Source organism: Euphorbia lathyris, chromosome 7 (assembly GCF_963576675.1).
Source record: "Euphorbia lathyris chromosome 7, ddEupLath1.1, whole genome shotgun sequence".
Taxonomy (NCBI): domain Eukaryota; kingdom Viridiplantae; phylum Streptophyta; class Magnoliopsida; order Malpighiales; family Euphorbiaceae; genus Euphorbia; species Euphorbia lathyris.
In genome coordinates this window covers 33,913,499-33,985,587 of record NC_088916.1, presented here as the reverse complement: position 1 = coordinate 33,985,587, position 72,089 = coordinate 33,913,499, and the positions used below count along the sequence as shown (strand labels likewise).

Genomic DNA, 72,089 nt, shown 5'->3' with positions numbered 1-72,089 from the left:
TCATCACTCTTTTCATCTCCCAGCCTTCCACCATCATAGTAATGACCAGGGCATCTGCATGTGGAGAGATCTCCAGACCGGTCTCCGCAAAAGGGCGATTAAGTGATGCCCTGTCTAGAGCAGTGGTTTTTGCCTTTTTCAACACAGGTTGGTACCCAGGTCCGCCTGCTATGACATTGATGGTCCCTTTTGCCTTCTTCTTCTGGTCATCTCTGGATCTATCACCATCTCCCTTCTTGCCAACATGCGGTCCAACTTTCCCCTTTCGATAAGCCTTTCTATCTCTCTGGCTAACTCCCAACATGCGTCCGTGTCATGGACATTCTTCCTGTGGTATTTGCAATAATTTTTGGGATTTTTACCAGTGTTGGTGTACTCCCCCCCTTTTGGTTCGGGGTATGAAATGCTCCGCTTGTGTTGACTGTTCTCGATCCACATGAGCACTTCGCTTTTAGAGGCATTGAGCGGCGTAAATGACGATACAAATGCCGATTTGTTCTTAGAGCCTCTTCGCCGACCTCTAGATGATGAGTCCTGGTGCTTATCTTTCTCTTTATCACGATGGCGAGATTCGCCTCTGTCTTTCTTGGGCTGAGACAATGACTCCCGGTGAATGTCATCTACCTCCATGAAATCCTTGCATCTTTCAATTAATTCTACCATGCTTCTGGGCTTCTTTCGAATTAAATCTTCCTGCAAGCTTTTACACGTGGTGTTTTTCGCTAGAGCCTCCGCTGCCATGGAGACATCCACATTGACAATTCGTATACACAATTTATTGAAATTGTCTACATATTCTCGAAGGGGTTCATTCGCCTTCTGCTTTAATTCAAAAAGCTTCCGTGACTTGACCACTAGAGGAATACATCCGGCGAATTTAGCGCAAAACTCTCTACTCAATTGATCCCAACTGTCGATTGATCCAGGAGGCAAAGATTGGAACCAATCATAGGCGGGACCTCCTAAGGTGGTGATAAACATCTGGCATAAGACTGCCTCAGTTGCACGGTTAAGGTTGAGCAACATTCGATATTTTCTTGCATGAGCCTCCGGGTTGTCCGCACCCATGTAAACTGGTATATTAGGTATCTTAAAATGCCTCTCCGTTTCCTCAGCTTCGATCCATGCTGAAAAGGGCGAATCGCGATTAGCGAATGGATTATGTCGGGCATTCTCCTCATTAATACGAAGCACCGCAGCTCTCACACGATCATCAAAATTCTCCGGACCCGCCCTCGGCGGTCTTCTCGGGGGTGATCTACTTGGAGAAGATGAGGAGCTAGATCCGGACGATGGATCTGATGGCGAATGCCCACCTCCACCACCCTGTCCTCCAGGAGGAGCTTGGCCGTTATTACCTCCATGATTTCCTGATGGAACGTTTCTATCCTCTCCTTGATTAGGTGGTGGCGGTGGCCTATCTGATCGAGGCGTCTCTACGGGCCGCTTGCTTTGTCTACGACCAGTAGATAGGGGTGATCTACCTCGACGGGAAGATCTCTGTCTTGGGGGCGAGGGTGATTTCGACCGCCTGCTTTTCCCCTTTCGCCGCTTTTTGTGCCTTCGACCTTCTGATCTGCCTTCGGGGAGATTCAACCGTGGGCGGCTTGGGTTACCTGATCTGCCCAAATTTAACCCTTGGCCCTCGGGTCCTCTAGGGGGAGTTTGGTTGTTCCCATGACTTCCTCCTGCTCCATCAGAAAATAACTGCTGATTGAGTGGCGGGTTATTGCCTGCTGCGGTAGTAGTCACCATGGAATCCGTGGGCTGACTTTGAAGGAATGAAGAATTATGGGCGTTTGGTCCGATAATGGGCTGTTGCCACTGAGATGACGTAGGATTTGTGCGCCGAAGCTCTGGTACGATCATAAACGACCTTAGGCGTCTTTCCATGTCAGGGCCAAATTCTCTTCCTATGGATCCCGCACATGTTTCAATGAATGAATCCTGTGACATACTCCTTCCATTATGCGCCGCAGGAGTGCTCATATCAACGCAACCAGCGCTTGTTTCAGGTTGACTTGATGGTGTTACCGATGGTGTTTCAACCCCCGAGGAAGGGTTCTGTTCTCCGTTTGTCATGTCTTTTTAATGTGAACGAAAACCCTTTATTTGATTAAAGGTTCCACGTTCACCGCACCAATTGATGACTAGTGGAGAATTTCTGATTGATTTCCGTCTCTGTAGGGGCGTCGTTGGGTTCGACGGGGGGAAGCTCCGATGCCAAAGTCAGTATAGAAGAACAAGAGAGAAAACTGAATTGACAAAGGATGAGTGAATGTGTACCTTGATAGCCTGGGACATAGGCTATATATAGTCATGAAGCTGTAACTTTCAGTAACTAGGAAGTCTCCATTAATGCTCCATTAATGGCGGTTACTGGTTTCCTTTAAGTAAGCCGTTAGCTAATTGATAGCTTATTAATGGCTTTTATTGCGGGATCGGCCCAGCTGTTTCAATGACGGGTTGAGTGATTATAGAGATCCGCCTTATAGGTTCGCCCGCGAATCTCTTGTGGTGGAACCTTGGTGATCCGTCCGTCGAATCTCTTTATTCAATACGTCGCGATATTCTGGCATCAAGTGATTAACACGTGGCGTTCTTAGGCGAATATCCTGTTTGATCATTGGGATAATATCACAATGTTATCACATTATTCTAAGAAACTTTAATTCTTCGGTCGAAGCGGGATTTCTTACGGTTTAGTCCCAATAAAACTTGTTCCTTAATTTTATCCATTACATGTTTCAACAATTTGTTGGGTCAAAAATGTAAGGAATCTTGCTTTGAGCCAAGAATTAAAGTTTCTTAAAATGATGTTTTACATGTTTTGGAATTTTTTGATAATTTTTTGGGCACGTTTTTTGTCCTACTTACATTGTTCCGACAGTGTACGAAATTGTTCCAAATCAGTGTACCATTTGTTCCAAATCAGTGTACTATTTGTTCCAACATAATACTTACTTATATTGTTCCAACAGAAAATTGTTTTATTTCTTTTCTTTAAAATATATTTTCCCGATATTTCTAACCTCGTTTTTCGAAAATTTTTATACTATTAGACTCGTCTAAATTAGACGGTCATTTTAAGATCTTTGAAGCTCAAGTAAAAAAATTTCCGGTGAACGGAATCCGGGTGGGCGTTTTCTAGCGAGGAAAAAGGTACCCAGAAAATTCTCAAAAAATTCTAGAAAATGTAAAACAATATTCTAATAAACTTTAATTCTTGGGTCGAAACGAGATTTCTTACGGTTTAGTCCCAATAAAACTTTTTCCTTAATTTTATCCATTTTACATGCTTCAACAATTTATTGGGACTAAACCGTAAGAAATCCTACTTCGAGTTAAGAATTAAAGTTTCTCCAAATAATATTTTACATTTTCTGGAATATTTTGAGAATTTTCTGGGCACTTTCGGATTTCTCACCGGAAAACGCCCATCTAATCGCCGGATTCCGTTGATTTGGGATTAAACTGTAAGAAATCTCACTTTGAGTCAAGAATTAAAGTTTCTCAGAATGATGTTTTACATTTTTTGAAATTTTTTGAGAATTTTCTGGATATTTTTTCTCACAGAAAAATAGATCGCCGGATTTCGTTCATCGGAAATTTTTTTTACCCGAGCTTCTGGGATCTTAAAATGACCGTCTAATTAAGACGAGTCCAACAGTATAAATTTTTTTTGAAAAACGAGGTTGGAAAAGTCGGGAAAATGCATTTTAAAGAAAAGAAATAAAAAAAATTTCTCTTTCCTTTTATTTACAAATTTGTCACCTTCCTTTGGTTAATTACAAAATTGGTCATTGTCACACAATAAGGGTTGTCACACCATAAGAAATGTGTCACACCTGATCTCTCCTCTATATATATATATATAATAGATCCAGTGTGACAATTTTTTTTATGGTGAGATAAGTCTTATGGTGTGACAATGACCAATTTTGTAATTAAGTAGGGGAATGTGACAAATTTGTAAATAAAAGGAAAGAGAAAATTGTTTTAATTTTTTTTTTTAAAATGCATTTTTCCGACTTTTCCAACCTCATTTTTCAAAAAGAAAATTATACCGTTGGACTCGTCTTAATTAGACATTCATTTTAAGATCCCACAAGCTCGGGTAAAAAAAATTTCGGTGAACGGAATCCGGTGATCTGTTTTTCTGTGAGAAACAAATATCTAGAAAATTTTCAGAAAATGTAAAACATGATTATGAGAAACTTTAATTCTTGACTCAAAGTGAGATTCCTTACGGTTTAGTTTCAAATCAATGGAATCCGGCGATTAGGTGGGCGTTTTCCGTGAGAAACCCGAAAGTACCTAGAAAATTCTCAAAAAATTCAAGAAAATGTAAAACATTATTCGGAGAAACTTTAATTCTTGCGTCGAAGTAGGATTTCTTACAGTTTAGTCCCAATAAAACCTTTTTCTTAATTTTATACATTTTACATATTTCAACAATATATTGGGTCAAAACCGTAAGGAATCTTATTTTGAGCCAAGAATTAAAGTTTCTTAAAATGATGTTTTACATGTTTTGAAATTTTTTGATAATTTTCTGGGTATTTTTTGGTCCTACCTTTCAGCACTATGTGTTGGAATATTTTGTTGGAACAATATAAGTATTCTGTAGGAACAATATAATTATTATGTTGGAACAATTGGTACACAGATTTATTCTGTTGAAATAATATAAGAATTATTTTCGAAATAATATAACTAATATAAATTTGAAGATACTATATTAAATACTAAAAAATAAAAATAAAAATAAAATTGAAAACGATAAATAATAAAATTGATTTGGAACAATTTGTAAAGTGATTTATTATGTTGCAACAATATAAGTATTATACTGGAATAATATAACTATTTTATTAGAAAAATTGGTACATGGTACACTGATTTGGAACAATTTTGTACATTGTCGGAACAATGTAAGTAGGATAAAAAAATATATTCAGAAACTTATCAAAAAATTCCAAAAGATGTAAAACATCATTTTAAGAAACTTTAATTCTTGGCTTAAAGTGAGATTTATTATGGTTTTGACCCAACAAATTGTTGAAGCATGTAAAATAGATAAAATTAAGGAAAAAGTTTTATTGGAACTAAACTGTAAGAAATCCCGCTTCGACCCAAGAATTAAAGTTTCTCAGAATAATATTTTACATTTACTAAAATTGTTTGAGAATTTTCTTGACACTTTTTTTCTCACCGGAAAATGCCCACCCAGATTCCGTTCACCGAAATTTTTGGTAAACTGATTTATTATGTTAGAACAATATAAGTATTATACTGGAATAATATAACTATTTTATTTGAAAAATTGGTACGCTGATTTATTCTGTTGGAACAATATAAGTATTATGTTGGAACAAATGTTACACTGACTTGGAACAATTTCGTAAACTGTCGGAACAATATAAGTCGGATAAAAAATGTATTCAGAAAATTATCAAAAAATTTCAAAACATGTAAAACATCATTTTAAGAAACTTTAATTCTTGTCTCGAAGCGAGATTCCTTACGGTTTTGACCCAACAAATTATTGAATCATGTAAAATAGATAAAATTAAGGAAACAATTTTATTGGGACTAAACTGTATGAAATCCCACTTCGACCCAAGAATTAAAGTTTCTCAGAATAAGATTTTACATTTTTTGCAATTTTTTGAGAATTTTCTGGACACTTTTTATTTCGTCGAAAAACGCCCACCCAGATTCCGCTCACCGGAATTTTTTTACCTGACCTTCAGGGATCTCAAAATGACCGTCTAATTTAGACGAGTCTAATAGTATAAAAAATTTCAAAAAACGAGATTAGAAAGGTCGGAAAAATGTATTTTAAAGAAAAGAAATAAAACAATTTTCTCTATCCTCTCTTTTCTTTTATTTACAAATTTGTCACATTGCCCTTTGTTGATAATTTTGTCCTTATATCACTACTAAATCACGTTTTAATAAAATTTGATACATATTAGGATCTACAAGTGTCCTAATGCTTTTAAAGAGAATGAAAATAAGTATTCCATCCTAATCACTTGTTTGAATGATTTCATTTTTTTAAAAAAAATTATTTTGTTGATAATTTTGTCCTTATATCACTACTAAATCACGTTTTCACAAAAGCATACTAATTCTCTACTTTTAAGTGAAAATAAATAATCAAACTATAAAAATATAATAAGTTTTTATTTCAAATAATGATAAACGTATATAGCATATAGTAGTTTTCATTTTATTCGATGCATGTGGTTCAATTGTTATTTAAAAATTCAGACCTAAGAAAAATTAAGCATGCTAAAAATCCTTATTGATGCTTAAATCGAGATTCTAAATATTACGTTACGTCACGGTAAGTTAACGAATTACATTACATTACGTATTGTAAGCTCATATTGATTGTTCGGATCCCACTGTTGTCCAGCTTAACATCTCACAAGAATTCCGTTTGAATTACAATGACTTATTTTTATAAAAGTTCAAAGTATTTATTTGAAAATAAATTACAATACGATTTGAAAATCCAATAAAAAAGACTGACTTGGACAATACCTTACTTGTGTTTGAAGTAACTCAACATTGATATAAGAAGCATTCTGTCTAACATTGTTTGATTCGAGCTAAGACACGTATTGTAAGTTAACGAATTACGTTACGTTACGTATTGTAAGCTCATGTCGATTATTCAGATCCAACCGTTGTCGAGCTTAACGTCTCACAAGAATTCCGTTTCAATCACAGTGACTTATTTCGCTCAAAATGTCTAGGGGTGGCAATGGGGCGGGACAGGAGCGGTTTTGCATCCCCCATTCCGCCCCCAATATTTTCGGGGGCAGTTTCGGGGAATCTCCAAAAAAATATTCGGGGATTTTTTCGCACCCACACCCGCCCGTACGGTTCTCTACATGTTTCGGGGAATCCCCAATCCCCAAGTAAAATTTAAAAAATTCATCAATCCCCAAATTTAAAATTCACCACGTGTTACTGATATAAAATATCAGTTTAAAGCAGCAATAAAATAAATTTATAAAATATAACTTTAGAGTAGTAATAAAACAAAATTAAAGTACTGATATAATAAAAAAAACTCATTCAGTATCAGTACTGATATAATAAAAAAACTCAGCATTTAGTACTGATATATCTAAATACATGTGGTATACCAAGAGTAGCAATAAAACAAAATTAAAGTACTGATATAGTAAAAAAAACTCAGCATTCAGTACTGATATATCTAAATACATGTGATATACTAAGAGCAGTAATAAAACTAAATTAAATTATTGTAGATGTACATAATAGTACTAATTAACTTATCACAATAATTATTATTTTTTTAATCACATTTAAATACTAATTATCTTAGATATATATAATATTTTATTTTATTGTTTGTGGATTTTGCGGGGATTTTACGGTCGGTTTTTCGGAGGCAGTTTGCGGATCCCCACGGTTCGGGGATAGTAATACCCACCCCCACCCAATTTTAATGTTCGGGGCTAAAATCTCCCCCGCCCCCAGCCCCACACCCAAATTTTCAGTTTTTTCCCGACCCTGTCAGTTCGGATCCCCACGGTTTTCGATTTTCCCCCGCCCCATTGCCACCCCTAAAAATGTCCAACGTATTTATTCGAGGATAAATTACAATACGATTTGGAAAAAAATTGAATTTCAAATATGAAGACGTCTATTGCTCAATATTGAATGCAAAATCGTAAAATAAAACATTTTTATGGAGAAACCAAGGTTCAAACCAAGTCCTAGTTACTTGGTGCACCTCATACCTAACCATTTAGCTACAGGCATCTTCTGTTGCTCTTTTCAATCGAAAAAGCTATTAACTACGTAACGAAACCCTCCCTTCCACACATAGAGTGCGGATTGCTCTACCCCAATCCGAATTTCATTTTCCTCACACCTTTTTTTGTCAACACATGCATTTATTGCAGCTAATAAATGAGTTCCTTTATTCCCTTTTCACAAAATTTGATGCATATTGGGATCTACAAGTGTCCTAATGCTTTTAAAGGAAATGAAAATAAGTATTTCATCTAAATCACTTGTTTGAATGATTTCTTTTTTAAAAAAAATAAATATTTTGTTGATAATTTTGTCTTTATATCACTACTAAATCACGTTTTAACAAAAGCATTCTAATACTCTATTTTTAACTGAAAATAAATAATCAATCTATAAAAAATAAAAAATATAATAAGTTTTTATTTCAAATAATGATAAACGTATATAGCATATAGTAGTTTTCACTTTATACGATGCATGTGGCTCAATTGTTATTTAAAAAATTCAGACCTAAGAAAAATTACGCATGCTAAAAATCCCTATTGATGCTTAAATCGAGATTTTAAATATTACGTTACATCACGGTAAGTTAACGAATTACGTTACCTTACGTATTGTAAGCTCATGTTGATTGTTCGGATCACACTGTTGTCCAGCTTAACATCTCACAAGAATTCCGTTTGAATTACAATGACTTATTTTGATAAAAGTTCAAAGTATTTATTTGAAAATAAATTACAATACGATTTGAAAATCTAATAAAAAAGACTGACTTGGACAATACCTTACTTGTGTTTGAAGCAACTCAACATTGATATAAGAAGCATTCTGTCTAACATTATTTGATTCGAGCTAAGACGTGTATTGTAAGTTAACGAATTACGTTACATATCATAAGCTCATGTCGATTGTTCAGATCCAACCGTTGTCGAGCTTAACGTCTCACAAGAATTCTGTTTCAATCACAATGACTTATTTCGCTCAAAATGTCCATTGTATTTATTCCAGGATAAATTACAATACGATTTGGAAAAAAAATTGAATTTCAAATATGAAGACGTCTATTGCTCAATATTGAATGCAAAATCGTAAAATAAAACATTTTTATGGAGAAACCAAGGTTCGAACCAATTCTAGTTACTTAGTGCACATCATACCTAACCATTTAGCTACAGGTATCTTCTGTTGCTCTTTTCAATCGAAAAAGCTATTAACTACGTAATGAAACCCTCCCTTCCACACATAGAGTGCGGATTGCTCTACCCCAATCCGAATTTCATCTTCCTCACACCTTTTTTTTTGTCAACACATGCATTTATTGCAGCTAATAAATGAGTTCCTTTATTCCCTTTTTCACAAAGTTTGATGCATATTGGGATCTACAAGTGTCCTAATGCTTTTAAAGGAAATGAAAATAAGTATTTCATCTAAATCACTTGTTTGAATGAATTCTTTTTTAAAAAAAAAATAAATATTTTGTTGATAATTTTGTCCTTATATCACTACTAAATCACGTTTTAACAAAAGCATTCTAATACTCTATTTTTAACTGAAAATAAATAATCAAAATATAAAAATATAAGGTTTTATTTCAAATAAATAATCAAACTCATGCCGATTGTTCGGATCCCACCGTTGTCGAGCTTAACGTCTCACAAGAATTCCGTTTCGATCACAATGACTTATTTCGCTCTAAAATGTCCAATGTATTTATTCGAGAATAAATTACAACACGATTTGAGAATCTAATAAAAAAGACAAACTTGGATAAGACCTTACTTGTGTTTCAAGCAACTCAACATTGACACAAGAAGCATTCTATCTAAAAATGTTTGATTCGAGCTAAGAAACTTAACAGTAAGTTAGCGAATGACGTTACGTTACGTATTGTAAGCTCATATCGATTGTTTGGAACCCATTGTTGTCGAGCTTAATATCTCACAAGGATTCCGTTTGAATCACAATGACTTATTTTGATAAAAGTTCAAAGTATTTATTCGAAAATAAATTACAATACGATTTGAAAATCTAATAAAAAAGACTGACTTGGACAATACCTTACTTGTGTTTGAAGCAACTCAACATTGATACAAGAAGCATTCTATCTAACATTATTTGATTCGACCTAAGACACGTATTGTAAGTTAACGAATTACGTTACGTTACTTATTGTAAGCTCATGTCGATTGTTCGGATCCCACTGTTGTCGAGTTTAACATCTCACAAGAATTCCATTTGAATCACAATGGCCCTGTTTGGGAATTAGCTGTTAGCTGATTACATTAGCTGTTAGCTGTTAGTTGATTACATTAGCTGATTTGACTAGCTGTTTGTGTAGACCTCTTTGGTAAAAATTAGCTGATTGATAATAGCGGTTTGTGGAAAAAGACGAATAAGGGCATTTCTTTTTTTAATACATAAAAATATACATAAAATAATTAGGGTTAAAGAAGTCCATTAATTTTAATATTGCAAAACGCTAATTGAAAAAGCTCATAAAAGGAGCTTTTTCTAAATTAGCGTTTTCATCCCAAAACTCTCTCCCAAACCTCTCTCCACCAAACACTCCAATCAGCGGTTTCAGTGGTCAAACCGCTAAAGTTGGTCAAAACCGCTCTTTTTATCCCAAAACGCTCTTTACCAAACAGGGCCAATGACTTATTTTGATAAAAGTCCAATACGATTTGAAAATCTAATAAAAAAGACTGATTTGGATAAGACCGTACTTGTGTTTGAAGCAACTGAACATATTGTATCATTCAATAAAATTTCACACTAACCGAAGAAGTACAATTATACAAGAAGGATTCTATCTAATATTGTTTTTTATTTGAGCTAAGAAACGTACTATAAGTTAACGAATTACGTTACGTTACATATTGTAAGCTCATGTCGATTGTTCAGATCCCAGTGTTGTCGAGCTTAACATCTCAGATAATAAATTACTTCCTTTATTTCATTTTCACAAAATTTGATGCATATTGGGATCTACAAGTGTCTTGATGATTTTAAAGAGAATGAAAAAAAGCATTTCATCCAAATTATTTGTGTGAATGATTTTTTTTAAAATTTATTTTGTTGATAATTTTTAGTCATTAAATCACTACTAAATCATGTTTTAACAAAATCATACTAGTACTATATTTTTAACTGAAAATAAATAATCAAACTATAAAATTACAAGGTTTTATTTCAAATAATGATAAACGTATAGTAATTTTTATTTTAAAGGATGTATGCGATTCAATTGTTAAACAATCGAGATTCTAAATATTACGTTACGGTAAGTTAACGAATCATATTACGTTACGTATTGTAAGCTCATGTCGATTGTTCGGTTCCCAATGTTGTCGAGCTCAAAATTTACAGTATTCTGTTTCAATTACAATAAACATTTTGCTAAAAGTGCATTGTAATTATTCAAAAATAAATTACGATACGATTTGAAAACATAATGAAAGCGTTCTATTGTAATAAAAAAAAAATCATTTTCCAAAGGCATAAACTTGATCACAACAAATGAAGCTGTTTATCCTTAGCATTAATTTTGAAAATCCAAAAGCAGCACAATTAATGCCATGAATTTTAAAAAAGGATAAGGTATCAAAATAGGCCTAAGGTTTTTGGCTAAGTACCAATTTAGGCTCCACGTTCAAAATAGCACCAATATAGGCTTAACGTTTACAACCTTGATAACTGGCGATGAACTTCTGATCGGATTCCTTCCCTGCGGGGGGCGTCGTTGGGTTCGACGGTGGGAAGCTCCGATGCCAAAGTCAGTATTCGGAATAAAGAATAAACTGTATTGACAAGAGAAAGGTTTTGAGTGAGAATGTGAATGTGTACCTCAATAGCTTGGGATGCAAGCTATTTATAGTCATGTGGTCGTAACTCCCAGTAACCAGAAAGTCTCCATTAATGCCTCATTAATGGCGGTTACGGATCTCCTTTAAGTGTGGTCGTTAGCTCATTAACGGTCCATTAATTGCCTTTATTGGGAATCGGCTCTATTATTCAGCGGGCGGATCGAGGCGTGATGGCGAGTCTCACGTAGGTTTGACTACGGATCTCATGTGGTGGAGTCTAGGTGATCCGCCCCTCGGATGATTTGTTTGATACGCCATTGCTTCTCAGATCGTCCCAATACATGGCTGTTTTGGTAAATATCCTCTTTGATCCTATGTATAATATCTCGATGTTATCAGAAGCCCCCCCAAGTTCCGTCAAAGTCCTTTAGGGCTTTTGCACTTCCTCGCACGCTGTCATGATGAATCACATTTATGGTCACTCTGTTCTAGGCCACTCATCGAGCGACAGGTGTCATAGGCGCGCTGCTCGAGGTAAGAGGGGATACCTTCTTCAACCTCTCTCCTCTCTTTCAGATTCATTTGCTATTCCCTTCTTATTTTGTTCGAGTTTTCTTCAGAGCATTTACCGGTATCCAGAATCTTCAAAGCTTCCAATTCTCATGTAAGTGAATCTTCTCGTCTTGTTTTCTGGGTTTTTTTATGAGCTCTTCTTCTGGGTCTACCACTGAACTCTTTAATCTGACCACTACTTCCTCTGAAATTTTAATTGGTTGTACCACTTCTTCCGAGAGTTCTAGCTCTTCTGAAAGTATGCCTAGCTGTGATTTTTCCGATTTGTGTAACACGGTGAGGGAGAGTAGGAATCGTCGAACTCGTTTAGTTAGGACTCGGAATTTTCCCGCCGTCGTGACTCATATCACTCCGGCAATAGATTCTAGGAGATTTTCCGGAATGGAGGCTTCTTCTTCGACTCCGGTTAGGAAAAAGGCACCTCGGGCAGAGTCTACTCCGTCTCATCTGAGTGCCGCGGATCTAGCAGATTTGGCGAATCGATATCCGTGGATCAAGAATTACGAGACTGAGTTGGCGGATGCCCACCAGTGACCCGCCTATCCGCCCGTAGGATATCTGTCTGTATACAGTTGCCATGTAAAGAGAGGGTTCCGTCTTCCTCTTCCTAAGTTGATGGCGGATATCCTGGAGTATTTTGGGATCACTATCTGCCAGCTGCATCCAAATGGCTGGTTAGATATGGCTCTAGACTGTTATGTAGCTTCAAACCTGGGGGTAGTATGTAATCCTCGAGTCTTCTGGTCCCTTCATAAACCTACGAAGCGTAAATCCGAGTCTTTCTATACTTTCGCCAAATTCAAAACTTATTCGCCCTTCTGTGGTAAGATGTCGAACGTCCATCTCTGGGACGAAAAATTCTTTTTCGTTAAGGTGAAAGAGGGCGAACCCCTGGGATTCCCGTTGGTCTGGAACGCTAAACCTCTGTATATGGCCGGAGATTTACGTATACTGACGGATAGTGATGCGAAGGTGGCGGATCTCATAAAAAGTATCAAGTCTGATGCTTGGACGTACGCCGATGCTTTGGAATTCATGATGAATGACATTCCTTTGATCCGCCACGAAGAGGAGGGAATTACTTACGTGAAGTTTACCCAACTAGACAAAGGTAATTTTTTTTCTTCCTTGAACTTTGATTATTTCGTTGTTCCCTTGTCAGGGGTTTGTCTGAGGCAAGTCGCGCCCTTGTAGAGATGCGTAGAAAACAGAAGGAGTTAGAGGCCCAAAAAGATATACAGGTGGCGAATCCCCCTAAAAACTCTGGGAAGCGTCCTGCTGAAGGCGTTACGGATCCCCCCTGCAGAAGAAGAAGAGATCCGTTGCTTCCAGTGGAGGAAAGTTAATGGCGGATGCCATGAGAGCTGAGAAGCCGGTAGCGGAACTAGAGCAAGTATGTTTGCTTTACTGTCTTTCCCTTTCTTACCATGGATCTTAATTTTGTCCTTTTAATTCTTGCCCAGGTGGTTAAGCCCGACTCGGGAGGGTATTGGCTCGCCAAATATGGTGATAAAGGGTCTTTGAGGAATGAGTCTGTTATCAACAATCTTGACGAGGCCCTCGGTCAACTTGGCGAAGTACAGGAGAACCAGAGCAAGTTCTCCGGATCTGCCCATGCCAAAATGGGAAAGAGGGATCTCCTTTTGGTGAGCTTTCTTTATCTTACATTTTTTGGATGAAAGAGTGATCTCTAGTAAGAGACTTATTTCTTATATCATTTTTTGTCTTGACAGGCATATACGCACATACGTTCCATGGAGGCGGACCTCCTACAAGGGGTAGCGGATAAGATGACAATAAAGAGGCTGGAGAAAGAGATTGTCATCACCAATACAAATGCTGCTTCCGCCATTGCCCTTAATGAGAGCAAAGACGCAGAGATCCACAGCCTGAAGGAGAAGATGGGGGAGCTCGAGGAGGATGCTAAGGAGCACAAGGCTGCTTTGTTGGATGCAAAGATCCTAGCGGGAGAACGTGCGTACTATTATGGCGAACGGATCATGGTATACATTAAGCTTTCCTATCCCGAAATTGATTTTGTGGACCCCGAGTACGTGGTTCCCGAGGTTGAGGATTGCCTTAAGTATCGCAAGATTCCGAACGCTAAGGATTTCATCTGCGATCAAGTTCGGAAGGAGCTGAGCGGATCAGCTGAGGAGATCAAGCCGGTCGTTGATCTGGAATCAGATGTACTTGGCGAAACATCTCAAGGGGCGGGTGATAAGAACGAAGAGCCGATAATTGACTGTACAGTTCCACAGGAGAGAACTATTGTTATGGAGAATGTGATCCCCCCCGCAGGCGCATCTTTAGAGAAGGATGCTAGGGAGGATGCCCCTGTAAATGTTTAGTTTGTGGATGTAACTTGAGTACAATTTATTTTAACCCTTTTTACAACCATTATCTTTACTTTACGCTTTATATCTTTCAGCAAGTAAATTTATAGGTTTTAGGATTTATTTTGTTGGTTCGAGGTAGGTGGCCAGCCATACCCTGGAGTGTGAGCCTTTTTGAAGGCTTGAAGCTTTTATTCCTTTAGAGGAAGTTAAGCTGCCTTAGGCGATCGATTTGCTTCCTATCTTTGAGGTGAATCGATCCGCCATTAGGACTTGGAACTCTTCTTTGAAAAGAGTGTGTGAGAGTGTAAAGATCTCACGTCTGAGAAATGTTCTAACTCTATCTCTGACGGTGATCAATTGTTTCCTATCTTTGAGGTGAATTGATCCGCCGCTGAGATTGTTCTCCTATCTTTGAGGAGAAAGTAGTTATTCCATGATAGCATTATTCTACTTGTGGGAATGCGTTTTGTTGCCTCCCCTTTTTTGAATCTGGAATATTTATATTACTGCAAGAAAAGTGCTTAAAGAAAGAATTTGCAAGATGAAAATTTCCCTTTATTAAATGGAGATTCGCCTTATTACAACGAATTGGTCTTATGTGTGAGCCTCGTCAAAACCTTTAATAAGAAAAACCACATGGGATAAAAACTTACTAAAGGAAAAAGAGTACTCAAGACCTTGGTTACGTTTTATTCTCTGGCGAAATACTTGCGGAGGTTCTGAATATTCCACGTCCGTGGCAGAGTGTTCCCCTCCATATCTTGGATTTTGAAAGTGACAGGTCCAATTTTGGTGACTATCTTGTATGGCCCCATCCAGGTGATTCCCAATTTTCCTTTGCCTTCCAAGGATTGAATTTTGTCCGCCTTTCGGAGCACTAGGTCCCCTGGGTTCAGATCCACGAGCTTGACATGTTTGTCGTGATAGGCTGCAATCCTCTGTTTGTAGGCGGCCATTCGTACATATGCCTTCTCCCTTCTTGTTTCCAATTGGTCAAGACTTTCCTTTAACCTTTGGTCATTCCTGTCTTCACAATAAAACAAGACTCTGTCACTAGGGACCTGGATCTCGATGGGGATCACAGCTTCTACACCATAGGTGAGGGCGAATGGTGATTCGCCAGATGCAGTTCGAGGAGTGGTTCTGTATGCCCATAGGACATTCATGAGGTGATCCGCCCACTTTTTATTATGCTCTCCCAGTCTCTTTTTTATGCCCTTGACAATCGTTCGATTTGTTACCTCGGTCATCCCGTTGGATTGAGGGTAGTAAACGAAGGCGAACCTGTTTTGAATGCCTTGGCTTTCGCAGAATGTTCTGAACTCTCCACAATTGAACTGCGTCCCGTTGTCAGTAATAATTGTGTGGGGAACTCCGAATCTTCCAACTATGTTGTCTCTGACAAACTCGACCATTCGCTCTGCATTTATGGAAGAGACAGCTTCGGCCTCAACCCACTTCATAAAGTGGTCCACAGCTACTACAACATATTTCCTTTGTCTCTTGGTAGGAGGAAATGGGCCAACAATGTCGATCCCCCAGATGGCAAAAGGTCGTCCTTTAACAATGGGCTTTTGTAGGTGCTTAGCCGTATGAGATTCGTTTGCATGGACCTGGCAATTATGACAGGACTCCACCAGTTTTTGAGCATCAAGTTCCGCCGTGGGCCAATAAAATCCTGCCAATCTGGACTTTTTCAAGATGGAGGCGTATGCTTCATGAGCCCCGTAAGTACCTTCATGTAATTCCTTATGGATCTGTTGTCCCTCTTATGTCGTTACACACTTCAACCAGGGGTGACCAAAAGATTTTCTGTACAGCTGGTCGTTCATTATGGAAAAGTATGCGGCCTTTCTCACCGTCCGTTTAGCCTCTTCTTTGTCTTGAGGCAAAGACCCAGTGGAGAGATACTGCTGGATCGGTGATCTCCAATCTCCTACGGTAGATGAAAGAAGAGCTACCACTTCTGGGGCGAATACTGGCCTGTCTCTTATCTCGAATGGACATTGAAGGTCTTCCCACTGATCTTTGCTTGAGGCTAGTTTAGCCAGGTGATCCGCTTCTGTGTTTGATCCTCGCAACACGTGAACCAACTCCCATTTGGTTTCTTTAGACTCCAAATTGTTTAATAGCTTTTTGGCCTCCTCAACGTACTTGACCAAAGTTTCATCTTTTACATCAAAGTTTTTGATCACCTGATTGACCATTAGCTTAGAATCGCTATAGATCACAACTCGTTCTGGCGTTATCTCCTTCAGCAGGCGTAGTCCCAATATCAAGGCTTCATATTCCGCGACGTTATTCGTTGCGGGGATAACTTCGCAGCATAATGCAACTTGATGTAGTGAGGTACCTTGATCACTACGCTGATTCCTGAACCTTCTGCCGAAGAGGCGCCATCTGTGTACATTGTCCATTCTTCCACTTTTGGCCTCGGAAGGCTTATGCCCTCTTCGGTGAATTCGTTCACAAAGTCTTCCAAGACTTGACTCTTCAAGGCGGATCGGCCTTCATAACAAACATCAAACTCGCCCAGGCGAATTGCCCACTCCATTAGCCTTCCTGAAGTTTCCGGCTTTTGTAATACCTTTATCATAGGTATGTTGGTACAAACGATGACTGTGTGGGCCTGGAAATAAGGTCTCAGGCGGATTGAAGTGGTTACCACTGCTAAGGCCATCTTGTCCAGCCTTGAATACCGGGTTTCTGCATCTTTTAAGACTTTGCTTACATAATAGATCAGATATTTTTGGCCATCTTCTTCTCTTATCATGACGATGCAAACCGCTTTATCTGTAACGGAAACATACATGTACAGGTTCTCACCTTCCAAAGGTCTGCTCATTAGAGGTGGTTCTGATAGGAAGCGCTTGATTCCCTCGAAGGATTGTTTGCAATCTTCATTCCACTCGAAGCCTTTCTGCTTTTTGATTACTTCATAAAAAGGTTGGCATCTACGAGCAGAGCAGGAGATGAATCGACCAAGCACTATGATCCGCCCGTTAAGGCGTAGCACTTCCCTGACATTTTATGTCGCCTTCATGTCTAGCACCGCCTTGATTTTATCTGGGCTGGGACCCACTCCCTTCTGGCTGATCATGTATCCCAGGAATTTTCCATAAGTTGCCCCGAAAGTACACTTCTCAGGATTAAGCTTGATGTTATGGTGACGAAGGACTCCTAAGACCTCCCTTATGTCCTCTGCATGTTTCTCTATGGTGGTGCTTTTAATGATCATGTCATCCACATAGACTGAGAAGTTATCACCTTTTCTTCCTTCGAATATTTTATTCATCATCCGCTGGTAAGTAGCTCCGGCGTTTTTGAGCTCGAAGGGCATGACCTTAAAGCAATAGGTCGCTTGGTGTGTTACGAAGGAGGTCTTGATCCTGTCAGACGGTTCCATCGGGATCTGGTGATAGCTAGATTTCACATCTGTGAAGGAATACATTGCATGCCCAACGGTTCAACTAGAATATCAATACAAGGTAGAGGGTAGTTGTCTTTGGGACAAGCCTTGTTAAGATCCGTGAAGTCGATACACATTCGGTATGATCCGCCTGCCTTCTTGACTAGGACCACCTTCCTCAGTTTAGAGACCTCTTCCTCAATTACTTTCTGTCTCTCTGGACCATGATTCCTTCGTTTTTGTGCTACAGGGACCGCATCTTCGGCGATATTGAGTTTATGGGTGATCACATCCGGACTGATTCTTGTGAGGATCTCATCTTTCCATGCGAACACACCCTCGGGCTCGAGAAGAACCTTTGTGATGTCCTCCTTGACCTCTTCTTTTAACCCTCTAGCGATTCGTACCTGCTTGCCCTTCGCCGTAAGGAACATTTCCGTATCTCCAAGGGCCGTCGTAACAAGCTCTTCCTCATCATCATCCTTAGACTGTGGGCGAATCGACAGGGATGCCGAATATGTCTCCTGGGCAACTTTCTGGTTCCCTTTGATCATTACACCTCCTTTGGCAGTAGGGATGTACATCGTCAAATGGTGAATTGATATAAGAGCCGTCACTTCTGAGATGAAACGCCGCCCTAAGATGATATTGTATGCCAATTGACCATCCATGATGGAGAACTCCAGATCTCATATCCATACTTGGTCGTCATCCGCTAACTCGCATTCCAGTGTCACTTGGCCCTTTGTCTGGATTGTGTGTCCTGTCACTCCCAGAATATCTACAATGGTGGTCTCGATTTGAATAGGGCCAACCTTGAGTTTGGCGAATGCACCCCTGGTGATGACATTACAAGAACTACCAGTGTCTATCATCACTCTCTTTATTTCCCATCCTTCCACCATCATAGTAATGACAAGGGCGTCTGCATGTGGAGAGATAGTCGGACCAACGTCTGCAAAGGGACGGTTGAGTGACGCTCTATCCAAAGCAGTGGTCTTTGCTTTCTTTATCGTAGGCAGATATCCTGGTCCGCCAGCAATAACATTAATGACTCCTTTAGCCTTTTTCTTTGGATCATCTCTGGGTTTATCACCATCTCCCTTTCTATCATTCTGGACAAACCTGTCTAGCTTTCCTCTCTCAATAAGCCTCTTGATTTCCCTAGCCAACTCCCAACATGCATCTGTATCATGGCCGTTTCTCCTGTGGTATTTGCAATAATTCTTGGGGGTTTTCCCCGTGTTGGTGTACTCCCCCCCTTTTGGTTCGGGGTATGAAATGCTCCGTTTATGCTGGCTGTTCTCTATCCACATTAGCACCTCGCTTTTAGAAGCGTTCAACGGCGTGAACGATGGCACATATGCTGATTTGTTCCTAGAGCCTCTTCGCCTGTTCCGGGAGGATGAGTCAGGGAGTCTTTCCTTTTCCTTATCTCGCCTCTGAGATTCGCCCATTCCTTTCTTGGGTGGAGATGCCGACTCTCTTCGAATGTCATCGACTTCCATGAAGTCTTTGCACCTGTCTATCAGCTCCGCCATATCTTATGGTTTGTTTCTGGTCAGATCCTCCTGCAAGCTCTTACATGTTGTGTTTTTTACGAGCGCTTCCACTACCATGGAGAGATCCACATCAACAATGCGAATACACAATTTATTGAACTTGTCGACATACTCCCGGAGAGGTTCATTTTCTTTTTGCTTGAGGGATACTTCCTGCAAATTTTGAACAAAATTCTCTACTCAATTGATCCCAGCTATTTATCGATCCGGGGCGGAGAGATTGGAACAAATCATATGCCGGACCTTTTAGTGTGGTGATGAACATTCGGCATTGCACTGCTTCGCTTGCACGGTTAAACCCGAGCAACATGCAGTACTTCCTTGCATGGGCTTCAGGATTATCCTCGCCAGAATAGGCTGGTATATTTGGAATTTTAAAATGCCTATCCGTCTCCTCGGCCTCAATCCATGCAGCGAAGGGCGATTCCCGATTGGCGAACGGATTACGCCTGGCATTCTCTTCGTTCTGTCTATGTACCTCATCCCTGATCTGATCCACCATAGAACCTTGACCCCTTCTAGGGCGCCCTTTGCTATGGGACCTGCTTCTCTGTGAGGATGAGGAGCTTGATTCTGACGAAGGGTCTGATGGTGACCTACCGCCGCCACGTCCCCTGGGTGGAGACCATCCCCTTGGTGGAGATCGTCCTTGATTACTTCCATCTGGCGGGGGATGTCATACAACTTGGCGAGGTGATCCAGCTCGGTGCTCGTTTCCTCTTTGTTCGGGGGGCGGAGGTGACTTTCTTCGCCGTGGGGATTTAGTTTTGCATCTTCGATGAGAACGAGATCTGGACCATCCCTTTCGGTGTGATCGCGTCCATTTCTTACGCCTGTGATCATCACGTCTGCCTTCTGACTGATCCATTATCGTATCATTCCGTCCCTGATTTTCCGCTAGTGGAGCTCGAGGTTCGTCAATAGTGATCCCTGGATTTGTCGTGTTTCTCCGGGGAAATTGATCATTTCTTTGACTTCCCTCTAGTATATCATGAAATAACGCTCAATTTAATGGCGGATTGTCATCGAGCCCCAGGTTGACAATTGTCAAATCTATGGGTTGAAAGAGAAAAAATGACGAGTCACGGCGAGCATTAGACATAACATTGGCGTTCTGCCATTGCGATAGGGCTGATCTTGGCGACAGACGGTGATTAGGTGGGAAGGCAGCTCCGATTGTTGCTCCACCTACATCTCGGTTCGTCAAGAATGCTCTTAATCGACCTTCCATAATAGGTCCATGCTCTCTGCCTACAGTACTTGCGTAAATATCCAAAAGGGTTTATGGTGACATGTTCCCTTCGTCATGGATGATTGGCGCATCGGGATCGATGCGTCCAGCGCCTATGGTGGGATTAACGCGACCAGCGCTTGTAGTGGGATTAATTGATGGTGGTATGGGTGGTACCGAAGCACCTGTTGAGGGGTTGGATTCCCCGCTTGCCATGTTTTAACTCGTGAACTAAGTCCTTTTTAGTTTAGAACTTCCACGTTCACTGCACCAATTGATAACTGGCGATGAACTTCTGATCGGATTCCTTCCTTGCGGGGGGCGTCGTTGGGTTCGACGGGGGGAAGCTCCGATGCCAAAGTCAGTATTCGGAATAAAGAATAAACTGTATTGACAAGAGAAAGGTTTTGAGTGAGAATGTGAATGTGTACCTCAATAGCTTGGGATGCAAGCTATTTATAGTCATGTGGTCGTAACTCCCAGTAACCAGAAAGTCTTCATTAATGCCTCATTAATGGCGGTTACGGATCTCCTTTAAGTGTGGCCGTTAGCTCATTAACGGTCCATTAATTGCCTTTATTGGGAATCGGCTCTATTATTTAGCGGGCGGATCGAGGCATGATGGCGAGTCTCACGTAGGTTGACTACGGATCTCGTGTGGCGGAGTCTAGGTGATCCGCCCCTCGGATGATTTGTTTGATACGCCATTGCTTCTCAGATCGTCCCAATACGCGGCCGTTTTGGTAAATATCCTCTTTGATCCTATGGATAATATCTCGATGTTATCAAACCTAATATCAATTTAGGCTTAACGTTTACAATATAGCATCAATTTAGGCATCACGTACAAAATAGCACCAATATAGGCTTAACGTTTACAAAATAATACGAATTTAAGCTTAACGTTTACAAAATATATCCAATTTAAGCTAAACGTCACAATTAAATTAACCATATTATATTCTTTTCCTATTAACTTTATATGTTATCTTTTTATTTAGTTCTATATTCTTATTTATTATAATACAATTAATTAGTATTTTTGCCCATTAAGATCTTACATTTGTTTTTTATCAATGATTCCATGACTCCTAAATTCCATTGCTCATGTAATATGTGCAAACTAAAAGTAATTGAATATCCACATTATTTTGAACACTAGTGTTCGAAATATTGTGGATAGTCAATGACATATATCAATATTATTTTAACTAGTGTTTGAAATATTCAATTACTTTTAGTTTGCATATATTACATGAGCCATGGAATTTAGAGTCATGGAATGATTGATGAAAAGCAAATATAAGGTTTTAATGAGCAAGAATACTAATTAATTGTATTATACTGTAATAAATAAGAAAATAGAACTATATAAAAAGATAACATATATAAAGTTAATAGGAAAAGAATATAATATGGTTAATTTAATTGTGCCGTTTAGCTTAAATTGGATATATTTTGTAAACGTTAAGCTTAAATTCGTATTATATTGTAAACGTTAAGCCTATATTGGTGCTATTTTGTACGTGAGACCTAAATTGATGTTATTTTGTAAATGTTAAGCCTAAATTGATATTAGGTTGTAAACGTTAAGCCTATATTGATGCTATTTTGAACGTTGAGCCTAAATTGGTACATACCCAAAAACTTTAGGCCTATTTTGATACCTTATCCTTTTAAAAAAATCACATAAACGGCTAACAATTTCCTAAGTAGTATTTGTAGAAGTGACTCTTCAGTTTCTTGTTTTTATATGTCCATGAATAACTCTTATTGCATTTATTAAATTTTTATTCATTTTTTCGCGGTGGCCGAAAACATCAACCTTGTGGCTGTTCAGTTTCTTGTTTTTATGTCCATGAAGAAAACGTTTTCTTATTGCATTTATTTAATTTTTATTCATTTTTTTGCGGTGGCCGAAAAATTCATCGCGGTGGCTGGAAACTGGAACCTTGCGCCGGAAATATCAACCTTGTGGCTGTTCAGTTTCTTGTTTTTATATGTCCATGACGAAAACGTTTTCCTATTGCATTTATTTAATTTTTATTCATTTTTTTGCGGTGGCCGGAATCTAGAACCTTGTGACCGGAATTTGGAAATGGTGCGTCGGAATCTTCAACCTTGTGGCTGAAATTTTCTATAAAAATGGTGCATTGTAAAGATAAATGCAGAGAGAAAGTCTAAGAATTAATTGAGGAGAGAAAAATATGGTCTGCACACTTATGGTGAGAACACTCAAAACTACGTCGTTTTGAGTATGAAAATTAAAAAAAAAATGCTACTACTTATGGGATTTGAACCTTGGACACTTCATCTACACTCCACACTACTTACTACTGAGAAAATTGTTTTTCTTGTGTATTATATCGCGCGCTGCTTAATATACCACTGCACTTGTAGCTTTTATTGTTTAATATTTGACGCATGCACTTATTATTGTCGATTAAATGTGCATAAATAATGAATTATTAATAGAAAAAAAGAAATGCGTATAATAATGAATTATTAATAGAAAAAAAATCCAAGAACATGCTCTAATTTTTTATTTATTTAATTCCTCTATATTTTTGTAATTTATGTTTTAAAATGTTAAGGACGATGTTCTAAATATTGTTACATATGTTCTAAACTTTATAATTTGTGTTCTAAAAATTAAGTATAATGTTTTAAAAAAATCAGTAAATATATGGATCATTTTTGCATTTGTTCTATAATATAATTTATAACTCATATTCTAAATAACATAACGTATGTTCTAAAAAACATAACGTATGTTCTAAAGTTTATAGTTTGTGTTCTAAAAATTAAGTATAATGTTCTAAAAAAATCAGTAGATATCTGGATCGTTTTTTCATTTGTTCTATAATATAATTTATAACTCATGTTCGAAAAAACATAACACATGTTCTAAAAAAACATAACGTATGTTCTAAAAAATATGTCGTATGTTCTAAACTTCATAGTTCGTGTTTTAAAAGTTAAAATATATGTTCTAACGTATGTTTTAAAAAATCTATTTTCTTGTATAACACAAATTACAAAAATATAAATGAATTAAATAAATAAGAAATTGGAGCATGTTTTTGGATTTATTTTCTATTAATAATTTATTATTATGCACATTTCTTTTTTTTCTATTAATAATTTATTATTATGCTTTTTATTTGACAACATTATTATGCATATTTAATTGATATTAATAAGTGCATGCGTCAAATATTAAACAATAAAGCTACTAGCACAATGGTATATTAAGCAGCACGTGTGATATAATGCACAAGAGAAGCAATTGTCTCAGTGGTAAGTAGAGTGGAGTGTAGATAAAAGCACCTAGGTTCGACTCCCATTAGCAGCAACCCTCCTTAGGTGAGAACCACTCAAAACTACGTAGTTGTGTATTTTGCCGCGCGCTGATTAATATACCAATGCCCTTGTAGCTTCTATTGTTTAATATTTGATGCATGCACTTATTAATATTGATTAAATTCACATAATAATTATTAATAGAAAAAAACAAATGTGCATAATAATTAATTATTAATAGAAAAAAAACCAAGAACATGCTCTAATTTCTTATTTATTTAATTCCTCTATATTTTTGTAATTTATGTTTTAAATTGTTAAAGACGATGTTCTAAATATTGTTACATATGTTCTAAACTTTATAATTTCTGTTCTAAAAATTAAGATAATGTTTTAAAAAAATAGTAAATATATGGGCCATTTTTTTTGTTCAAAAAAAAACTCACATTCTAAATAACATAACGTATGTTCTAAAAAATATAACATATGTTCTAAAGTTTATAGTTTGTGTTCCAAAAATTAAGTATAATTTTCTAAAAAAAGCAGTAGATATCTGGATCGTTTTTTCACTTGTTCTATATATAATTTATAACTCATGTTCGAAAAAACATAACACGTGTTCTAAAAAACATAACGTATGTTCTAAAAAATATGTCGTACGTTCTAACTTCATAGTTCGTGTTTTAAAAGTTAAAATATATGTTATAACGTATGTTTTAAAAAATATATAGTTTGTGTTCTAAAAATTAAGTATAATGTTCTAAAAAATCAGTAGATATCTGGATCGTTTTTTCATTTGTTCTATAATATAATTTATAACTCATGTTTGAAAAAACATAACACATGTTCTAAAAAAGCATAACGTATGTTCTAAAAAATATGTCGTACGTTCTAAACTTCATAGTTCGTGTTTTAAAAGTTAAAATATATGTTCTAACGTATGTTTTAAAAAATATATTTTCTTATATAACATAAATTACAAAAATATAAAAGAATTAAATAAATAAGAAATAAGAAATTGGAACATGTTTTTGGATTTTTTTCTATTAATAATTCATTATTATGGACATTTTCTTTCTATTAATAATTCATTATTATGCAAATTTCTTTTTTTTCTATTAATAATTTATTATTATGCAAATTTAATCAATATTAATAAGTGCATGCATCAAATATTAAACAATAGAAGCTACAAGGGCATTGGTATATTAAGCAGTGCACAACATGATACACAAGAAAAGCAAATGGCTCAGTGGTAAGGAGTGTGGAGTGTAAGTGAGGAGGTCAGGGTTTGAACCCCAGCAACAACATAAGCGTTTTTTAATTAATTTTTACACTCAAAACTACGTAGTTTTGAGTGGTTCTCACCTAAGGAGTGTTCTCACCTAAGAAAGGGTTCTCAGAAGAGCCCTCTCCTATATATATATATATATATATATATATATATATATATATATGATTTTTCAATTTTCCTTTGTTACTATTTTAACAACTCATCAAAAACACCTTTAAAAAGTCTTTAATTATTGAAACGTTTTTTATAAATTATAGTTTCATAATTTTCATGTTCATTTCATTTAATTACTATAAATAATGTGTTTCTAACTCTTGATAAATTTGTATCATTGATTTTATACATAAATTTTTTAGATTCTCTTGTTTGTTTCTAGTTTTTCAACTATAATATATATTTGTACATGTCAAAATTATATAATTAAATATTAGATTTAATAGATTTAATTTTACTAAGTGCAATTCTGAATTCGTTAAGGTGAACTCATCCCATAAATTAATCAATTAAAACCAATAATTTTATAAAAGCAATTAGATTTAATAGATTTGATTTTCACTAAGTGCAATTCTGAATTCATTAAGTTGAACTCATCCAATAAATTAATCAATTAAAACCAATAATTTTATAAAAACAACTTAATGAACCTGGATACTGCTATAGGTAATAGCCTACATAAACAACAACAACAACAACAATAATAATAATAGACTTAATATATTAATCGGCTAAACTTGCCCAGAAAAAATTAACCGGTCTTGAACTTTAAAGGATACCATGTTAGTCCCTAAACTTTTTTAAAGATCTAAATATAAATACTTAATATGCTAATAAAAGACTTGAAATATAATGTGAAAATCATCAAATAAAAACATGTCATATCTATATGAATTTCATTCTCCCATCCTTCATTACCACCTTCATCTTCTTGCTCTTTTATTACCATTAACGTCTACTCTTAACAGATTAACCATCAAAGGTTTATTAGTTTTAATAGAAGAGAAGAAAAAATAAAAGAACACAAAGAGCTATTCTCATATTTGCTAAAATCTTATTTGATTCGAAAAAGAAAAATGAGAAACAAAAAATGATCCAACATATCCAAAATCGTAACAGTGTACAAACGCAATCAATCACCCAATAATTAGAAAATCATAAGTAAAAATTCATTAGAATGAAATTAATGTAGGAGAAGAAAAATAAGATTGATCCTCAAGAGCAAAAGTGTGTTCTTCTCCTCCTCTGCTTCCTTTGCCACCTCTGTTGATTGGAAATATACCACTTCATCGCCTTATTTTGCATGTAATCGGCTAAATATAATCACCCCACCGGTAGCAGCTACCTTACCATTTTCAAGAAGGAGAAGATTGATTAGGAATATAAAATAAGTCAATTGCATCTGTTAATAGGAATTCCTTAAATTCATAAAAACCTTCATCAAACGATGAAGAAACAACAGAATCGGAGAATGAAGAGTAACAGAAAAGATATTTCAATTTGCATATGAAACATGAGATGCTATTTATAATTCAAGGTTTTGAATTGATGAAACTGTTTGATGGAATTTGTAAAGGCGGTGTAATTAAAGAATTTATTTTAATGATAAAACCGAAATAGTATTTATGATATTAATATAGTAGTTATGATATTTCAATTTCTTAATTAATATTAATATAGATAATTTAAACTTGTATATTCTCTCCTACGATACCAACTAAACGAAAAGGCCTCTAAAACACATCTTACAAATTGTCTCTACTTCCGCTATTATATATAGTATAGATAAGCATCCTTAGTTAGGCTGTTTAATAAGAATACATGACTAATAAAATGAATAAAAGAATTAGCAAAGGAACAAGCATTGCGTGCCAATATATGAGCAGCCTTGTTCGCTAACCTTGAAACAAAAATTGCCGAAAAACTCAGGTTGTACTAAGACGAAACCTTATATCCTTTATGGTACTACCAAATTCAGTAAGGTCGTGCTTTTTTGATAGGGTATTATCGACCACAGTCTTCGAATCTATCTCAAAAGTTATATTTTGATATCCCATGGACTGTACCCACTCCATACTATCCTTAAAAGCTAAAGCTTCCGCCAATTTGGCTGTGATACACCCGTTTGAGTGCATGCTAAAGCCAACAATAAATCCCCCATTGTTGTCCCTCAAAACCGCACCTACTCCAAACATACCATCATCAACGAACAGCGAAGAATCCATGTTACATTTCCATCTCCCTATCTCGGGCCTTACCCATCGGATATGTCTTCGGTTTGATAAAAGTGAGTGACAACCATTTGTTGGTGATGCGCGATAGGGATGCACTTGAGCAGTGTGTCTGTGTACGTCGGCAGAGATGGAGGCAACATTATCAGCATGATGAGCAGCCATTCTCATCTCAGCAACTTAGACGTCCTCAGCCTCAAGGTTTCCGCAGACACTACATTAACTCTATCAAATAATTCCGCAGTATCAGCTTCAAGCGTTGTTCTGCCATTTAAGATCGCGTGACCAGCTTCAACATCATTTCTATCAGTTGAATTAACAGCAGCGAGTCTACCATTCCAAATATTAGTAGCAGCAGCCCCACGCTATTGCCATTGTCGTCCAGTCTACCCGATCTCACCAGACGCATATTTATTTATTGTCTTTTCTTCATCTGTGCACCCTTACCTCGACCGACTGTCATCAACGCCTCCATTCCGTTCATGTTCCGCAAGCGCATGTACAATGTTCAAGCTCCCTGATGGATAATCAGCAGTTACACCAGCATTTTCACCTGCAAAAAATGAGTTAATTCTAAAAACCATAGTTGCATCCAAGTTGGTCAGAGCTGCATCAACAGCAACAGATGCTTCTCCAGTCCTTCTACAGCCAGGCTCCATAACTGCAGTAGATGATTTAAGACCCGCTCCTTGATCCTTATACCTCTCCTGTACAAATTTCCACTCATCCACCAAATTCAGCGCCATATTCATAGTTTGCATTGGACTAATACAATTCTGCTTTCACAATAGCGTATTTCTGGTTTGCCAAATTGCCTAGAGGGTTACTAAACTTCTTACCACAACACTGTCATCTGATACCGCACACATGTGAAGTGCCTAGTCCCCAATCATGTCCCATTCAGCTCTAGGAGGCTCCAAACCTACAACATCCCAACACTGTCATGCATAGTTACAACATGCGAACAGGTGCCAACCATACTCCACATCATTCGGGCATAATACACAAGCTATCGGAATAGCCACATACCGACCTACCAGTCTAGTTTCACGAGGCAATATACCAGAAATCAACTTCCAGCTAAAAAACTTGAGTTTTGGCGTTACTGCTTACCTCCATAGCTTCAACCAACCCCTCTCCTTATCTCCTCTATCTCCTGCTACTATCATTAAATGATATCCCGACTTGGAAGAATACATACTGTCATTTGTGAAATTCCACCAGACATGGGTACCACCATTTTACAAATCAATTCTCTAATTCCAGGAGTGGACCATCTATCCACCTTACCTCGGTCCTAGATCCTAGAGCCTGGTATAAAAAGTTCTTCCACCCTTGCATCTCTATTTTCTTTGTTCCCATATGTACCCACACAAAATTACACAGCACCCTGTATCCACGGGTCCTTCCACATCCGCACATTATCACCTCTGCCAATACGCCAGCGCACTCCCTTCTTCAACGAAGAAATTGAACTCCACACACTCCTCCAAACAAAACTGGGATTATTACCCAATTTGTAAGATAAGAAAGTCTCCCTGGGATAATATTTGGCCTTGAACATTCGACTAACCAAAGTGTGAGGGTTGTCAATCAAATTCCACCCTTGCTTTCTAAGAAGTGCAACATTAAAGGCATGAAGGTCCCGAAAACCCAATCCACCTCCACTCTTCCTTTCACATAACCTGGCCCAATCAAACCAATGGATACATTTAGAGCCATTCTCTTTCCAACCCCACCAAAAATAATTCATCATCTTTTGTAGCTCATCACATGTAGTTTTAGGTAGCAGGAAAGTGAAGGAAAATAGACAAGCCTATGCGCATCGAAATTATAAAATTTTATCTATTTCCCCTAGGTTGTTGGGTTACTCATCCAATTATTTTATCCTAATTTAAGCATTACCCCATATTCGTGAAAAACAATTTTTCAATAATTCAGGTGTTACCATAAGACCCCGAGCTTGAGTTTACTCAACAACCCAAAGGCCCCCAGTACTGCCGGCTGAATTATAATATTAGGGAGGGGCAACTGATTTTAATAACTTGCTTATTTACTTAACTTTTGATTAGTGAGGGATTTTATTTAAGTCTCATAATCTAACCTAGTATTGATTTGCTTTAGCACATATCAAACATTCATACATTCAACATTGACAATTATGGACATATCTCTAAGTTTATTCTGTTGAGCCAGAAACGGAATAAAGGGTCACCCTAGGGAAATACTAACTATTACATATTTCTCTTTGGGTCCTCCGTCTTCTCCTTAGCGCCTTGAATTACAACAATATTCAATTTCTAAGAAACTTCAATTTACTTGAAGAGATTTGGATGAGAAGAGAAATACAATAGAGAGTAAGAGAAGGCATGACACGCAAGTCCTATTTAAAATACCAAAAGACTAAATAACTATTATAGAGGGTCTAATATGTCCATAACGCCAAACATACAAAGACTCAATTAAATTAAATTTAATTGGTTGATTACATAAACTATTTATGTAATATTTGAGTTAATCAAATTAACAACTTATATTAATTCTCATCCAATTTTAATTATGCATATCCTAATTAATTCGTATAATTCATTTAATGCTTTGAATTACTTATATCAAATATTTAGGTAAAACAGACTTTTAAATAAATTGGTTTTGATAATCAAAACAAATTATTATATTCTGAAACATATACATATATATATATATATATATATATATATATATATATATATATATATATATATATATATATTTAAAACCCGGGCATGTTTTAAAACAATTTTAAAACCCGTATCAGTGATTGGGCTGGGCCGATTTAATCGTCCCGACCCGAACGTTAAGGTCGTTGCCCTAGGGCAACAGCCGGCACCGCGGCGCTGCTGCCTGGTTGCTGCCGCTGGCAGCAACCAGCAACAATGGCGCGGGGTGGCTGCCTCGCGACAGCGACCCCGACGCTACTGTTTTATATTTTTTTATTTAAAATTATATATATATATAATTGTTTCAAAACAATTTTCAGAATATCAGTTTTTATCTTTGAGTTTTAATAAAACAAAACATTTTAATTATCCAACCATAAAACCTTTAATGTTTTGTTTAAACGATTATCAACCGAAACAATTAGGAACTATGCATAATCAGTTTTAATTATCAAGTAATCAAAAACTTATTTATCTTTAGATTAATTAAACTAACCGATTAATTAATTAACCTAACAATAAATCTATTCAATCTGATTGAAAAACCCTTTTATTTACATATATGAAATAACATATTAACATAGGCTCTGATACCAATGAAGGAAAATAGACAAGCCTAGGCGCATCGGAATTATAAAATTTTATCTATTTCCCTTTTTTCAAGATCTGTTAATTGTTATTTCATATAAAGAGGGATAGAACGAAATACCTTTATGACGATCTATCTACCGTTGCAAACGAAGTGCCCACAACTTCAAAAGAATAGAATTTGTCAACGAATTTGCCCCCTACCCGAACAGACCTTCCAGACCTCCGAATGAAAATCCCAACGGTGAAAACAAGGAAGAATATGTCTAGAAGCTCATGTCCAAAATTCGTAACGATCCGACGGTTCAATCTCCGGAAATCCGCGAAAATGTGAACTGACCTGATGTAGGAGGAGCAAAACAAATTTCTCCTTTTGTTTGTCTTTTCTTCTTTCATGAGAACAACAAAACAAACAACACAGAAAAGAATAACTAATCAGTAATCAACCTTAATAATAGCAATCGCAGTGATTGCCTCTAACAGAAATCGATACGAGATCAAAGAGAGAGTAAGAAAGATTGTAATTAGCCGAGACGGTTTCGGAACGGTTCCTCTTGCCTCCTTATTGTGTTGGGCGAAATATGTAGGCTAGGGAGTCTATTTATAGACTTCTCAAAACCCTAATCCTAGTTGTGTTAGGTAATTAATTAATTAGAATCTTATTCAGAATAGGATTACTAATTAGATAATTAAATAAACACTTTACTATTATCTAAATAATAACTAATTATATCTAGATAATTATTATTATTAATCAAATTAATAATTAATTAATGTTAGAGATAATTAATTAGAGTTTCAATCACATAAAAACTTCTAATTAATATTATCAGATAATCCTTTAATTTAATTCATAACCATAATCAAATTATAATTATTAATCAAATTAATTTATCCCTAATTAATCTATAAATTCCGGCCCATATATACAGTGTCTCACTAATTACATTTTCGTCCTCCGATTCCAAGTCCCATATGCGACCCATTGGGTTCTTTATTGCCACTAGCTGTATATATCCTTTGAAATTATTCATCACGATTAATTCCAACATATATATAACGGAATACCGTCGCGAGCTGTTACTAGCAGACCCTATGATATTCCCCCAGAGCAATTAAGAAGTCAGGTTGATAACTGACATTAACCTTTCTGTATTAGGTACAGTATAATACGATCCTTCATCAATTATATCATGTCGGTCAATTCCTTATAACCATGGAACGTGTCAAGGTTACATATAACGAAGAGTCCGGTTTTACTTGTACAGGTTGAATTCACTCTGAAAGATAAGTTAAGTGAAATGTTCATTTCTACTCTTAACTCTATCACCTTGCAAGGATTTCAGTCAATTCACCACAAGCGGCCATTTGGATATATCTCCCACTTATCGGGAGTGACGAATGCTCAATTTGACATTAACTATTCTGCAATTACTTTGTGTGATACCCAACCCTGCTCTCACACACCCCAGGCTCTCACCTGTTGGATTGTGCTCGCACAGAATCAAAGTATCAGACTCCATAATCCAGAATCACTAATTAACGAATGTTTGAGTCTGAGGATTAGTTATACCTACTAATACCAATGAGATGAACAGTTGACACTTTTAGATAAATTAATCCATGCTGTTATCTCAAGTCGGGTCCCAATCCTAATGAACTCCTTCACCGGATCCATGTAACTGTCTAGATATCTAAATATCTAAAGCTTGTGAGATCAGCTTTCTGTCTCGATAGAAAACACTGTTACATGCAAGTCTCAACAGTAATATGCCAACCCATATAACATATTACTTGACTTGGGTTGATTTTAAGTCTATTGGTCTATTATAAAGTATAGTCTCACTTCATGCTTGTATGAAAACTTTATAACTACTTAAATAAACTTAGGATTAACGAATGTTTGAGTCTGAGGATTAGTTATACCTACTAATACCAATGAGATGAACAGTTGACACTTTTAGATAAATTAATCCATGCTGTTATCTCAAGTCGGGTCCCAATCCTAATGAACTCCTTCACCGGATCCATGTAACTGTCTAGATATCTAAATATCTAAAGCTTGTGAGATCAGTTTTCTGTCTCGATAGAAAACACTGTTACATGCAAGTCTCAACAGTAATATGCCAACCCATATAACATATTACTTGACTTGGGTTGATTTTAAGTCTATTGGTCTATTATAAAGTATAGTCTCACTTCATGCTTGTATGAAAACTTTATAACTACTTAAATAAACTTAGGATTACTTTCTTTATGAAAGATTTGTGCCTTTATATATAGTTACATTTTAATGATATAGATGTGATTAAACAAATGACTAAATAAACAATTTATTCATTAATATTTATATCCTAAAACAATTGTCTTTAGGACACTAAACTCCAACAGAAAGTGCTCATATAAAAAGTTGGTAGGTCCTGAGCTACAGATTTGAGCAATACTTCCTTCCCTGCAGTAGAAAGAAATCTGAAGGTCCAACTATTGAATCTCTTTGACAATCTATCTTTTAGGAAGCCAAAAATAGACCTTTTTGACCTGCCAATTAGAGAGGGCAAGCCCAGATACCTCACAGTATCAAGGGGAGTATGGACTTGTAATGTTGTACACATTAGATCCCTTGGCTCAGCATTCACATTAGAGCTAAAGAATATTCCAGATTTACTCAGATTAACAGCTTGCCCTGAAGCTTCCTCATAATCCTCCAACACCTGCTTCACACGATTACATTCCTGCTCAGAGGCTCCAAAGAACAATAAACTATCATCAGCAAAAAAAAAAAAACAAGTGTGTGACATTAGGTGCTCCAGGACAAATCTGAGACCCCTTAATTTCCCCATCACTCTCAGCCTTTTCAATTAACTACGATAAAACCTCTGCACACAAAATAAATAGGTACGAAGATAGAGGATCCCCTTGCCTTAACCCCTCACCAGGAGAAATAGGACCAACAATATCATCATTTATATTGATAGAACAGGAAACGGTGCTCACACAAAGCATAAGCCAGTCAATCCATTGAGTAAAGAAACCCATTCTTTCCATGGTTGATCTCAAAAAACCCCAGTCCACCCTATCATAGGCTTTACTAATATCAATTTTCAGGGCGACTGCTCCCTTATTGTTCATATTCTTTCGTTTCATCGAATGCAAAGTTTCAAATGCTACCTGGACAGTATCAATTAAAGAGCGACCCGGCCCAAAGGCTGACTAACTCTTAAATATTATTAAAGGCAGGATTCGTTTTAGTCGATTAGCAAGAACTTTAACAATTATTTTATATAATACATTACACAAGGAAATTAGCTTTAGCTCAGACATCTGCCTAAGGTTCTCACATTTGGGGATGAGAGTCACAAGGTATCATTTAATTGAGCAGGGAACTCAAGCCCATCAAGCCAACCAGAAAAGGCCAAAAAGATATCTTTTCCAATAATGGCCAAAAGTGTTGGAAAAAAACCTGGATTTAACCCCTCAGGGCCTGGAGATTTATCGGGGTGCATCTGCCCGATGGCTATAGTGAATTCTTCAAATGTGAAGCCACCAACTAAATAAGATTCATCTCCCTTGTTACAATTGACTGAACCACATCAATCTCCCTTTGCTGGTTTCCCATATTACTGCGGAGTAATTGCTCAAAATAATCCTTCACCACTTATCTCATCTCACTCTTATCCGAAGTTTCAATGCCCACCCCATTGAGTAAACTCTGGATGGAATTTATTTATCTACGGGCATTGGCGTAGGCATGGAAAAACTTGTATTCTTGTCACCTTGTGACAGCCAAAAGACCTTTGCCCGCTATTGCTAGTACTTTTCCTCATGTTCAATAAGCATGTTCAGCTCCCTTTTTGCCACAATATACTGTTCCACAGATCTGATGTCCGTACAATCCCTTAATTGCTCCATTCTCTTTTTTACTTTTGCAATTTTACCCCTGAATCGATCTCGATAACATTTGCCCCATTCATCCATTATATTACTACAAGCTTGCAACTTAACCGAGACCAAAGTTCTTTGATTCATCTTCCAACAATTCGAATCCAGCCCCTCAAAGCCCTCTTCTCGGATCCATACTTTTTCAAACCTGAATCTTCTCTTCCTCTGCTTTGTGTCTTGCACTCGTATCTCAAGCAATAGCGGTGAGTGGTCAGAATAGGACGCATCTAGGTTAGTGAGCCTGTAATTAAGAAATCGAGCACACCATTGACTGGAGCCTAAGCCTCTGTCCAATTTCTCCATGATCCACTATGGAGATCCTTTTCCTCGTTCCTATGTGAAAGGACTTCATCTCATGTGTAATTCAAACAACGAACTCGATGATATTGCTTCCTCAAACTGACTAATCAGAGATTGTGGATAATGTGGACCCCCTGCCTTCTCAGCCTGATCATGCAGGCAGTTAAAATCACCTAGAAACGCAGTTGGCATTGCAGAGTTAGATGCTAACCTGTTTAGTAGACTCCAGGATTCCTGGTGCCTATTTCGATCAGCATATCCATAAAAACCAATTAACCTCCAGTCACCCTCTACCGTATCCGTAACAGTAACCTCAATATGGCGATCCAAAAAGGACTTTACCATAGCCCCGTTGTGAGCATGGACTTTTTTCGTCCCTAGTGATGAGTTTACATTACACTCTAGCTAACAGTTAGTGTAGGTGGGCTTCACACAACGTGTTGTGCAAGATACGAGCTAAGGACTCGGGCCCTATTTTCTGAGTCATTTTAGTTCGTTTTTACCTTATTTTATCAAATCTATTTTGATTAATCATTTCTAAAGTCAAAAATACTCAAAGTCAAAAATGATCTTTGATCGAAGACCTGTTCCTCGATCAAGGACTAGGATCTTCGATCGACAATCCTTGATAGTTTCGGGCAGTTTCTAGTCAGTTTTCTGGTAGTGTTCGTCCACTTCCCATTACTAAAGGAGGAAGAAACTGCCAGATGAGCAGACAGAACACAAAATACACTTTTGACAGAAAGAATCAAACTCTTTTTGGTGAAATTGAGTGAAAAACACCTGAAAGTGGGTGAAAGTGAGTGAAAATTATGAGTTTTCTACACTATTCTTACCAAAATACAACCTTTTGTGAAATTAAAACACCCAAAACACACAAATTACAAGTTTTAGTTCGAAGAAACACGTTTATTACGACTGTTCTTCACTAAAAACGTCAATTCTAAGTTATTACACTTCCAGAATTGACCTTTTGGGTCAAATCAACTCCAATTCGGAGGTCTTTTCAGTCTAAGTATATGGGATACCACATTTTGATCATTACTGCTGCTTGCTGCACGGGTCCAGGTTGTTGCTCCAAGTCTCAATCACATGTTCATCGGCCTACCCAACACCAAATAAATTGGAAAAGCATTTTAGAGCTAACATCTGAAGGGTTTTAAAGCATGTTCCCTACTATCTGCTAGTTGTTTACTTTATTTTCGCATTTCTACCCTTGTTTTCTGGTTCTGACACTAAAACAGAGGGTCTGCCCGAAAGGAAAGTCTTCCTTGATCGAAGATGTCTTCGATCGAGAATCCCCATCATCGATCGAGGATCTCCCTAGATCGGTGACATGGAACTTTTCGGGCAGAATCCTATTTTCTTGTCCGGGTAAATTAGGTTTCCTATTTATTCGGTAAATCTAATACATTTTAGCCAAATCTACAAATGAAGATAAAATCAATCTCGGGATAGGGGTATTTTAGGCATTTATATCAAAATCTGTCTAGACATCTAAATTAGGCTTCAGAATAAATGCATGTTACGTGTTAGATCTTAGGAATAAATGAGTCATATTTGATCAAGTTCGGCGTCGTAGTTTAAATCCGAAAGACGGGTCCCAAAGTACCCACAGCTAACGTTTATTGTCTTGCATGTTTAATAGATTTAATTCCTAGGGCTAGATTTGATGTATTATGGCAGAATGGTGTCATTTGTGAATTGATGTAATAATTTTATATTTCAATATTTATTTATCGCTTTCGAACGATCACATGATATTTAAATTGAAACTGAAATAGAAATATTTGATATCTTAATAAAAGACAAGTTTATATGTTTATTAATCAGACTCTTATAACAGTTCAAGTCCCGAACCCAACTCTGAAGAGGTAGCATATTGTGAGCCCATATGCTATCTAATTTTAAATATGTTTCCGAGCATGTAATTCGGGTGGCGACTCTGATATAAATACCTTAGCCTAAAACATGATAAGAGGTTAAGGTATAAAACATAAAGCATGCATACACCGAAAGGGACATGCTAAGCGTCGTCCTTAAAATGGTAAGTGACGGTGTTATGTAAAAACGGAATCCAATTTGACCGAAAATCCCATCATCCTCCCTCGCATGAGTAAAGGATCGGATCGGGTTCCACGACCGCTCACACCTGTCCTCGAGCAGGGGCAGAACCAATGGGGGGGTTAGGGGGGCTCGAGCCCCGGCAGGCAGCCGAAAAATTGAGAATTTTGTTTTTTTTAGTAATGGTGTCTGGTAATATTTTGGAGAGAATTATATTGATTCTATGTAGTATTATTTCAATCTTTAAAGGTAGATGAGATGGTTAAGGATGTTTGCTTTTATTTTAGAGGTCTTATGTTTGACTCTCTTCAACCTCATTTTTTAAAAAAAGTTTTTATTTATTTTTATTTTATTTTTCAATAATTATAAAAACATCTTACCATTATTAATTAATTTAAATGGCCTATGGCTGGGAGTCAAAGACAGGCTCCTCACGAATGCAGAGAGACACAGAAGGCACTTGGCTGTATCTGGTGCCTGTAGCAGATGCAGCGGCCATGTGGAAACCTTGTGCCATGCTTTGAGGGATTGCCCGAATAGTAGAAAGGTTTGGGAAGGGGTCCTTCCTCACCACATCCTTCCTTCCTTTATGGGGTTCTCTGATATTGACTGGTTCTCTGAAGGCGTTAATGGGAATTTGTTGGCCAGTATGGAGCACGGGGCTATTCTCTTCGCTATTATTTGTCACCAAATGTGGAAATGGAGGAATGAAGAGTTATTTGCTGAGAAGACTGTCTTTATTCTTGATCTCCGGTTTTACTTCTCGAAAAAACTCTCTGTTATTACAAAGAGTTTTGAAGGAGAGCCCCTGGTTCACCCCTCCCCGGTTAAAGAGGTCCAGTTAGTTGGTTGGAGGAAGCCCAGGGAAGGGGTTGTCAAGTTGAATACGGATGGCTCCTGCCTTAGTAATGGCAGAATTGCTGCTGGTGGAGTTCTTCGGGATGCTGGTGGCGCCTGGCTGGCTGGGTTTACCCATAACTTAGGTACGGGCTCCTCCTTTACTGCAGAGCTCTGGGGGATCTTGTCTGGCATTAAACTCGCCATTCGCATGGGTGTTAAAAGACTTTCGGTGGAGTCTGACAATTTGGAGGCTATCAACAGGATTTCGGATAGACAGGCTGTTTGTCTTAAGAGTCAGAATCTCATTAAAGCCATCTTGAGGCTTCGTCCTGCCTTCGATTCTCTTACCTTCTCCCATATTTATAGGGAGCAAAACCGCGTGGCGGATCGCTTGGCAGCTGCTAGGCATGGGGGGATGTTAGGTGTTTCTACCCTTTCCGTTCCTCCTTCTTTTCTGTTACCTTCTCTTCTTGAGGATAGGATTGGGGTCAGTCTTCCTAGACTGATCCCGGGTTAGGTTTTTGTTTGTTTGTTTTTTTTCTTCCCTTCTTACCAAAAAAAAAAAAAAATTTAATTTAAATGGACTCTTTATTTTTATTTTGATAACACTTTTGAATTGATAAAAAAAGATAACACTTTTGAATTCATTTTTAATATGTCTTTACCATTAAAAAAAAAATAGACATATTTAATATTCATTTTTATTATGTCTTTACTATTAAAAAAAAGTAAACATATTTAATTTTCTATTAGTTCAATGATAGTTTCTAAAAAAATGATAACATTTTTACAGTTTTAATGCGTTGGAAGCTAAAAAAAATTTGCCCAGCCCTAACGGGCTGGACTTTGAAAATTTATCGTCAACTGCACAGTTAATTTCGATTTTTTTTACTGATATGTTTGAGCCCCGGGTCATCCGGGGTCCTGGTTCCGCCACTGTCCTCGAGCTTCAACCGCAAAACAACCTTCAAATTGAAATTTCCTCCTTAACCCTTCCATTCTATCTTTATTCATAAAAGTTTCAATCAAAAACACAAACGACGGGACGTGAGTTTTCAACAACTCACCTAACGGCCGAACTGCCTGAGGGTTTCTTAGACCCTGATTGTTCCAGCTTAGACAACTCATGGCGCTCGGCGGACCTGCTCCTCAAGTCTCGTCGTTTCTGTCACTGAAGAGACTGACTGGTCCGTTTGTTTGTCAGAAGACTCAGTCTCATTAATTGGGATATTGTTACTTGTTCCAATAATCTGTATCTGCTTCAAACCCTCTTCCGCACGTCGCCTTTTTTTCACCTCCAGCAAAGCTAACTCCACATCTTCATTTAACTCCATATCCACATGATGCTCCTGTTCACTAGGCCTCTCATTCTCTTTTCCCCCATTCCATCTTTCAATCGAGTACTTAGCAGATTTTCCCCTAGTGACTGTGCTGCTAAAAGAGTTGCCTGAACTACCACTTCCACTAGGTTCTCTGAGCCACTTGGATCCACCCTGATCCCCTCCTCTCCTCATTGTAGCCCTGAGCCATTCACCCCATTCTCTCGCAATCTTAGAAGTCGACACACGGAAAAGCTTCTCACAGAACTTATCAATATGCCCAAGATGTCCACAAACGTAACAAAAATTACAAAGTCTTTCATATTTAAACCTCAAGAAAGACCATTCAGTTGTTGGGCGTTTAATCTTCTTGCAACATTTCAATGTCTGGCGGACATCCAAGGACACCTGCAGTCTCATATACTGCCTTCGCATACCATTGTTGTTGTTGACATCATATTTTTTACCAATGAAATTCCTAATTTGCCTTCCTATCACCTCTGACATACAGCCTACAGGTAGGTCATGAACTTGTACCAAGATATCCATAGAATCCATGGCCATATGTTCAGGTAGTTCTCTCGGTTTCCACCCTACCAGAATCAGCATGTTGTTGTCGACTGACTGCGGGCCTCTTGTAAGGACTCAATCTCTATCAACAGCATGAAAAAACTCAAAAATTAATGAGTTTGCCATAACTTCTGAGATGGCTACTCCTCGTCCAGGTCTCCAGATGTCAGCCAATTTAGTTTTCATAGCCAAGAAATTTACAGGCTTATCAGTTAGGAACTTGTCTACCATAGACAAGCCATTCACAGTGCACATTCCCCCTTTAATCGGTGCAGAAAAATCAAGAGAATCTACTTCTTCATTTGAGAGTGTTAGATTTTCCATTTCCTTTCTCCATTATCTTCATAATCAATAACACGATAGTCTGCAATCGCACAACACTTCTCAAACCGCCTAAATTGAACTACTTGGCTTGGCTTCACAACCACTACAACCAAGATCAGATTCCCAACAAAGAATATGTCTCAGTAAAAATTTCGAAAGAAATCAGCAAAAAATCGAGTCACATCGGAAGTCAAAGAAAAACAAGAACAAAAATGAAACCAGAGAAATCAAATTCCAACGAGATAAAGAACAGAACCGAGCAAACATAAACCGAAACAAAACACTCCAGATGAAATAATCACATCGACTAGCAAGCGTTCACCGGCGCCAACACTCTTACACCGGAACCAGAACGAGACCCTCTCACAACAAGTGCGGCGATAGCCGTAGGTTTCGGAGAGATAGACCTTCGTTTTTTTATCTTTTAGGGTCTATACCTTTTAGAAAGAAGTTTTTACTCCTCCAATAAACTCTCTTAATGTAGATTCTTTTTAACATAGATTCTGTGAACATAGATTCTGTGAATTATATTGAGGCACTTTTTCAAAAATCTCATCAAAATTAATATTTATTATTGTACTCTCTCACCAACTTTTTTTGTCCTTTTCTCCAATTGCTCAAAAAATAGTTTCTTGTCAATTTTGACCAATATCCTTTTTGCAACCATCAATCTTCTTTTTTTGTAAATGCTCAAATTTTTTACATTTGAAACATTGAGATTTTTCTTGTATCAAATTTTTTTTCATGACCATACTTTTTGTAATGGCCACATTGAACAATTTTCTCTTTTCCTTTTGAACTTTTGGTTGAATAGGCTCCTTCAATCCCATGTTTCTTTCCTTGTTTTCTCATCATCTTTCTTTCCTTTTTAAGCTTGCAAAGCATTAATCAATTATAGTAAGGAAATTTCAATTATATCTCTTGAATCTTCAAGAGATGTCAAATCTTTCAAGCAAGCTTATTAACACTTTCTCTATGATTCTCAAGTAAATGTTCTCCTATTAGACGGATCTTGTTTTCCACAGTCGTCAGCTTGTCATAAGACTTTTTTTTATCGTCTCCTTTTCATGCTTAAAACATCAGAATCTTTTTTGAAATTTAAAACTTGCATCCTCTTGTTCTTTTATTGCCCTAATAAAGTTCTTTCAACTTATCTTATCTCATTCTTGTTTACCAAATTCACAAGTCATGATCTGAAACATTTCATACAAACTTTCATATTGACAGCCGAAACTTAGTAATTTTCATAATGGGAAAGGGTTGATGTGTGGTTGGTAGCATGGAAATGTTTTAGGTCACCCACAAATCCTATAAGATCAACGGAACGGAAGCTCTGGTTTGTAAAGAGAAACAGAGAATCAAAAGATGTGAAAGTTTTATTAATTACTAAGCATTCTTATATAGGCTAAAGACAGAAACTAGTATGTATTGATCCAAGAGAGTTTAACTAAAGTAATACTCTTAATTTAAGATAATTCAAAACAAATATAACGTTAGCTGGGAGGGAAGTTAATTGACTATGGATTTGAGAGATTCAAGCTTGTTCTACTACAGTCCTTACTATGGGTTCTCATACAGGAAGTGAAAACTTAACTTGATTCCATTTTCACTATAATAGATTTGTAGGTGTTGAAATGGCAAGATCTCCTTCTGGTGGCCATGTATAGAAGGGAAGCTATTATATCTGCTTATGTAACCAGACCAGCTTAGAACTACATGGTTGAAATAGGGAAGAGAAGAGCTGTTGACTACTGCTAAGCTATTTGCGAATAAGGTGACAACAAATGCCAGATTAGTTTATTAGCTATTTGGGACTGTTACACACTTTGATGCAATGCAAGTTGCAGAATAGAGGCAATTTTGTTGAAACTGTTAAAACCAATATGCTGCCATTCTATACTAGTTCTAATGAAATAATCAATTTCCTCTCAACTATTTTCACTACTTTCATTATTATATATGATACAAATACATATGAAAGAGACTAGTTACCTTGTTTTTGACAAAGTAACCATTAAGGTTATCAATTTATTGTGTTAACAATTGTCACCCCTAATAAAAATGAATATTTCAGTAACCAGAATAGAAATTATGAATCAATTAAATTTGCAGCATTTTTTAAACAAAAGTACAATTCAACCACAAAGATTCAACAAAAGGGCACCGTGATCATAGATAGATTATGATGCAGCATGTGCTTCTAATTCGTACTGGTACTAGGATGTGATGCAATCCAGCAAATCAAAATCAATATTTGTGATGCAGATGCAGTACACAAAACCCCAAGCTCAAGTAGTAGTATATTGAGGAGGCATGGTAATGTATTTAGTGTTGTTTAAAGAATCTTACACTATTTTGTTACAATTGCTGATAAGAAAAATATGCAAGTAAAATTTTACAATTGCTAGCGAATGGTGATAATAAGCAACAAATTTGAATGCCTAACAAATGCGTATTACGTTATATGATTAAGCAAAACATGCTCACCTCGGCTAAAATACAACAACTGAAAGCATTGTTTTTTCAAAGAGTGGCTGACTTTATGACCTCCACCTCTGTAGGACGCCAAGTAGTCTTGCGAACAAAAATCAGTCCTTCACTGTCTTTTGAGTAAATCATTCGGATCTCCCAGTGTAGAGACTTAGCCATGCTCTCAACCTCATTTACAATTTCAACTTTATCACGCACAATCAGCTTTCCTTCCGGCCTCAATATTCTGTCCACTTCTGCCATCACTGCCACTAAGTTACACCTGTACCCAGGAATTTATCAAGTTAAAGACTGGAATCATACAGGATTATTTTTTTAACATGATACAGATTCATGCCCATACCTCTTCTTGATAATGGAGAATAGATGATCAGCGTGGAGAAGATCATAGGTTCTAGGGTATGTATTGAATGATTCACACCAATCATGATATATACCGAATAAACCTCGTTCATATATTATTGGAAGTGTGTCTGGAGAGTCAACTGGGACAACATTCATAACCCAAACTTTCATGTCTTTTAGCGCCGCAGCGAACCTAAAATTAATTGAGAAAAGCATAAGGAAGATAGATAACAAAGAGCAATAGAGCTATGTTCTTAAAACAGGTGCTAAATTACTTACCCTCCATATGCAGCTCTCATGTCGATTACGTTTCGCACAGTAGACCAGTCAATTCCCATCCCCTGCAAATATGACTGGGAGACCACGTGTTTCCAGTGCTTGTAGTCAGCATCAAAATCCTCTGGAGCAGCTTTACCATATATTCCAACCTGAGAATCTAGCCAGTAAGGTGATTTCTCCAATCTTTTTGGCCATTCCTCAGGCCATTGAGACCCACGCTGTGATGCGTCTTCAGACACTTTATGCATGCATGCCTCAAGCGGTACATTCCTGAAGAAAAATACACATTATAATTAGCAAGGAAATTGATTCATACCAATTTTAGCGGTTAAACACTGTAGATAAGTCATTAAGAACCCAAGCACAAAGTATGGTGACAGCAATTTGCCTACTTTTAGAAAGCTTTAGTATAAACATAGAAATTTATCTTAAAAAGTTTCCAGTGGTGAAATTAAGATAATAAATGATATTTATCCCCAGAACAATGTTTCAATTCAAATATCAGAAAGGAAAACAGCATGGAACAAAAATGCTTCCAGAACTTTATAAATTGTTCACTGAAGCTCCTGCTCAATGTCGCATTCAAAGTGGGACATTTTAGAAACTCTTCTAAGGTTTTTAAACTTACTTGTGTCTAACCAGTCAATCAACACAAGTAAATAACAAAAAAATGCAAATATCTTCAATTATTTATGCACGAACAATGACAGATAAAATACCACATACGGTGATTGGTATTTATGAAACGTATGCAAATATCAGCATTTTCTGAAAAGCATAAATTAATAATATAGGAAGATCCTCTATGCAGAAACCTTAATGGTAAGTATGTACTGTCAATTCCTTGCCCTAATTTAATCATTCATAAATTCGAAACTGTATCTCTATATTGATCATCTGACTTTTGCACACACAAGTCCAATATGTTACTTAAATTTAACTGGAAAGGGTCTTTACAGCAAAATGGTTAGGGTTTAGCTATATGGAAGTGGTGAACTTGGATGCTTTCAAGTTCCTCCAAAAATGACAGGTCATGATGGAGAAATCTCCATCCTTTTGAAATAACGGGTTGAGGTTCAATTATCTAATAAATGAATGAACACTTTCCGAAATTTAAGAACTGAATCTCAAATGTTCATTTTGAAATTAAGGAGAAGGATTCTCCAACACAGCCTATCATGTTTAAAGAAACGTGAGAGAATCCAAATACTTGTGTTTAAATAAAGGATTGAGGTTGGGTTGTGGCAAGACAAAAACCAAGGAATAAAAGTAAGTACGTACCAGGCTGCATTAGGGTCATCAGATTCTTTGCACAATGGTGGCTCATTTTGAGATCTCTTATTATAACATTCATTGGTTGTTGGCTTTCTATATATAGCTGCGCCAACACCATTTACAGTATCCTTTTTAATCACTTGGAGTTCCCAGCACATTGACTTCGTCAATTCAGACATTGCTGCATCAACCAGAAAATAGAAAAGAAAACACTGCATTAGGAAACATATCTTATGTATTCATGCTTCTTGAGAGGAGTATAATGAAGGATTATTCTACCTTTCCAAATTCCAACATCTTCTTCAAGCTTTTGGTAAACTGGAGTGGCAGACCACACAAAATAACCACCAGGTCGCAAGACACGATTGAGTTCTAACAAAAGCTTACCACCTGCAGAATAATTCAAAATGTATCTCTGAATTTAAAAAGAGAATCAAATGAAGCATAATTTCAAAAGGATAACCGGATATACATATCACCTTCAATATGCCAAGGAACCCTACAACGCGCACAGTGGACAACATCAAAAACAGAACTGGGAAATGGTAGTCTCTTGGTGCCCATAACATTCAACATTGCAGGAATTCCACGTTCTAGTGCAAATTGGACTTGGGCCTCATGCTCATCCTTTGGTGCAAATGACATTGCAATAACATCTCGTTCGAAAAGGTAACCTCCAAAGCTAGCCACCCCACATCCAACATCCAATATCACTCGGGTTCTTTTTCCCCAGGCTATATCAGGAAGAGACTGCAGGTATATAAACATATTAAATGCAAATCTACCATTGTTTTTGGTTATTATAATTCTAGTCTATTGCTTAAGAAAAGTTCTTACTGAAGATGCAACCACCAATGTTCAAAATGCTGCTAGGTTCTCCATAAAATTTTAAGGGCAAATACATATACATAGCATGAACATATAAGAAATTTTGCATGGCATGAGAGAAAAGCTTTTTAGAAAAGAAAAAATTGAAGAAAAGTTGTGAGAAATGTTTCTTCGGGATAGAAATCCAGAACAGAAACAAAATCAGCAGAACTATAAGTTGTTTGAACAAGACACAAGAATTAAGAAATAAAAAAACAAACTGATAAATACTCACATCCTGGATGAAGTCAATGTAATGAAGAGCACCATGCTTAAATTGAGTTCCGCCACCTGGAAAAGTAAGGTATTCCCCAGTAACTTTAACCCAATTCTGGTGTCCCTTGACCTCTGCAAGCTTGGTGTGGGGAACATTATAGTACCATATCTGCACCACGAATGGAGATAGCATTTAAAATAAATTATAACAGAGGATTTTTGCATTGATCAAGTGGATAAAACATACCTTCTCCCTGCTTTTCGGCCACTTAATCGAACGTCTATATCCTTCCGGTATGGGAACCAGACAAGTGGGGGCTTCTTCAGGACAGTGCCTCTCTCGATGTTCATAATGCTTTGTGCTTGGAAGCCTTCTGATAGCCTGCCAATTGTCAAGGCAAGGAATGTAATCAGGACCAGCAGTGGTATTGCAGAGTTTCCAGCTATATTGATCCTTGGATATTGATGATTTTTGTGATTTCTTCTCATTCTGTGACTCCACTGCCTGAGTTGACCAAGCACCATTCTGAGCATCAGTTTCATTTAAGAGTTCAGACTGAGAACCAGCAGGGAAGACTTCAATAGAAGCCTGGTCTTTTTCTTGAGTTTCCATATTATTTTCGCTAGCATCTTTGTCATCCTGCTTATTTTCATCTGCAGTCTCTCCTGTTTCTGATTTTTTGTTCTCCTCATTGGTCTCAGATTTGTTCTCACCAGAACCCTCCTCTGATTCAGTTTGCTCTGTTTTATTTGTTTCATCACCTTCAGCTTCTCCACCCTTTTTCTCATCGCCATCGGCCTCTTTCTTTGGTTCTTCTTGGGACTCAGTCTTCTCATCCTGGTTTTCTTCAACGGTTGTCTCAGAATCATTCTTCGTATCATTGCTCTCTGTGTCAACTTTCTCATCCTTATTATCCTCAACTTTGTTACCTTCCTCTCCACCTTGGTCATCCTGAACAGATTGCTTCTCACTTTGGGAATTGATGGTGTTTCCATCTTCTTTCATAGCATCCTCTGGCAGATCACCTGAACTATCTTCAAATTGCTTAGGATTATTCTCACTTACTGTTTGTTTTGCCTCATTTGCGATTTCTTCGGAAGATGAGTTTGATTTCTGAACTGGAACAACAGACGATGACATTAGCATCCAAACCCCAACTAAACAAAGGGCAACAAACACAACCACAACAGCTGTCGAACAGTAGCTTGATGACTTCCTCCCATCAACCCGGGAGTACTTCCCGGTGGCCATCCTTCCCAAGAGAGAGATGCCCTTAGACTAAACCTGGAACAGAGAAGATAAATAGCAAAGAAAGCAGCAGAATTTAAATGGAAATCCACATATGACAATAGATCAATTGATTAATTGTAATTGTGATGCAACTGAAAACTCTTCTCTAGACTCTTGCCTCAATATCAACAGAATCAAATGAATTTCATGTCATCTTCTTTTATAAATTCAAATCACTGTTACATTTTTTTTCTTTTTTGGATAAATATCATTTATGTTTATTCAAAATTATTTCTGTTGGAGTTTTTAAAACATTTGCCAGTATTCTGGCAATTACTTTGTTCTCTTCCGTGGGAATGATGAGAATAAGATAGCAAAAATAAACTCATTGATATTTTGTACACTCCTCTGTAGGTTGACTTCTAATGTAATTTTTGCAAATAAAGAGTATAGAAACCATCTCACACAGTAATCATTATTCTGAAAGCAAATACACGGATCAGAAGCAGATCAGAGCAGTTTGATAAATCAGCAACTGGATCTAAAGCGTAAGAATCTTGGTCAAAAAAAAAAATACAAAGAAAGAAAACAAATGCATAGTACAATGCTGGGACACCTTAGTAAGAAACTGAAATATTAAAAGCTTAATTTGATGAATGATGGAGAAACCATATTCGGTTATTCCACTTCTATACAAGTGGCTGGATCAGAGAAAGAAAATCAGATCCGCTTAAGTTAATAACGAACAGTTAGTGTAGCCTATTTTTGCTAATGATGTAAGGTCGCTATACCATTTTGAGAGAAAACCAAACAAGGAAAGAATCTCAATGCATAAACACTGTGGTTCAAGCATGAGACTAAACGTAAACTGATCACTTCCTTGAAACAAGAAAACATGAACAAGAGTAGACTGGAAATTTTGATTAAGCATAAGAAGAGCATACCTTCTTGTTGCTATACTTGGATTTGGATTTGGATCTGAAGCAGAGAGAGAGAGAGAGAGAGAGAGAGACCCTCGCGTTGCTCTCCCTTTCCTGAGTTAAGGAATAAAGAAAGGAGATATATTTGCTGGTTACTGCTCTGCTCAGTGTGGAACATTTATGGCCAAATTATCTCTTTTATTTATTTCCTGAAATTAAAATCAGAAAAACACGGTTTAACAGCTAGGACCCAGGGTGAGACTAGAGTCAAATACGGAAATAAAACCTTTATTGTGGGTACAAAGTGTAAATAACTGAAGGATTTTTGGTAATTAAAGAAAACTGCGGTGGCTGTTGGGCAATTTGAAAATAGGAAGAAAGTCGGTGTGACATGGTCAATGTGTGACTTTTGGGCATTTCTGGAAACAGCGTAACGCAATTCAGTGGGAAAATAAATAAAATACCAAATTTGTACAAACGACATCTTTTGGATTTCATATGCTACATTTGTTTCTACATTAAAACATCTTACTCCCTCCATTTTTCATTAAATTTGTAGTTTTCTATTTTTTATCAAAACTCAAATTTTATTTACACGTTGCTTTTTAAAAAAATTCATGAAATTTATTTTTCTCTTTTTCAAATTTATCCTTCTATTTTAGAAAATACATGAGATTTAAAAAATATATTAAATTCATTATTTAGAACTAATTAGATTTATTTGTACCTTTCTGGTAAACAATCTTTCCTAAGTCGAAAGTCTTGCTTTTTTCTCTCCAGAGTCTAGAGTTTTTTATTTTCCATCGTCGTAGCTAATAAAAAATAAGTTAGCACTTATCATCTTATGGTTGATCTCTCTCTTCATGGTGGTAGGAGATGAATCTATCAAAATAAATCTTTACTTGTTTGTTTAATTTAACTCTATATGGAGTAACTAAAGGTCAACCTCATGGGATTAATACTGATTTAAATTAATTGATAAATATAAAGGAAATTAAATTTGTAATGAACAGATGGGGTTTTATCTAAATTAATAAAAAAAAGCTAATTAAATTAAAATAATAAATAAAATCTCAACCAAGGGCATTCATGGTTCGGGATTCAGGTCTTTGGTCACGAACTTAGAATACAATTGCATTGAATCGGTACAGGTTGCAGCTTAGTGTCTCCAACTCGTCCTCTACAACATTAGATTAACCAATGCAATTGAAATTAACCTTTACTCAGTCAATTATTTTCTTCCTATCGAGAGGGTTTATAAATGAACGGTTGTTCTTTAGGGAAAACCAATTTTGAGTTAATCAACCTGAAGCATGACTAATTTAAACTAAAGCATACGTTTGATTAGTGTAATGATCCTTCAGCAGTCCATTATGCTAATTATCACTATACTGAAATTCGCTAACTGATTACAGAGTTACCGAATTAGATGGATGATAAGTTATTCAATTAATAAGCAACGGGCCCTTATTGATTACCAATAAGTCGCTATTTAATGGAATTCAACTCAAACAAACATATAAACAATGCAATATCATAATTTCATTTAAAACATGAATGTATGTCTCACAATTGTGTTGAACCTGCCTTAGATTATCCTTTAGCCAAGGAATGAAACTCAGTCAACCATTAACAAATAAAATATAAAGATACAATGATTTTCTGGAAGTTTTTTGAAAGTAAGTGGATCCATAAACTCTGCTACTTCTTTCTCTGTCTTCCCTTCCTCCTCAGCTTCTACCTTTATTTAAACTCCCCCCTTATAGGTTGCCCATACCTCTTAGGTAAGTAAGACAAATCAGCCTTTATCTAATCCCTGTTTGGTTTTTTCTTAATCAAAATAGGAATTAATATTTTATTAAAAATAAATTAGTATATAAGAATAATAATTATTGGAATTCAAATTTGATATAAAACATGAACCCAACTTGTACTCACACTTGTATATAAGAAAAAACACTTGCAGATAAGAACAAACTCATCATGTTTTTTTTTTTTCTAGATGAATTTAAACTAGCATTAAACAATAGTATATGAACATTATTCCCTGACAAATGTAATTTATAATCATCATACTCACGTTCAAGTAATAATCAAATTAGTATATCGAAATTAATCATAAAGTCATGGTAAATAAGATTATGGTGCTAAGAATAAAAAGTTCTTTATATATCTTGATAGATGTCTTGCACTTCAAAGAAGACAAAGTAATAGCTTAATTAGGTAAACGCTATGCAACAAAGTAAGCGTTACTTTGTGTGTTTTCACCATTGGATTAATTTTCTAATCCATCATCCAATGGTGAAAACACACCAAGTAATAATACTTTATCAAAAACAAAGTAACCATAGAAGGCACCAGCTTTAATTATATGTTAAAAGGGTTAATAAAGTTGAATTAATTTATTTTAGTTTATAATATTAATTTTTCAAGGTTTGTTTCACGTTTTCTTTTGATTTCAAATGGGAATCAAAATTGATTACCATGTAGTGAGAGTGATAAATCAACCATGCACTTTTTTTAAGGGAATCCATTCCAATTCCTATTCCATAACTTAGTTTATCTATCCAAATATTAAGAAAGGTAATAAATCATTCCCATTCTCATTTCAAACATGTTTTTCTATGAACCAAACACCTGTTGGTCCCTTGTGAGATAAAATCTAGTTCTAAAGGAGGGTGAATGGAACTATTGGGTAAATTTTATCCCTTAATTGATTTCTCACAAATTTAATTTAATAGCACAAGACAAGGTAAGTTCTGAATCAGAGACAAGCTTCGTTTGTTGCGTTAAGTAGAGACAAAGCTTGATTCTGCTTCTAAACGTTTTATACAGAAGGCAACTTAACTGGAAGAGCCTCTGTGTGACTTAAGATTAAACGATCTATTGAGCACAATAGTCGGAAGCACAAGTTAAATATATATAATCACAAAAGCAAGCAGTATATCAGAAGGAGTAAAATAAGGAGTTAGAGAAATAGTTACGCAGAGATTTATACTGGTTCGGCCTCCTGCCTACATCCAGTCCCTTAGAATACCTTCTTATATGTTTTAATCCACTAGTGAACTCTTTCAACATGTAGAGCACAAATCTTTACAATAGATACATATGTTCTGTAAAGTATCGTCCTTTACACTCCACACTCAGCTATATATCTACCTATTTTGCTACTCACTTATAACCGAAGTGAACAGAAGAGCTTCTGATCTTTTTAAGCTATTGATAAGTTTGTTCTAACTTAGAACACAATGAAAACCTACAAGCTATTACATGAATGAAAACACTAAATGTGTATAAGATTTTTGCTTTGCTTTTGGAACTTCAAGGATGATTCTCTCTAGATTTCAGTGTTGATGATCAAGTCAAAAGAAGCAAATGATGGGGCTTTTATAGTGACACTTTGAGGCTGGGTTATTTCGAATTTCAAAATAACAGTTGGAGGGAAAGGCTCTCTTCTGTCGCTTTCATCCTCAGCATTCAGTACAAAAGCTTATCATTGTGTTTCTCTTTTCTCTTCTGTCTCTAGGAGACAGCACGCTTTTGAGAGCTGTCAAAATTAGTCTGACTGTTTGCACAAATAGGGTAAAGATTCCAAATTGATCAGGGAACAAGTCGTCTGCTCCTTATACTTCTTTCCATATATAGAGGTGCAATGTCAATTGTCTAGAGTCAACGTTGATCTTGCCTGATATGGTATTGATCTTCATCTTCCGGAACAAGTAATCTTTCTTTGGAATGGGCTTTGCTTCTAGATCCTTCTAGCTATTGGGCTGAAATGAGTCTTTGGGCATTTGATCCATTTCAAAGCCTTTATCTATTTACGTTTCTTTATTTCATTTAATCAACCATACTTAACAAACCATTAGTCCAAATAAATCAACATTTAATTTCAATGTATAACTAATCATGGAATATTAATTTTCTTTTAATATTTTTATCATAATCAAAATTAGTGTGGAAATTGTGTTTCAACAAACTCCCCCATTTTGATGTTAGCAAGAATTCAGAGGTTAAGAGCAAATAAAACTAATCTCCCTCATAATAGTTGGACTTACATTGCTTTTAGATTCTCCCTCATAAGGGTTGAGCTACTAAAAGAAGTCTTACTTAAGATTGAGAAGTGTTAGACGTTGAGAAGTTCAGAGTAAACTTAAATTCAGAGTCAGAAGCATAGTACATCAAAGTAGAAGATATCGAAAGAATGTTGTGCATAGATATCAACAAAGATTATTCCTATTTTAGAGGAGTCAGACTTCCTTAGGATTCTTTCCTAGTTTGATGAAGAGACGAACTCCTGTTCAGACTAAGTTCTAAACGATAAGAATTGAAAATTTCATTCTATTCTAATTGGGAATCCTATAAGCCTACATAAAGGCTCTCATGCTCATAAAGCGCAATTTTTATTCCATAATTAAGATTATCACTGTTTTGTTAATTGACTATTCTTTCAAAACTTGTACTGAATTAAACATCACAAAGTCTCCCGTCAATCTTGGCTCATTTATGTTTGGCATGAATACATAAATGATCTCAAACCTAAAAAGTTGAAGAATTAAAATTGTTTAAAATATCATTTAATTCTTGAAAATTTTCATTTTGGAATCGTTATGAGCCAAATTTAATAAAGTCAACAAAAAATGAAAATTTTGTAAACTACATGATTCGGTTTGTAACAAAAAAAACTACAGGTATCAATCTGCAAAAACGTGAAAAAGCAGAACAGTTATTTGAAATTAACTTTTATTTTTTATTTGTACTAAATAGTACGTAGCACACAAATTTTAATAATAAAGTATTGTTTAGCATTTAAAATTAAATTTTCTTAAAAATATATTAAATTTTCATTGGTTTTTAAAAATTTCGTAAGTAAAAAAATCACATATTTTGTCAACTCAAAATATTTAACTTAAAACTTTAAATTCAACATTATCTAATAATTTTTAAATTTAGTACTTACCATTTAAATTGAAATAACAACACCCGTGGATAGTGCCAATCTCAAATCTTTATTCTTTTATTTTTTTCATTACTCGTACCCGTTTCATTAAATAACGGGTATATTTCATGAATCTCATACCCATTCCATTTAAATCGCGAGTACCTTTACCCGTTAAGAATCAGTAAGTAAAATAAAAAAATATTACAAATTCAATAAACCATCCATAAATAATTCATCAACAAATTTAACAAATATTACAAATTCAAAAATTCTAAATCAACTCTAGTCAATAAAATAAATTGGTTAGTGATTAAAGTCAATAGATGAAAGCCAAATACATGGCGGGTACCGGTAACATGTACTCTAGGGTGTACGCTCATACCCGTCACATGTAATTTTTTTGAGCTCATACTCGTCCATACCTTTTTATACAGTGTGCGAGTAATCTCATTAGGGTCTGGTAATGCTGGTTACCAGTGGATAGAGTACCCGTTTTACGTCCCTACATTTAACACTTTTGGCATTTACAATATTTAGTACTTAAAATTCAGTATTTATTTTTTGGCACTTAATTAATTTTTAGTTTTAATCAAACACCATCTAAGTCTTAATAATAGTAGGGTTAGAGCCAATTAGGTTCCTAATCTATATCCTAATTTAACTTTCTAAAATGATAAATTCGATCTTGAACTTATACCTTAAAAGTCAATTAGGCACTTAACTTTCTATAAAATCTCCAATTAGGCCCCTCAACGTATGCTAGAATGGTCAATTGGATCCCTTCCATAATTGAAACAAAATTTGGTTCGGTTATTTTATATTTTCAATTCGATTTGTAATTAGTATTTTATAATATTTCAAGTTTTGATTATTGGTTCAGTTTTAGTAAAAACAATTCGGTTAAACAAACCAAAATCAATATTTATATCAAAATAATTTTTTATATGCGTATATATAATATTTATTTCGGTTAGATTAATCGAAATATAAAAATATTATAAGATATTGATAAAATTGAACTGAAAACATATATATATATATATATATATATATATATATATATATATATATATATATATATATATATATGCGCTAAAACTAGGGATGGATTTTAAAAGAAAAAAACTTATGAAGGATTCAATTAACAGTTTCAATAGAGGTTGAAGATCTACTTGATAGTTTTAGAAAGTTGGAGATTTTTTTAAAAAAAAGTTAATAAAATTAGGAATTAATTAACTTTTAAGATATAAGTTGATAATATAAGATTTTGATTAGCTATTTTTTTACTAATACTAAATTTACGAATTATAAAATCGAAATACGTATGTGTAGAGAAAGAGAGAGAGTGGATCCAAGTAGGTTGTAGAATATATAAAAACTTTGGGGAAACAGAAAATTGGGTAAATTATATAGGTGGTATACTATTTTCAATTTCAAAATCATTGCTAAATTACATAATCGTTTTCACATTTTATTATACAACTTTTAATTTTATACATAAAAATGTATAATTTTTTAGTGACCTTCTATTAAAATGTACAATTGGTAATTATTACCGATAAATGTGAAGTTAATGCGTCACGTCAGCAATTCGACATCTATAAAAATCAAAATTGTTGACATGATACGTTGATTTTAAGTTGATCGGTCAACTTTTTTTGCTTTTATGGAGGTCATATTACTGACGTGGCTTGTTGAATTCATGTTAACCGATCACAATTATCGGCTATACATTTTAGTGAAAGGATACCAAAACATTATATACTTTTGTACGCAAAAATAAAGGTCATAAAAATGTGAAATACGATAAAATTTATTGTACACCATACGTATAATTTACCCCTGAAAAGTGTAGGATGGCAACGGGTAGTGTACCCGCGGGTACCCGGCACTACCCAACCCTGATGGGACTACCTGTACCCTGCATAAAAGGGTATGGGACGGGTATGGGATCAAAATCATTACCCGTTAGGGTAATGGGACGGGTATGGGAATACCCCCTAGGGTACCCGGTACCCGTTACCCGTCATAAAAATAATTTATATTAATAAATATCATTGTTTTTTAGATGTAAGCCATGAAATTTAAACCCCAACCGTTTATTTTTCAACAATTGAGTGATACCACTAAGCTACTTTATTCTTATTAATTAAGGTTCAATTTATTCAATTTTTAAATTGATGATTTATTAGATTTATAGTTTGTTAAATTTGTAATCTTTTTTTTATTTATTGATTCTTAACGGGTAAGGGTACCCGCGCGTACCCGCGAATTAAATGGGAAGGGTATGGGATGCAAAAAGTATACCCGTTAGGGTAATGGAACGGGTACGGGTAATTAAAAAATAAAAGGGTAAAGGTTTGGGAATGACATTACCCGCGGATACTCTACCCGTTATCATCCCTATGTAGCTCTCGAAGTGACTGTGATCTCAATTTCTGGGATTAATTAATTGCACCGACACTTTCCTTTTTTATTCTTTAATTCCATAAATACAAAATCTCAGTTTTCTTTTTCTCTATTTTCAAATCTCATATTTCCTTTTGCATGATGTGAGAAGAAAACATCGGGCAAATGGCCCTACCTAAACCATTCCCATTAGTCGATCCTGCTTCAAACTTTTTTCTTATGTAAAAAAAAAGAGTTATGTCGTCTTAATTTTTTAAAAATTTCAAATGGACTTTTATTTTTGTTTAATTATATTTAATAACTTTTTTTTTTCAATAAAATTTGTTAGGATGCTGAAAATCAAAATCATATTTCACCACATGTCAAATTGTTCACCACGTATCAAAAAATACTAAATAAATAATTAATTAAAATCTTTTAAATATGATATTTTGAGGTTATGGAAAGTAATTTACTAAATGTAATTAAAAAATAGAAAATTATTAAATGAAATTAAACAAAAAAATAAATAAATAAATCATTTAGAAATAGAAAATTATTAAATAGAAAATTTCTAAATGATTGATTCAAAAAAAATTTCTAAATGATTTATTTATTTTTTGTTTTTTTTTATACCAAAAAACAAAAAATAAATAAATCATTTAGAAATTTTTTTTGAATCAATCATTTAGAAATTTTAAAAATTAAATAATGTGTGGTTGAAATTGTAAAACACATTGTACTAAGGCTTCTCATTTCTTGTGTAAGTAAAATATCTACTGTATTAATTTGTATTAATTTGAATGAGGTAAGAAATTAAAGTTCTTGTATTGTATCCTTGTACGACTAATGTGGCTTTCTTTCTTATTACGTTCCTTTATTCGTCTAGTTTATTTCAGAATACCCATCTGGTTCCGATTGTCTCTGGTTTTGTGGATGTGGAACTAAATCTCATACTTCATTTCTCTTGAACTGGTCCAATTCTTCTTGTATGGCTGACATCCAGAATTCATCATTTTCAGCTTTTGGAAAGTTTTTGGGTTCCAGAACTGATACGAACGCCACATTACTCAGAAATCTTCTTAATTGATTTCTGGTCATCAGTTTGTTCCGGCAGTATCAAGTATGTTGTCCTCAGAGTGCCCTCTAGGGATTCTAACTTCTCTTGGAAGAGTAATGTCTTCAACTATAGGTGTTTCAACAATATCTGCAGCAGACAGATGGTCATTAAAAATAATCTCAGATTCATTTTTACCTTCAGAGGTTCTGAAAGTACTTGACTCTAAATTCTGACTGGGTTCTCCAGATGTTGGACCAGGCTCTTCTTCTGAAGCGTTGGTAGTTCTAACTGTAGGGTTAGTTTCATCGAGCTCAACATGGACTGACTCTTCAAGTACTTGAGTTCTTTTATTGAAAATTATATATGTTTTACTGTTAGTTGAGTAGCCTAGAAAAATGGCTTCATCGGCCTTTGAATCAAATTTAGCAAGACTATCCTTGGTATTTAAAATAAAACACTTACAATCGAAGGCTCGGAAGTAGCCAATGTTTGGCTTCCGTCCTTTTCAGAGTTCATATGAGGTTTTCCTCAGAATAGGTCTAACCAGAGCTCTATTGAGAATTTAACAAGCTGTGTTAACAGCTTCTCCCCGAAAGTACTTTGGAAGCTTATTTTCGCTCAACATTGTTCTGGCCATTTCTACCAGAGTTACGTTCTTCCTTTTAACAACCACATTTTGTTGGGGAGTTCTAGGAGCATAAAAGTTATGGTCAATGCCGTTGGTTTCACAAAATTCACCAAATAGTTGATTTCTGAATTCTCCAACATTATCACTTCTAATATGAGCGATTTTCAAGTCTTCTCATTTTCAACTTTCCTACACAGATTTGAAAATGTCTCAAAGGTTTCATCTTTGCTACTGAGCAGGATGATCCAGGTATAGCGAGAGAAATCATCTATAATGACTAGGGAAAATCTTCTTCCACCCAAGCTCAGAGGCTGGACTAGACCAAACAAATCCAGATGAAGAAGTTCCAGAGGACGTTTGGTTATAACTACATTTTTTCTTTTGAAAGATTTACGAGATTGTTTTCCATACTGACAGGCATTGTATAAATGATATTTTTCAAATTTTTAAGTCGACAGTCCTTCAACTAATTACTTTCTTGCTAGTTTGGCCAGAAGGTCCATGCTCAAATGCCTTTTGTGCCATAGCCATGAATTTTCTTCCTTTGAAACTAAGCATATATGTTTTGAAAACTTGTTTTCCAGTTTTAACATGAAGACATTATCTATTCTTAGAGCAGTAAGAATTACAGAGTTAGGCCTTGTTTGATAAACCACTTATTTGCTTAAATTAAAATGTTAAGCACTTATTTAATTTAAGTGCGTTTGATAACGTTGTTTCTCTACCACTTAAATTAGTTAATTAAGTTAAAAACTACTTATTTTGATAAGTCAAAATATTTAACTTAACATTTTAAGTTAAACATTATCAACTAATATTTTATATAAATTAAATCATTCAATATTTTCAGCACTTATAATATTCAGTACTTAAAATTCAGCACTTATTTTTTCAGCACTTAATTTTCAGTTTTATCAAACAGTACCTTAGTCTTACTGTCGAGTATTTGACATCTAGAAGAGTCAAATATAACCTTTCTTCCATTGTCACATAGTTGTGCTAAGCTCAGAAGGTTATACTTAAGACCTCTGACTAGGGAGACATGTTCAACAATAGATCCGGAACCCACTATTTTACCTTTCTTGCCGTCTCCGAAACTTACGTTTCCTCCTCGTTTATCCACAAATGTGATGAATTGAGTTTCATCACTAGTCATATGCCTCGAGCATGTGCTGTCAATATACCACATCTTTGACTTCTGAGCACATCTCAGGCCTACCTGCAATATAATTACTTGCTTTTAGGTACTTGAGTCTTTTTGGGTCCTTTCTTGTTAGTTCTGACAGGTAAAACATTATTGCAGGTATTATAGTTAATTTTGTGCCGACACACTCTGGTTGTGTGGCCAGATTTCCCACAGAAGTCACACTCGACTCTAGTTTGTGGGATCCATCAATTTCTACTAGAATTATGATTCCAAGTGTACTGATGGTTATGGCTCTTTATATTCGGAACCATTAATTGGTTCTGAATTAATGTGATATCCTTCCGGAGACTTTTAGACTCCATTTGGACTTCCGAGACAAACTTGTGCATTATCTTAAGATTTTCATCTTGCCTAGTATTGTCTTGGAGAAGGTGTCAGATGTCACTAAGTTTGACTTCTTCAACCTCATCACATCTTCTGGTGAGTAATCTTAATTTCTTGTTACATTTTTTAACCAGAGAGTACACATCACAGAGAGTAGTAATCATTTCATTTTTCAGAGTGGGAAGTGAAGTTACCTTAGTAGCTTGATTTTTGTCTTCAGAGGCATAGGAGGATTCTTGTATTTCAGAAGCATTTGGTTCTTCTGTCTCAGTAGCCATGAAGCATATGTTGGTTGTTTCTACAGCATTAGCTTCGGAGGCTGATGATTCATCATTGTCACTCCAGGTTGTCACCATTGCTTTCTTCCTATTTCTCTTCTCTTTCTTCAGAGTTGGATAGCTGGACTTGACGTGTCCAGTTTGATGACATTCAAAACATGTAATGGGTTTTGAAGCATCCTTCTTGTATTTACTGTCACCATATTCATTCTTAGTCTTGTCATGTTTTTGGAAGGGCTTCTTTCCATATTTCTCATTCTTCCGGAACATCCTTTTCATCTTACGGGTGAACATAGCCATTTCCTCATCGTCAGTTGAGCTCTCATCAGTAGAGTCTGCTTTTATGACTAAGGAATTTTGCTTCTTATCTTCTGACTTTGCCTTGCTTTCGAAGCTTTTCATGGAGATCTCATGAGTCAAAAGAGATCTGATCAGAGCATCATATCTGTACGTGGTTAGGTCATGAGCTTCTTCTACAACAGTCTTCTTAGCTTGCCAGCTTTTGGGCAGGCTTTTGAGTATTTTCTTGACTTGCTCTTTTTCTATGAAGACCTTTCTGAGTCTTTTAAGTTCATTGATGATGTTGGTGAATCTGGCATTCATCTCAGATATTCCTTCGCCATCATTCATCTCAAACAGCTTAAACAGTCTCATGTGCTGGTTCACTTTTGATTCCTTCACTTTGCTTGTGCCTTTATAGGTCACTTCCAGCTTCTTCCAGATTTCCTGTGCTGACTCACACCCTGAAATCTTGTTGTATTCTGCAGCATCTAACGCAAAGTGAAGCATGTTTATAGTGGAAGCATTGTTTTGCAAATTTTTAAGGTCATCCTCTGACCACTTAGCCTCTTCCTTGACAACTTGTTTACCATCCACCGTTTCATACGGAATGAACGTGCCTTTGACTATTGCTAGCCAGGCACTCATATTCATGGCTTGGATGAAATTTTTCATTCTATTTTTCCAAAAGGTATAATTTGATCCAAAGAATAGAGGTGGTCTGTGATGCTTGTAAAGTATATAACAATAAATAGGACAAGTGTATCCTATCGAAACAAGTAATACAGTGCTTAAGCACGAGATCGAACCACAAGGACTACTAACCTAATTAGTTTAATTAATTGGCAATCTATCTGTTTAGCAAGGTTAAAAAACAATTTGGAGTTTAAACTAATAAAATAAATAACTAAACTAATAAAATAGTAAACAAAACTACCCGCAGGGTGGATTATGGTTAATGGTAGTTACAACCTAGAAAGGGGAATCCATTGGTTAATTTCCATGAATGAATTTATAGGGGTTCAGGTTTAAGCTCGACTAAAGATTGAAGGTAATTGCCCTAAGTGAAAGACTAATGTGATCAGTATTGCCCTTCTTATTCACATGCATTCGGGTGACGGCTTGATTAGGCATATACCCTTGGTCATGCAAAGCATTAGGTTCTTTGGCAAATAAGGCTAAAGTCGTAGCCCAGCCACAAAGCCTCATTCCTAGTGGTCTCTAGCGAAGTCAATTTAATGCAAATTCGGTATAGATGATTCCGTGGTCAAGAATCAATCTATCTATTATCTAGCTAATGTCAGGGCTACAGGCATTAGGCACATTATATACATAAACACGCTAGTTGATCATTATCAATGCTCATTCTAGCAATTAAACCTGTTCCTAACATCACCTAGGCATAAAGCATGCATAAACTGATCGAATCAAAAGCTAATTCTCAAACCCTAAACCCTAAACATTCATAGCAATTTAAACAATTTCATCCCCATCCTAGATTGGATGGGGATTAGTTCATAGACAAACTCATCACAATCATAATGTAAAAGGGAATAAATGAAGGCATGCTCTGATTAATATGTAACTTAAGATAAAGGGAAAGAGAAAGAATTTTTAAAACCCGTTGTCTAATTACAGTAATAACAAAGCTGGTAGATCCTCCACCCGTTGAGCTGTTCTTCAACGAAATTAAATCTAACTACGAAGTTTTACTGAAATCTAAAGCTAAAAGTATGTAAAACTGGTACAAGAAAATAATACGGTATGTAATCTCCCCAAAAACTGAGTTAAGATGCCTATTTATAGTCGCAGACAGCTAACCTAGGTTTTTCGGGGGTAAACATGTCTTTTCCGCGCTAAATAAATGTTAAAAGGGCTTTATGCTCAAGTTTCCAGCTGGGGAGAGGTATTTTTGCGCCTCTCCCGCATCGTCTCGTCGAGACAAAGGATGTCTCGTCGAGACGAGTGGCTGTCTCATCGGGACAGCCTAGTGTCTCGACGAGACAGTGCCTGTCTCGGTGAGACAAGCCTCTGTCTCGACGAGACAGGCAACCAAGTGGGCAAAAGGGTCGGGTTTTTCTCTGTTTTGGTCCCTGGGCTTCCGAATTCCGCTCCAATGGTCTCTGATGAATCCTAAAAGTGCTCCGACGGTCCTTGAATTGTCCGGACTTGCTCCAAAAGGCTCGGGTCTGGTTCGGGAATGCTCAAATAGACCTAAAAACACCTGAAAACACGGAAAATGCCATAAATACTCGAAATTACTTATTTTAACTAAAAGCTAACAAAACGATAAGAAAACTGAAAGGAAATAAAGCAAAAATAAACTAAAAGAGGTCTAAAAACCCTATACAAATGGGAGCTATCAGTCTGGTGATAGACAAGCCCTCAGGTAAGATCTGAGTTGTTTCATTTCCAGGTAGGAAATGAGTGTTGTTTGCATTACCAACCATTTATTGGATCAGCTCAAGATAGTGTTATCTTGTGCGTTGAGCTTGTTAAGCTCTGATACCACTTATTGGTCCCTTAGTTATGTGAGAATTAGTTCTAGAGGGGGGGGGGGGGGGCTTAATGGAACTATTAAGGATTTAAAACTTTTGTACATTCTTAAACGTTTCTCACAACACACAGCATAGATCAGAGTGCAAATATTGGGGTTCAGAGGCAATGTTAGTTAACTAGTAACTAAGATTGCTTTTTGTTGAGCGATTTCCGCAAGTGCACGGTTTCGCTTGTAGTAATAAAAAGATATCGATCCCACAGGGAACGTTTTTTTAACGAAAACTTATTTAAGTGTAATTTAAATACGACTTAAGGTTTATAGAAATAGATAATCGTTATTTGAAATTAGTTTTGAGATTGATAGAATAAGAATTAGGCTAGAATATGTAGAATGTTAGAAATCAATTCTGTTTTGAGTATGAATTACAAAACAGAAACGTTTAGTGTTTAAAATAAGAGAATAATTGTATTCGTTTGCATTAAGCAAAGAAAACAACTTTAAACTTTGTATAAACTATAAAAATGTAATAACGTAAACTCCTTCAATTAAAAGGCTTTAAACCGCAGACAATCTTCCTACGGTCGGGATAGATCGCTACCTTAACCAAATTAATTCTCGAAGAATGAATTTGCCTAAGTGTTCAACAAAGTTTCCTTGTAAAGATATTGAATTTAACTACGTTTTAATGAAAACACCAGAACTCACTTCGGATCAATTACAGAAGTGCTACATAAAATTATATTGAATTACATGAACTTTATTAGATGAAGTATGAATTTGATACAAGTTTACAGAGAATAAAAAGCATGGAAGCATTCAAACGACATGAGAGTTCCGGGTCGTCAATCCTTTCCTCAAACCTCGATAGAGTTTGTCAGACTCGTGGGTCGAATCCGCTACTTAATCTTCTCGCTGAATCTTCGGAATAGAGATGGTTCTTCTACTACCAAAATGTAAACTAATATAAACAGATCTTAATCTAAATCTAAAGGCTAATGTGTATGTAATTATTTGATAAATAATGTGTGTACATCATATTGCTTTTTACAAAATCGAACTTCTAACTCTGAATCGTTTGACTCAGAATTTCTGCATAAATTCTGTACTAAATCTTAACTCTCAATTATCCTCTTTCAACTCTGAAATCAACTCTCTATTTATAGTTGTTGAAGAGTTGAGTCTAAGGGACGTGTCTGCTGTGAAGAGACATTTTTATCCAATCGAACGGACGTGTTTCTTTAAAAACGAACAAGTGTATGTTGTGCTGACAGGATTTCTGAAGTTACTGAGAATGGAAATTCTCAGCCGAGAATAGGGAAGTGAAAAATTTCAGCCTTCGGACGAAAGGGAAAAGTGACTGGAACACGCGTGTCGCGACCGAGAATAAGGAATCTCGGTCATGACACGGGATGTTTATCCTATCTCCGACTTCATTCCTCGTCTTCGTTTCGATGCGTTTGATTTTCGTCATCTTTGACTCCTTTTGTAGGGTTTTTCCTTCGTTTCTGACCTCTTTTCGTTCCTATTTGGATTTTACAAAATATTTAGGTACCTTATGTTGAAACACCTTTCCACATGATTTTGATTTAACAAAATTATTTAAGTTAATCCAATGATTAAACAATTAAATTTAAGTGCTTTGATTTAATTGTACTAATGAGTTTGTTCAATGTTGAGTGAGTTAACTAACGAGAACAGGAACTAAAAATCTATAAGAGAAAGACAAGACAAAGTCAGCAAAAGCAAGTCACACAACAGAAGCTGAGTAGAAAGCAGCTCAACTTTGCGAGAGAAATGTCTTCTTCAGAAAAGCTTGAAGGTAAAGCCGCTAAGTCAAGCTGAGTAGACGTCATGTCAGCAGGAATGATCCGTCAACTTGGAAGACAAGGTCTAACAAATTTCTGAAACAAATCAGAAGCCTTAGAAATCTGTCTTGAAGACTTTTTCGAGAAAGAGCATGGACCATCTGACTTTTGCTAGAAGACAAACCTGGCGCAAGAAGACAAACCTAGCGCAAGAAGATGAATCTGGCAAACCTGGCTCCTGGCGAAAAACAGAAGACAGGATTGGCCTGCAGCTCTAAAAGCTGACCAAGTGATGACGAAAGGAGACCGTTTCCCCACAACGGCTATGTCGGAATTCAAATCATTGACGCCCCAAAGATCGCTATATAAAGCCCAATTCATCACTTGGATTAAAAATAAGACATACAAACAGACAAGCAAATCTTCACTAAGTCAAAATCCAAAATAGAAGCTGTTTGAAAAGAAAAAGCAAGCTCTTACACCAAACTCCAATCATTGTGTAAAAGTCTAGATTGATTCAGTCATCTAAAGTGTTCTTTGTTGTATTAAGAACAATTTCTTATCATTTGTAAAAGGTTAGAAAGGTGAAGCTGAGTACTCGGTTATAGTACTCAGTGGTAGAGAGAAGCTGAGTACTCGGTTATAGTATTCAGTGGTAGATAGGATTGAGTAGACGAATAGAGGACGGTACTCTTGCATACTCAGTTGCTATTGTAAAAGGTTTGTGCTCTACCTTTAAAGAGCTCAGTAGAGGATTGAAAAAGCTCGAAAGGATTCCGGGGACTGGACGTAGGCGGAGAGGCCGAACCAGGATAATTCTGCTGAGTAACTTCTAACCCTTTCTCCTGATATATATATATATATATATATATATATATATATATATATATATATATATGTATGTATGTTATGCTTGCTTAAAATTACTCAGTAAATAATTTGTACAAATTGAAGCTGAGTAATCTGAGTGCTGAGTTGGAAACTGACTTAAGTGTTACTTCCCAACTCACAATCAAAACAGCTCTAGTCAGTATCTGGTTACAGCTGTCTCACACCACACTCAGTCGTGCTGACCTAAAATATAGTTAAATTATCAAACATTCAATTAAGTCTGCATTATTAAGCGAAAAAGTTATATTAGTTCCTAACCCCCCCTTGGAACTAATCCTATTACGTTACACGGGACCAACAAGTGGTATCAGAGCCTAATAGCTCACTAATCAAGATAAAACTATCTTGAGCTGATCCCTGTAATGGCTGAGAACATCACTCGTTTTCTTCCTGGAAACCAAACAACTCAGATACTCCCTGAGGGATTATCTATAACTAGGCCTCCCTTGTTCTTTGGGGCCAACTATACATTTTGGAAAAACAGGATGAAAAATTTCATTCAGGCAACAAATATGAGTGCATGGCTAGCTATAGTCCAAGGCCATTTTGTTCCCTATGAAATCATCGACTGTGTAAAAACTGTCAAAAGCGAGGCTAAGTGGTCAGAAGATGACCTCAAGAAATTACAAAATAATGCTTCGGCTATCAATATGCTTCACTGTGCGTTAGATGCTGCAGAATACAATAAGATTTCAGGTTGTGAGTCAGCATAAGAGATCTGGAAGAAGCTGGAGGTCACCTATGAAGGGACCAGTAAGGTCAAGGATTCAAAAGTGAATCAACACATGCGATTGTATGAGCTGTTTGAGATGAATGACAATGAAGGCATCTCGAAAATGAATGCAAGATTCACCAATATAATCAACGAGCTCAAGAGACTCGGCAAGAACTTCACTGAGGAAGAACAGGTGAAGAAAATCTTGAGAAGTCTCCCCAAAAGCTGGCAAGCAAAGAAAACAGTTGTTGAAGAAGCTCAGGACCTGACCACGTACAAGTATGATGAGCTCATTGGATCTCTACTGACCCATGAAATCTCCATGAAGAACTTTGAGGCCAAAGAAAAGACTGAGGACAAGAAGCAAAAATCTCTTGTCATGAAAGCTGACTCAACCGAAGCTGACTCATCAGATGATGAGGAAATGACCATGTTCACTAGAAAAATGAAGAAGCTGTTTCGGAAAAATGACAAATACAGCAAAAGGCCATTCAAGAAAAATGACAAATATAGAGCTGAGTCAAGTGACAGCAGACACAAGAAAGACAGCTCAAAGCCAGTTACCTATTTTGAATGTCATTAAGTTAGGCACATCAAATCAAGCTGTCCTATCCTGAAGAAAGAAAAGAAGGGCAGTAGAAAGGCAATGGTAGCCATGTGGAGTGACAGTGATGAGTCAACCTCGTCAGAAGCTGATGCCATCGAGTCAGCAAATATTTTTTTCATGGCTGATGAATCTGCTGATCCCTATCACTCTGAGCAAGCTGACCTCTCTGGTGGATCTGATCTTGAGGAACACATAACTGAGGTAATGTCTCTACCTTTGCTCAGAAATGAAATGATTAATGCCCTGAGTGATCTCTATACACTTACCAAAAAGTGTAATAAGAAAATAAGAGCACTCAGCAGGCGGTGTGATGAGATTGAAGAGGTCAAACTCAGTGACCTCCGACATCTTCTCCAGGATAATACCAGGCAAGATGAGAACTTAAAAATCATGCATAGGTTTGTCTCTGAAGTCCAATCAGATTCCAAGAAACTGAGGAAGGACATCACATCCATAGAGAACCAGCTGAGTTCATCGGCTAAGAAAATGGTCTATTCAAAGACTAAGTATTCGGGTACTAGTCAGAAAAGACGGTACACTCAGCAGAACAGTCAGTGTGACTGTTGTGGAAAGAAAGGACACACTATAAAGGTGTGTTGGTATGCTCAGCACGATACACCAAAAATGGAAATACCCGCAAAGGGAAGTTTATTGTGACTTTTGTGGAAAAGATGGCAACACTATAAATGTTTGTCATCACAAAATTAAGTATGATGCATCACCTGTTGACTGTAACAAACAAGGACCCAAAAAGACTTGGGTACCTAAAGATAACTAGTTACATTGTAGGCGAGCCTGAGGTGCGCTGAGTAGTCAAAGCTATGGTACATTGACAGCGCATGCTCAAGGCATATGACTGGTGATGAAACTCAGTTCATCACACTTGTGCATAAACGATGAGGAAATGTAAGTTTTGGAGACAACAAAAAGGGTAAGATAGTAGGGTCAGGTACTGTTGGTGGTAATCCTACTATTGAGTCAGTCTCCCTAGTCAGGGGTCTTAAATATAACCTACTGAGCGTAGCTCAGCTGTGTGACAGCGGTAGAAAGGTTGTATTTGATGCCACTGGGTGTAAAATACTTGAGGGAAAAACAAATAAGTTGATTTTAACTGCCCCTCGTGTTGACAACGTTTTCATGCTGAATCTAGAAAAGAGGTTTTCAAAGAATATATGTTTAGTGTCAAAGGAAGATAATTCATGGCTATGGCATAGGAGACTTGGTCATGTAAGCATGGACCTCCTAGCCAAATTAGCAAGAAAGCAACTAGTTGAGGGATTGCCCAAACTCAGGTTTGAAAAGGATCAATTATGCAATGCTTGTCAGCAAGGAAAACAAACTAAGAAATCTTTTCAAAGTAAAAATGTAGTCTCAACCAAGCATCCATTAGAGTTACTACACTTGGATCTTTTCGGACCAGTCCAGCCGCTGAGCTTGGGTGGTAAGAGATTTTCCTTGGTCATTGTAGATGATTTTTCTCGGTACACTTAGGTCATCCTGCTGAGCAGCAAGGATAAAACTTTTGAAATGTTCTCAACATTGGTTAGAAAACTTGAAAATGATAAAGACCTAAAATTAGCACACATCCGAAGTGATAATGGCAGAGAATTCAAAAATCAACAATTTGATGAATTCTGTGAAGTCAGCGGCATTGACCATAATTTTTCTGCTCCTAGAACTCCTCAACAAAATGGGGTAGTTGAGAGGAAGAACAGAACCTTAGTTGAAATAGCTAGGACAATGCTGAGTGAGAATAGGCTTCCGAAGTATTTCTGGGCTGAAGCTGTCAACATAGCTTGCTATATACTCAATAGGGCTTTAGTCAGACCTATACTTAAGAAAACCCCCTATGAACTTTGGAAAGGACGAAAACCCAACATTGGATATTTTTGTGCCTTTGGTTGCAAATGCTTTATTCTAAATACTAAAGACAACCTTGCTAAGTTTGATTCAAAAGCTGACGAAGCTATATTCTTAGGGTACTGTTGTCCTTTGAACAGACTCTAGTAAGTGCACTAGATACAAGTAATAAAATGATAAGTAGAGTATCGTCCCCACAGGGATTGATGACCAAATTTTACTAGAAAAACCTTGCAGAACAGGGTGTTTGTGGTGTGTGATTTCCTTTAGTTGAGAAATATTGTGATGTGGTAACAGCAATACTAATTAAGAGATTCAGTGTAATAAATTGAGTTTTGATAATGATAAAAAGATAGAACAGGCTAGGCCACAGGGGAACAGGTTACTTTCAGTCTCTAAACATCCTATTTATTCATGAATGATATAAAGTGAAGTTAAGGTCTCTGCTTTAAGGCTCACTTAAGTCAACTCTCGTGTGTTCTTAAGATTCTAAGATGTACTACAATGTTAAGCGTCTTTAATGTTGGTTCTTTCTTGCATTACGATCGAAACAAAATTTCAGTTAAAAAAACCCTTGATACAACCCCCTAACATTCCTGTGTCGGGGTTTGGACGTTTGATAAGAGGTTCCGTGAAGATGAAAGCAGTTCCCTATCATTCATCTAACATTAAAATACATGCATTTAGCAAATGAGTGAAAGCTTTATCAAGCACAACAATATATAGCATCATTCATTCATAAAAATAAAATAGACGACTTACATAACCAGCCCTTGCTGGCCGAACCCATTCAAACTGACTACTCACTCATACTACCGAGTGAGCAGTCCGCATTATATCTACAAGACTCTATCAATGGAGTCATCTCCTTCTTAGAGAGCTTTTCTCTCTATCAAAAACTTCTATCTTCCGTTCTCCAAAAGGTCTTTGTCCTTTCCCCCCACTATGTCTATAAATAGGAGGGAAAAACAAACGGTACCGAAAGTATTTGATAAAATATTACAAAACCAAATAAATTGTTCATTGATCCTAGATTACTTAGAAGTGGTTAAGATATTTTGACCCTTGAACACTCAAGGGTCGATCGCTCATGTCATCTTGTTACTTTTGGCCGCTCTTTTCCTGTCGCTCCTTCCTGCTCTGTCATGTCGCTATCCGTCATCAGACACGCAGTGTTTGACCGCTGGATCATAGGTTGCTCATCTTCTCATGGTTTGTGCAAAACAGGCTGCTTACAGTCTGTTTGACTTAATCTTTCCCAATCTGCGTAAAAACACTTATAAGACCTTCTTTTTCATAACTTTACCCTAAAAACACCCTTAATTCATCACAAATAATGTGTTAAATTGTAGTCAAATTCATGCCTAAAAAATACCCCCAAATTAGATCTTTGTGTTGGTCCCGTGTAATGTAATAGGATTAGTTCCAAAGGGGGGGTTGGGAACTAATGTAACTTTTTCGCTTAATTATGCTGACTTAATTTAATTCTTTAAATAACTTCACTCAGTTCTGGTCAGCAAGGCTGAGCGTGATGTAAGACAGCTTTAGTCAGAGGCTGACTAGAACTGTTTCACTTGTGAGTTGGGAAATAACCCTTAAGGTCAGCTTCCAACTCAGCACTCTGATTACTCAGCGTCGGCTTATACAAATTATATACTGAGTAATTTAAGCAAGCAACACATACATATATATCAAGAGAAGGGTTAGAGATTACTCAGCAGTCTTATCCTAGTTCGGCCTCACCGCCTACGTCCAATCCCCAGAATCCTTCTGGGCTTTTTCAATCCACTACTGAGCTCTTTAAAGGTAGAGCACAAACCGTTTACAAAGCAATTGAGTATGCAAGAGTACCGTCCTCTATTCGTCTACTCAATCCTACTGAGCGCTATAACCGAACACTCAGATTTTCTCTACCGCTGAGTACTAAAACCGAGTACTCGGCTTCACTCTCTCAACCTTTACAATTGATACACAATTTGTTCTTTCTAGACGAAGAACACTTTAGATGAATACAGATTCACTCTAGACTTTTACACAGAGATTGGATTTGGGTGTAAGAACTTGCTTTTTCTATTTAGACAGTTTCTCTTTTGGATTTTCACTCTTATGAAGATTTTGCTTTTCTGTCTGTGCTTTCTTGTATTTCGGCAAAGGATCCAAGTGATGAACTTGTCCTTTTATAGAAATTTCTGAAGCTCCAATGATTTGAATTCGGACTTATCCGTTGAATTCAAACGGTCTTCTTTCGTCATTGATAGGTCAGCGTTCAGTAATTGCAGGCCAATCCTGTCGTCTGAATTTAGCAGGCGCCAGGCTTGCCAGTTTCGTCTTCTTGCGCCAGGTTTCGTCTTCTAGCGCCAGGTTTGTCTTCTTGCAAAATGCCAGTTGATCCATGCGTCTCGAAAAGGTCTCTTGGCGTAATTTCGAGGCTTCTGAATTGGTGTAGACCTTTGTCGGGCTTTGTCTTCTAGTTAACGGATCATTGGTGCTGTCCTGACGAACACTCAGCTTGACTTAATTGACGTTGCCTTTAAAATCTCTTTTGACGGGGCTGAGTTATGTTCTACTCAGCTTCTTCGGTCAGCTTCGTCTTCAAGCGTTTGTTCTGAAGAAGTCTTTTCTTCTATGATGCTGAGTTGTGTTCTACTCAGCTTCTGTGGCTCATGCTGACTTCATTCTGTCTTACTTTTTATTACTGTTCTCATTTATTAATATACTCAACATTGAACAAACACATTAGTACAATTAAATCAAAGCACTTAAATTTAATTATCTTAATCATGGGATTAACTTAAATAATTTTATCAAATCAAAATCATGTGGAAAGGTGTTTCAACAAACTCCCCCATTTTGATGTTGGCAAAAGTATTTAATTATGGAACTCAGCATTGAGGTTCCCCATGATTGATTTTCCTTTTATTTTTCTGAAGTTACTCCCTCGTAAGGGTTGCATCTATTGTCTTAATCCAACTCTAAACCTTCTAACATCTAATCGAGAGAAATTCAGACATGCCTTTACTGACTTAGTTCAATTCTAGACCTTCCAAGATCTAATTTAGATGAGCCTAGGTCAGTTTTCAGAAGTTGGTCAATTTCTTGGAACATATATTTATTACTCAGTGTCGCATCTAGGTATCAGAGTTGTGTGCTGAGTATGTTTTACTTGTATATTCCTTATGTTCACAAGTTTTAATTTGTACAGTCCGCTCCACCATATCGTGAAATATTGACATCATGCATCTCTGAAATGTAGCTGGGGCATTGCATAATCCAAACGGCATGCATCTGTAAGCATAAGTCCCGTAGGGGCAGGTAAAGGTTGTTTTCTCTTGATCTTCACAATGGATGGCAATCTGGTTGTACCCTGAATATCCATCAAGGAAATAGTAAAATGCATACCCTGCCAATCGTTCCAGCATCTGATCAATGAAGGGCAAAGGGAAATGGTCCTTCTTAGTTGCCTCGTTGAGCTTTCGGTAGTCCACACATACTCACCATCCTGTTATGGTCCGTGTGGGAACCAATTCATTTTTTTCATTGAGAACAACCGTGGTACCTCCTTTCTTTGGCACTACATGAACAGGGCTGGTCCAGACACTGTCAGAGATGGGATAAATAATTCCTGCATCCAACACCTTGATCACTTCTTTCCTCACAACCTCCTTCATGTGGGGGTTTAGTCTGCGCTGTGGTTGGATAGACGGCTTGTGGTCTTTTTCCATCAGAATTCTATGAACACGCACTGTTGGACTAATTCCCTTGATATCATCAATTTTCCATGCAATATCATCCTTGTTTCTTCGCAACACCTCCATGAGTTGAGCTTTCTGATCAGGGGTTAGTTTTGAAGATATAATCACTGGGCTTCTGCTTGGTGGTTCAAGAAAGGCGTATTCCAGGTGTGATGGCAAAGGTTTTAGTTCAGGTTTAGATAATGGCACAATGGGTATTTCAGGTGGTTCTTGATGAGTATGAACAGTGGGATCTAGAGGAAGTGTTGAAACGTTGGTTTCAATGGAACAGCCTGTTTCCTCACATAAATTCACTTCTTCTCCCAAAAGTGCCTCCAGAGTGTCTTGTCCATGTTCATGCGAATTAGAAAGACTTTATAAATCATCTAAGAAATAACATGTGTCATCACTAGTGTTAGCTCGTCTCATAGCCTCATTCATCTTGAAAATGATTTCCTCCCCATTAATTCGCAAAAATAATTGTCCTTCTCCTACATCAATCAATGCTTTACCCGTTGCTAAGAACGGTCTACCCAAGATAATAGGAACATGCAAGTCCTCGTCTATGTCCATTATGATGAAATCAACAGGTAATATGAATTTTCCTACTTTGACTAACACATCTTCCACGACTCCCCTAGGGTAACATACAGACCTATCAGCCAACTGAATGGACATTCTGAAGGATAATAGGTAAACGTTTGGCAGCGGAAATATAAAATTTTTACCTATTTCCTTTTCCCAAGATCCGTTAATCGGCATTTCATATAAGTAGGGATTGAACATAAATACCTTTATAACGATCAATCTACCGTTGCAAACGAAGTGCCGACAACTTCAAAAGAGATGGAAACTGTCTACCAATCTGTCCCTACCCGAACAGACCTTCCAGACCTCCGAACAACAATCCTAACGGTGGAAACGTGAAAGAATATGTCTAGAAGCTCCTGTCCAAAAATCGCGACGATCCGACGGTTCAATCTCCGGGAATCCGCGATATCGTGAACTGACCTGATGTAGGAGAAGCAAAACGAATTTCTCCTTTTGTATGTCTTTTCTACATTCA

At 36.5% G+C, this 72,089-nt stretch overlaps 1 protein-coding gene across 1 annotated transcript; it reads right to left on the bottom strand.

The window, feature by feature from the left end:
* Positions 1 to 42,459: 42,459 nt before the first annotated feature.
* Positions 42,460 to 47,993, bottom strand: LOC136235439 (probable methyltransferase PMT24). The gene is made up of 9 exons (XM_066025109.1): positions 47,836 to 47,993; positions 45,908 to 46,945; positions 45,680 to 45,829; positions 45,057 to 45,327; positions 44,857 to 44,967; positions 44,584 to 44,758; positions 43,303 to 43,572; positions 43,022 to 43,216; positions 42,460 to 42,940 (listed from the first exon to the last, which is right to left on the bottom strand). The coding sequence occupies exons 2-9, from the start codon at positions 46,910 to 46,912 to the stop codon at positions 42,712 to 42,714; spliced, it is 2,406 nt and encodes an 801-aa protein (XP_065881181.1). The 5' UTR covers positions 46,913 to 46,945; positions 47,836 to 47,993; the 3' UTR covers positions 42,460 to 42,711.
* Between the last annotated feature and the right edge of the window lie 24,096 nt (positions 47,994 to 72,089).

Bases quoted from the DNA above. Each gene is read 5' to 3' on its own strand.
- LOC136235439 (XM_066025109.1), bottom strand. From the start codon at position 46,912: ATGGCCACCGGGAAGTACTCCCGGGTTGATGGGAGGAAGTCATCAAGC. The intron at 43,217-43,302 runs GTAAGTAATTTA...AATTAATTTTAG, and splicing joins ATGAGAGCTGCATATGGAGG to GTTCGCTGCGGCGCTAAAAG. The intron at 42,941-43,021 runs GTATGGGCATGA...TCCTGGGTACAG, and splicing joins TTCTCCATTATCAAGAAGAG to GTGTAACTTAGTGGCAGTGA.